At 37.3% G+C, this 72,089-nt stretch overlaps 1 long non-coding RNA gene across 2 annotated transcripts; it reads left to right on the top strand.

Moving 5' to 3' along the window:
• The first annotated feature begins 36,698 nt into the window (after positions 1-36,698).
• Positions 36,699-67,471, top strand: LOC136012743 (uncharacterized). 2 transcript variants are annotated; one of them, XR_010611931.1, is made up of 2 exons: positions 36,699-36,767; positions 64,362-67,471. It is a non-coding gene; the product is annotated as an uncharacterized LOC136012743 (long non-coding RNA). The 2 variants fall into 2 exon arrangements; XR_010611930.1 differs by lacking the exon at positions 36,699-36,767 and adding an exon at positions 52,814-52,894.
• Positions 67,472-72,089: the final 4,618 nt, after the last annotated feature.

The following is a 72,089-nucleotide window of genomic DNA, read 5'->3' as shown; positions in this document are numbered from 1 at the left end:
CAAAAACCCTTGTGAGAATTGTTGAATGAAGAGAATAATTGTGACTTAGACTCATGTCATTAACAGAAGTTAAACATACATGTCGCTACTTAGAAGATGAGTAAATTAAATAACCTGTATTCCAGTTTACAGCATCTCTGTTTATTTTTTTTTAGTCTAACAGTACATATGCGTATACACATATATATACATATATATATACACATTAGATTTAGTACTGCTGTATCTGTTTATATACACTATTTGCACTACTAATTTTGCTCGTGAATCTCACAGAAAGGAGTTCAGCCTTTATTTTGAACTAGAATCAAATTAAGCGTTCTTCCAAATTACTGTTCTACCATACTGTAATGTTGAAAACCTCTGGCAAATTCTCTGCCATTTATAGTCATAAGTAGCATGGATTCTAAGTGAGATACTAATTATGTATCTAATTATTTGCAATTCAGATGTCTGAGAACAGCGACATAAGAAAGAAACATGTTGAGTGAAGAACACCCTAGAGCTTAAGAAACGTAATTTCTTTAGAGAAACATAGGTGCTCTCTCCAGGGCTTTATTTTCATCTTCTTCAGGCTAAAACAACTTCATGTCAAGTTTTGAAAGACAAAGCAGGATTTATTTTCTTCTTTAAAACACCACCAATGGAATATTGTTTACGGAATTTAATATTTTGTATATAAATATTAAATTTATATATAAAATGTGTATAAATATATGTGTGTGTGTATATATGTATATTCCATGGCATTTAGCTGATGTCTAGATGCCTGTATCATTGAAGGGAGAAGAAGGGAAACTAACTGTCCCATGCTAGAAAAAAAAATAAAAATTAATACTTCATTCTTTGCTTTACATCATGGAATATCGACACTGATTATTATTTATGGAAAGTGAAGCTGAAAATTAGTAATCATCCTTTTTCAGTAAAATAATTTCAATATAAGTTGATCCAGTTTTCTGTGAAAATTGCACTCTTGAAGTCCTGAAGTATTAATACAAATGATCATCAGCTCTTAATATTCTGGCAAATGGAACTGTTTCTTCATGCCTATTGTTCCACATAAAATAAAAAAAACCCCACCAAACTAAACTAAACTAAACTAAACTAAACTAAACTAAACTAAACTAAACTAAACTAAACTAAACTAAACTAAACTAAACCTAAACTAAACTAAACTGAACTATACTTCTGGCTTGCTTTCATTACTTACTTGCTAGTGTATTTCTTGTCTTAAATTATGGCTCTTGAAAAATACTGTTTATGTCAGATGTTGCTTCTGAAACATGAAAATTACTTAAGAATGATTCAGGAATCATTTCCCAATTTGATTGTTATTTTTTTCTGAGCAAGTAAACATACGGTGATCAGAAGTATTAGGCAAATATTTCATATGCAAATACTGGGAAAAAGCCTAAAAATGTACATTCTGAAAATTTATTATATCCTCTGTCATTTCTTTGTTTAATAAGCATATTTTAATTCAACAGTTATAATTTCAATAGTACAGAAATATAGAATCATAGAATGTTAGGGCTGGAAAGGGCCTTAAGATTATCTGGTTCCAACAGCCCTGCCATGGGCAGGGATGTCTCACACTAGACTATGTTGCCCAGGGCTCTGTCCAACCTGGCCTTGAACACTGCCAAGGATGTAGCATTTACGACTTCTTTGGACAATCCGTTCCAGTGCCTTGCCACCCTCACAGTAGAGAACTTCTTCCTTATACCTAACCTGAACTTACGCTTATTTAGAAAAACACTGACCACACCCAGTTACCCGTATATACATCTATTTAACTAAACCTCTTTTCTTAAAGATCATGGTCAATAGAAAAAAGAAAAAACAAACAGTAAAAAAAAAATAGTAAAATCAAGTGGTTTAAAATATCTAGTAATGCTACTAAAGCAGATAACAAAAAAAAAGGTATCATTAAAGGATGGGGTGGGGGAGAAAGAAACACACTTCTGCAGCTTTATGCCCCGTCCTTAGTATTAAACTTCTGACTTTTTTCTGCTAAAAAAGCATATACTTTCTAAAATTGAATTTGGTAACTATGTTTTTTCCATCCATACTAATATAGCTGCATGATTTGGTAGAAATATCAGCATATGCATCTAATAAAAAATTCATAGTTATAACCAGCAAACTGAGATGTATTCTTTAAAAATGTCTAGTATCTGAGTATACATATATTCATTTTTATTACACATTTTATGGTTATATTTTGCCAAATAAGTGTTTCAGCTAACAAATCCTAGTCAATTTCAGTATGGTTCATTACTGGGAATACATAATCCTCCTTAGGTTTTATACACAGATTTGATCATTTGACAGTAATTACAAACCTACTTTCTTGCATATGAATTATAGCCTTATTAAGCCAGCCTGCAGGCAGCCACAGCAATGATGCTGGTTAAGCAGCATTTTCTACATTCCCAAATGCTACTATGTTCTTTCTGCTTTTGCTGATTTCATGCATTTTCTGCCAAGATACCGAGGCAATGCTGTGGGAGAAGTTTTCACTGAAAATACATCCTTTTCTAGATTTATTATAGAAATTAACAAAAGAGCTGTCTGACCCAATGATATAAAATGTCAGTTAATTGGTTTTATTGGTTACAGGCCTTACTGATTACAGAACAAACGTGAATTTGCAATTAAAAGTGAATGGATCAGTGAACATACTTTGGAGTTTTTTAATACTTTGCATTTTTGATCCTATGAACAATCAAGCATAAAATCTCCTCAGTACTCTCAGCTGTTGTTATTTCAGAAGGTCTTGGTTTGGATACAATTTGCTTGCCATAGAACAGATGTTCTAAAATCAGTAACTGAAGGTCAATATACTTCCAGTAAGCCACAGTATCCTTTAGCACACTTTTACAATTTATACTTACGAAATCTAAGTTTAAATAGCAATCTCAATATTTCCTTGGTAGGCATAATTAGTATTTTATATACTTGTCATGCTTTACCTGTTCATTTAAGGGCATTTACAAAAACACAATTGGCAGATGGCTTCTGTTTGTACCTTCAGAAAGCTGGGCAATACTGTCAAGACTTTAGCCAGAAGGTTGAGGATAGTGATTCTGCCTCTGTACCCAGCATGTGGTCACATCTTCCAAATCTGTTTATTATGCCTGCATTCGGATAGATCTGATTGTTAGTACCTCTTTTGAAGTGGTTGTTTCTCTTTATTGGTTTATAACTTCATTGAACTATATAAAATAATCTTCATGTTGATTAACAGTGTGGTGTTACTTCAGAAGGGTATGTGTGCATGTGAAGAACACTTTATCTTCTGAAGTTTCTGCATGCGCAAGTTCTCTTACTTGTGAGGCCACATGTTCCTGTGTGTCTTCACTTGTGACGCCAGATCCTCAAATGTGTATAAGTAGATTTAATTTTTTGTTCCTTCATCTGCCTATGTACATGTATTTATGGCACAAAAAAAAAAAAACAAAACAAAACAACATTTCTTTGAGCTGAAAGCTGTATCTTTCTGCTTTGCTTCTGTCTTTTCCTGTTGCTGCTTTCTCCCTTGGATCCTATTAAGACCATGTTTTCAGATGACATTGAATCTGGACCAGTGTGGACCATCAATAGTGGATCAGTATCAGCTGATGTTACAAATCTCTCGAAATTATAATTACTTTTTTGTCTCTCTGGTACAAAGGGACAGTAAACAATGTAAGTGTCAGATAGAAATACAGTTTCCATTCTTTTTGGTAGAGATTCTCAAGCAATAATTATCCATTTTCAATGAATGCTGAAAATGATTAATTTTTTTTTTTTTTTCTTGTGTGCTGTGCTGAATGAAGCACAGAAGATATTTCAGCTCTGCCAATATGCGGTCCTCCAGAAACAGTTTAAAACTTCCATACTGGAAAGATGGCAGATAATTCTTACTCTTTGGAAGAACTTGCTTTGTTGTGTTTGTTTGTTGTTGGTATGTTCATTTGTTTGTTTGTTAGGTTTTTTTTATTACTTTTTTTTCTTGTGTGCTTTCTGTTGTTGGTTTTGTGGTCAACTGAGATTCAATTTTGTGATAGCTAAAATTACTGCTACAGTAGGGTACAATGCTGCCATAGAATCACAAAAGTAACCTTCACCACAATTTCTATGGAAAATTTAATTTTTTATTTATACAAATAATGGGCAGAACTGTGCAGCCAATATAACATATTTTATCTAAAGCCAGAAAGGCCAAGAAGAACAGGAAAAAGTGTCTTCCAAGACAATGTGTCAAAGGGATGCTTAATGATTGAGCTATTTACAGAATCACAGGATGGTTGAGGTTGGAAGGGACACCTAGAAGTCATCAGGTCAGACATTGTTGCTCAAGCAGGACCATCTAGAACCCTAAGAACCATGTCCAGACAGCTTTTCAGTGTCTTCAAGGATGGAGATTTCACATCCTGTCAAGGCAACCTTTTCCAGTGTTCAGTCACCCTCACAATAAAAAAAATGTTTCCCAATGTTCTGACAGAAATGGCTGAGTTTCAGGTTGTGCTTATTGCTTTCTTAGTAGGAGAGATGCTCCAATCACTTGATCATCTTGTGTTTTGTGGACTTCTTTTTATTATGTCCACATCTCTCTTCTGTTGAAGAGCCCAGACCTGGACACCACACTCCAGATGTGGCCTCATCAGTGCTGAACAGAGCAACAAGATCATTTTCCTTGACATGCTGGCATCACTCCTTCCAGTGCAGTTGTCCTAGTTTCAGCTGCGATGTAGTTAATTTTATTCCTAGTAACTGGTGTTTTGGCCTTTGTCTGAGAATAATGTTGATAACACACAATGTTTTAGTTGTTGTTAAGTAGCACTGTCCTGGTTTTGGCTGGGATAGAGTTAACTTTCTTAGTAGCTGGTGCAGTGCTCTGTTTTCAGCTTTAGTCTGAAAATAATGCTGATAACACACCAGTGGTTCAGTTGTTGCTCAGCAGCATTTATCTTGATCAAGGACTTTTCAGTCTTGTGCTCTGCCATTGAGGAGGGGTACAAGAAGCCAGGAATAAGCAGAGTACCAAGACACTGACCTGAACTAGCCAAAGGGGTATTCCATACCACAGCACATCATGCCCAGTATGTAAACTGGGGGGAGTAACCCAGAAGGCAATGATTGCTGTTCAGGTCAGTCTGGGTATTGGTCAGAGGGTGGTGAGTAATTGTACTGCACATCACTTGTGTTAGTTGCTTTGTTTCCCTCTCCTGTTTTAGCTTTATGTTCTTTCCTCTTATTATTTCCCTAATATTATTATTTTAGTAGTATATTGTACTTTATTTCAATTATTAAGCTGTTCTTATCTCATCATGTGGGGTTTTACATTCTTTCTATTGTCCTCTCCATCTTACCCAGGGTGGGGGGGCGGAGCAGAGAAGGTGGGCAAGCAGCTGCATGGTACTTAGCTTCTGGCTAGGTTCAAACCTCAACAGCAGCGCCTGATAGCATTAGTCTTTACTGTAAGGCTAACATTGCTGAGTAAATTAGCTATCACTGGCTCATATGCTACTTGGTGTCCAGTGAGACTTTCAGGTCTTTTTTTAAACTGCTTTCTTCTTGGGTATGCAGCACATATTACTGCATGGTTTTGTTCTGCCCCAAGTACAGAACTTTGCACTTCTCCTTACTGAATTTTAAGAGGTTCCTGTCCACACTTCTTTTCAGCCTGGCAAGGTCCCTCTGGTATACAAGCCAGTCCCTCCAGTTTTATTTCATCAGCAGACTTGCTGAGGGTATACCCTGACCCATTTTCTAGATCACATGAAGGCGTTAAACAGGACTGACTGACCCCTAGGCTACACGGCTGGTCTCAAATCAGATCTTGTGCCATTCAACTGCTATTCAGCTGATGTTACTTCTAATGCTATACGACATCCCAATGCAGCTTTTGCTCTAGAGTTAGATGTGGTCAAGGCACTTTGAAGTCCTGAGTTTTCAGTTTGATTTTTATGAACTTCAAAACATGAGATATACAAATAAACCTATATTATATGCTTTATATTACTTCTAGGCTCAAGGTTACCAATAACAAATTCTTCTGAAAAACATTCATAAAAATCTGTAACTCAACCTACTTTTATTTTAGAAGATTAATGCCAACAAGGTGAAGAGAGGAATAAAAGTGAGATAATAATGATTTGTCTAGATTCCTAAATTGGGTTACGTACTCAGTACAGCACAGGAATGAAAGACAGACATTATCAAAAGGCAATTCAGATCACAAGCAGCCTGATTCCCATAAAAATTGTTACCATTTTCCCCTTGCCTGAATAACAGAAGATGCCAACACTTCTATCTGAAGATTTTTTTTTTAAGCTTTAACAACCTCTGACCTCATCCTGTAAAATTCTGAGCTCCTTTTTGAACAGGATTATTCCATATCATAACTTTCATTCTGACCGAGTAAATGTTGAGAAGAAGCTTCATTTAGAAAGGATTCAACTCAAGTTTCTAACACATGTTTGAGAAGCACACTTTCATGGAGAATTATAGAGAATTATAATTATGAAATCATAATAAACATTTCAATGAGTCTTACTACGGAATATCTATTTATGTAAATGACAGTTACTCATGCACATAATAACTTCATGTCTACTCTTTTCAAATGATGGAAAGGATACTATAAGGATACCATAAGGAAACTAAACTAAAAACATATTTAAGATTACAAAGCAAGAAAGCATTATTTCCTCCTTTGAAATGGCCTGTGTGTATCATTTGGTACCTGTGTATTGTGAGTTAAAGATGTACAGTTATAAATAGAATATTCAAATTCTTTTCCAGGAAAAAATACAGACTTTGTTTATTTGAGTTTTGATTTTTTTATAGTGGGGACCAAAACTTAAAATATAGTATCTATCTTAAATACAGATTTAAGGACTTGGAAAGTATATATGTAATAGTAATTCTGCCTCTTTATGACTTATAATCGTACTGTAGATATGATCTTGCAGAAATTACTTGTTCAACTAAACATCAAAATCAGTTCAATATTGTCTGAGAAAGAATTAAGTAATCACTTTTAGGATTCTTTTTTTTTACATTTTTTTTAATGGAATCTGTAAAGAGTTATTGCTTAGTATACCTGAAAAGTTTTTGCTTTGTGACTTCCATGTGCTTGAGTACAATTTCATTATCTTCTAGAAGTACTGTTTTTGTGCATATATCTTTCTGGTTAAAAAAATAGTAGTGATAAGCTGAAAATGATTACGCTCTTCACAGCAAAGGAAGTTATTGAAGGTGTCTTTAGATTTCTGCACTTACACTGAAGTATGTCCTGAGAACAGCTTTGTTGCCTGCCTCTGGATGTATTCAAGACCTTCACATCCTCCTAAATTGTGGGGCCCAGAACTACACACAGTACTCAAGATGAGGCTACACCAATATTGAATACAGCAGGATAATCCCCTCCTTTGACTGGCTGTTTATGCTGTGTTTGATGCACTCCAAAATGTGGTTTGTTCTCTTGGATGCCAAAGACACACTTTTGAATCCTATTGAGCCTGCTGCTGACCAGCACCTCCATATCCCATTCAGCAGGGCAGCTGTCTATTCATTCCTTTCCCAAATTATACTTTGTGCCTACCAATATCCATCCTAGGAGCAGAATCTAGCATTTAGACTTGTTGAATTTCATCCTATCAAACATAGCCCAATGTTCCAACCTGTCCAGATGTCTCTGCAAGGCCTCTCATTCCCCAAGAGAGTCAACAGCACCTCCCAGTTTGGTATTGACAACAAACTTGCTAATGGATTCCTGCATCCAGATCATTGATAAAACTATAGAACAGAACTCGCCCTAAAACTGAACCCTGAGGAACAGTAATGCAACACTATTAATAAATACAATGCTATTAAGAAATACAAACATATTACAATTACATATATAGCTATAAGGTAAGCAATACACAAAATTTAAGAAAAATATGAAGAAGAATGGGAAGAAAAACAGAGTGCAGAGAGATCAATATTAAATGGTGTAGTAGAGAATTAAACAAAAAAAGATACTCTTAACTAGTTCTTTTTAATAGGAAAATACAAGTGTTTGTAATAAATTCCATGAACAGGATGATAATAACTTAGTGAAGTATGAAAAATACCATACTGTTTATAGTATAATATCTGTATGATATCTGCAGTTTTCATTATTTTTAAATATATAAGCTCCAGAAAGCTTTACAGTGGATGTGTGGACCCTTTAGTATAAAATATAATATCTTGTTTAATCCTCAGAAGAAGGTCATTAATACCTATTTCCATATACCCTGTACGTCAAGTAAGCCAACTGCTTCAGAAGTTTGTTTTAAAAAACAAAATGTAGAAATGAGTAAGAATTAGAATTATTGAATTATTTCTAGTAATTATGCACTTTCTTTAGGAATGTACTGCATCTAATTATCCCTCTAGTTTTTAACTTTTCTATATAGCTTATATATTTTTATATCTAAAGTAACACGGTGTCCTGAATTCTTGATTTCCTTAAGACCTTTTTTTATAATCTTCTGTTTACTAATACTCTATTTCCCGAATGAAATTGCCATTATAGACTCATTTTGAGGAAAAGTGTATTACATTTTAATTTCAGACTCTAATAATAGCATGTAGCACTGGGAACAGTCAGTGATAGATAATGCTTAGAGGGCTGAAATGTGTTTTCCTTCACACAAGTAACTCAATAAAAATTATCACTATAATTCAAAGAATTATATAATTTAAAGGGTATTTGGAGTTATGGTGTTTCTTTTCATAAGTAACCATTATACCTGATGGAGCCCTGCTTTTCTGGAAACGGCTAAACACCTGCTTGCTGATGGGAGTAGTGAATTAATTCCCTACTTTGCTTTGCTTCTGCCCTCAGCTTTGTCTTTGCTTTTACTATTCAGCTGCCTTTATCTCAGCCCACAAGTTTTCTCACTTCTACCTTTCCGATTCCTTCCCCCACCTCACCAGAGAAGAGTGAATGAGCGGCTGTGTGGAGCTCAGTCAGTATTAACCCACAATAGATGGTCAGATTCCTTTATGTTTTTTTTTTTTTTTTAGTTCACACTAAAACCAGTTATCTGAGATCAGCTGACTGAAACAGGAAAGACTATATGACAAGAGTACAAACGGATGATAGACAGAATCATAGAGTCATAGAATCATAGAATGGTTAGGGTTGGAAGGGACCTCAAGATCATCGAGTTCCAACCCCCCTGCCATGGACAGGGACACCTCACACTAAACCATCCCATACAAGGCTTCATCCAACCTGGCCTTGAACACTGCCGGGGATGGAGCACTCACAACCTCCCTGGGCAACCGATTCCAGTGTCTCACCACCCTAACAGGAAAGAATTTCCTCCTTATATCCAATCTAAACTTCCCCTGTTTAAGCTTTAACCCATTACCCCTTGTCCTGTCACTACAGTCCCTGACAAAGAGTCCCTCCCCAGCATCCCTATAGGCCCCCTTCAGACACTGGAAGGCTGCTATGAGGTCTCCACGCAGCCTCCTCTTCTCCAGGCTAAACAGCCCCAACTTCCTCAGCCTGTCTTCATACGGGAAGTGCTTCAGTCCCCTGATCATCCTCGTGGCCCTCCTCTGCACTTGTTCCAGCAGTTCCATGTCCTTTTTATGTTGAGGACACCACAGCTGCACACAATACTCCAGGTAAGGTCTCACAAGAGCAGAGTAGAGGGGCAGGATCACCTCCTTCGACCTGCTGGTCACGCTCCTTTTGATGCAGCCCAGGATACAGTTGGCTTTCTGGGCTGCGAGCGCACACTGCCAGCTCATGTTCATTTTCTCATCGACCAGCACCCCCAAGTCCTTCTCTGCAGGGCCGCTCTGAATCTCTTCTTTGCCCAGTCTGTAGCTGTGCCTGGCATTGCTCCCACCCAGGTGTAGGACCCTGCACTTGTCGTGGTTGAACTTCATAAGGTTGGCATCAGCCCACCTCACAAGCGTGTCAAGGTCCCTCTGGATGGCATCCCTTCCCTCCAGCGTATCAACCGAACCACACAGCTTGGTGTCATCGGCAAACTTGCTGAGGGCACACTCAATCCCACTGTCCATGTCAGCGACGAAGATGTTAAACAAGACCAGTCCCAACACTGATCCCTGAGGGACACCACTCGTTACCGGTCTCCAGCCAGACATTGAGCCATTGACCACAACTCTTTGTGTGTGGCCTCCAGCCAGTTCTTTATCCACCGAGTGGTTCATCCATCAAATTGATATCTCTCCAATTTAGAGAGAAGGATGTTGTGTGGGACAGTGTCAAACGCTTTGCACAAGTCCAGGTAGATGACGTCAACTGCTTTACCCTTATCCATCACTTCTGTAGCCCCATCATAGAAGGCCACCAAGTTGGTCAGGCAGGATTTCCCCCTAGTGAAGCCATGCTGGCTGTCACCAAGCACCTTGTTGTTTTTCATGTGCCTTAGCATGCCTTCCAGGAGAATGTGCTCCAAGATTTTGCCAGGCACAGAGGTGAGACTGACTGGTCTGTAATTCCCCGGCTCTTCCATTTTCCCCTTCTTGAAAATGGGCGTTATATTTCCCTTTTTCCAGTCATCGGGAACTTCACCTGACTGTCATGAGTTTTCAAATATGATGGCCAGTGGCTTAGCAACTTCATTCGCCAGCTCCTTCAGGACCCGTGGATGGATTCCATCAGGTCCCACGGACTTGTGTGCGTTCAGATTTTGAAGATGGTCTCGAACCAGATCCTTTCCTACAGTGGGCCCAAGGTCTTCATTCTCACAGTCCCTGCATCTACTTTCTAAGAACTGGGTGGTGCAGTGAGAGCCTTTGCCAGTGAAGACCGAGGCGAAGAAGTCATTCAGAACCTCAGCCTTCTCCAAATCCTGTGTAGCCAGTTCTCCCAAAAGCTTCCTCAGGGGGCCCATTTTGTCCCTAGTCTGTTTTTTGTTTGCTACGTACCTGTGGAATCCCTTCCTATTATCCTTAACATCCCTGGCTATGTTTAATTCTAACTGGGCCTTAGCCTTCTTAACCTGGTCCCTAGCTTCCCGGACAACATCCCTGTACTCTACCCAGGCCACCCGTCCTTGCTTCCATTTTTTATAAGCCTCTTTTTTCCTTTGAATTTTCCTCAGCAGCTCCTTATCCATCCAAGGAGGTCTCCTGGCCCTCCTGCCGCACTTCCTTCTAGTTGGGATGCAGCACTCCTGAGCTTGCAGCAGGTGATCCTTGAATATCAACCAACAGTCTTGGACCCCCCTGCCCTCCAGGGCTATATCCCATGTGACCTTACTAAGCAGGTTCCTGAAAAGGCCAAAGTCTGCTCTTTTGAAGTCCAGGGCAGTGAGCTTGCTCCAGCCAACAAGCCAATTGGAGCTCGTCTCAGATGCCTCTTTACAAACGCCCGTAGCATGGGGAACAAACAAGAGGAATTAGAGATGTGTGCACATCTACGGGGGTATGATATAATAGGCATCACAGAAACATGGTGGGATGGCTCCTATGACTGGAGTGTTGGAATGGAAGGTTACAGGCCCTTTAGAAAGGACAGGCCTGGCAGATGGGGAGGGGGAGTTGCCCTTTATGTTAGGGATAGGCTGGAGAGTATGGAACTCTGTCTGGGGACAGGTGAGCAGTTTACAGAGAGTTTGTGGGTCAGGGTTAAAGGGAAAACAGCTGTGGGAGACATTACTGTGGGGATCTGTTACAGGCCGCCTGATCAAGGAGAACCTGTGGATGAAGCACTCTACAGACAGATAGGAAAAGCCTCACGCTCGCAGGCCCTTGTTCTCATGGGGGATTTCAACCACCCTGACATCTGTTGGAACGATGGCACTGCACGACACAAGCAATCCAGGAAGTTCCTCGATTGTGTGGAAGACTACTTCCTTCTGCAAGTGATAAGAGGAGCCAACAAGGAGAGGTGCCATGCTTGACCTTGTGCTCCCCAACAGGGAAGGGCTTGTTGAGAATGTGGTACTACAGGGAAGCCTTGGATGCAGCGATCATGAGATGGTCGAATTTGAGTTCCCCAGGAGAGTGAGAAGAACCTGGCAAGCCTCCTACCAAAACTGTTCTTCCCCTTCTTTACCAGAGCAGCTCCACCAGCCCCCAGTAGACCTGGCCTACTAACATCAGTCCTATGTTCAGGACACCCAAACCCCTGACTATGACACCACCCTTTTAACCACTTATTAACCTGGCCAATCCTCCTAGCTTTTTCTTGGTCCTCCCCTGTGTCCTGGAGAGTTGACGAAAAGACTATCTGAGCACCGGAGCCCCTAACCACCTCTCCCAGGGCTCTGTAGTCTTTCTTTATAGTCCCCAGTCTACTACTACCTATATCCCTAGCACCCACATGGATCACCAGGAGCGGGTAATAGTCCGTGGAACTTACTAGAGCAGGCAGCCTCTCTGTAACATCCCTGATCCGTGCCCCTGGTAGGCAGCACACCTCCCTCAAGACAGGGTCAGGCCAACAGACGAGTGCTTCCGTCCCTTTCAAAGTACAGTCCCCTATTACTATGACCCCCCGCTTTTTCTTTGTAGTGCCAGTAGATATCTTAACCGGTGCATAATCCGACTGTTTGTTATGCAAGTTTGTTTCTTCATCAGCCTCCTGCAGGACAGCAAAGCGGCTCTGCGTGGGGACAACAGATTTAGGAGGAAGCTCCTTGCTTTTAATTGTCCTTTTCCTCCTTCTTTTGTTATTTTTCTTTGTCACTAATTCCCAGCTTCCCGGGATAACGGCCTCCTTCTTTCCTTCATGATCTGGAGGGGAAGCTTGAGGCCCCTGCACAGTTTGGGGCTGGAGTAAGCAGCCCCGCTCCCTCTCAGCTACCCTGACATCTTGAAGCCCGCTAATACATTCCGCAGCTCAGCCACCTGCTGCAGGAGGGCCTCCACCAGGGAGCACCGAGTGCAGCCCTGCCCGTCATGCTCCTTTCCCTCACAAGCCCAGTGCAGGCACCCTCTGCACCCCTAGCTCTGCACTGCAGCCTCCCCTCTCATCGGCTCTGTCTGGGTGCCAACGCTGCCACCGCCGGGGCAGCCAGAGCAGAGCTCCCAGACCGGGCCCTGACCATACGACGGGTGCTCTCCTGCCCGCGCGAACTGCCCCGCCGCGCTCCTGGTCTCTCGCACTCCCCGGGGCAGGTTTTTACCCACTCAGGGCTGGTGCCGCTGCTCCTGGCTCCGCCCCCTGTGAGTCAGCGGCTCTCGTCCGCGGAGCTGCCGGCTCCGGGGCAGGTCCTGTCGAGAACTTGAAGCTCTCTCGGTAGCTCTGGCCGCTCTGAGTTGAGTCACTAGGTATTAATTCAGAATTCATTTCTATGGCCTCCGTTACCCAACACCTTTAGTTATTACCAGTATAGCAAGGTTCTTTCTCCTTACATAAAAGTAAATACATGAAAAGGACTAAAACAATGAATGACAAAATATCTGCCATTTGTAAGTGTGTTAGCATAGCAACAGCCCTCTATGCCATTGTTTTTCAAATTTCTCTGGTTCAGCTGTTCCATTTCATGTGAATATGCAGCACAAACACAAAGACACATCACTTCCATAGCAAACTACATGACCCAGATGACATAAATAGTCTTTTTAATGAGAAAAGTTATCAGCACTCCATGTCAGACTAGTCTGAAACAACCCTTATTTCTCAAGGTGCTCTTTATGATACATTTCAAACAGAACTCTGCCTACAAGTGACAATTATTTTAATATTATTAATACTTGGTATTAGTTGAAAATTAAAATGCCTGCAAAGTGAAGAAAGGGGAAGGGAGGACAGAAGGAAGGATGGAAGGAAGGACACTGAATATTGCTTTTATTCCAGACACAATAACATATAGAAACTATTAGAGTTGAGATCTGCTGTGGAGGAGTGCACTTTTCCACACCTTTCTGCACATCTGACCACATACCTTTCCATGGAAAGACTGGATTGTAGCACCCAGGAAAAAAAAAACAAAACAAAACCTCCACCACCAAGAACAATAAAAAAGCAGAAAAACAAAACAAAAAAAGAAAACCAAACAAAAACGAGAGAAGCTGTCTCAGTATTACATTGAGGAGGAAGCATATGCATCAGGAATATACAGCTGATGTCTATATATTACAGCCATGTAATCCAGAAACAAAAAACACCAAAAAGGCTTGCGTGGGCGTGAGGAATTCTGCTGACAACCAGTAAAAGAATTATCTAAATGGACTTAATAGGTAGACCTAAACCATGTTAAATTAATGGAAATTACATTGTAACATGGAGGAAACAAAATAATTACAGTATTTTGTGAAAGACTAGGAAACATGGTTTTCTCTGTATCATGCCCTGCTACACAGTTCGGTGCATTCACTGTGTGAATTTCTCATTTAATACTTGTATTCTGTAAGTCAAATGTTGAGCATTCATAACCATCCAGGTAAAAGTTCTAGCATCCCCTTTAGTTTTCAATTTAATTCTGATATATTTTCATGTGATACTGGGTAAAGCTGATCAAAATATTCATGTAATAAAGCATATGTGTATCTCTCCCAAACCTAAGACGCACCTGAAAAATGCTGCATGCTTTCAGCTCATAATGACTGTGTTACAAAACGTAAATGTTACTATTGCCTCTTACATTTTTTTTACAGGCAAGGTTATAGTTCCATGTAATTCTGATCATCACAATAAAAGGCTGTAATTTTATAAATTTTTATGATGTCATTCGTATTTGGGAATATCAGCACTGCTACATGACAGAGTTGATATGCTAGTATATTTCATATACCCTATGGAAAAACTTCATTACATCTTCAATTACAAGAGATATATAAGTACTTCTGATTATCTTAGACATAGATGGGGTTTATAGTAATAATTTTGCAGGGTCAAAACAAATGACTGTGAAGCTCCATACAACTTGTCATTAAAGACAAATGCAGATGGTGTTTTTACTTTTGAAGCTCCTTTGCACGTATGGCTTGCATGTATGTGTATATATATATGTATATATAACTGAATTAATTTCAGATACTAGGATTCTGTTCATGTGCAAAATCTCAACTAGCTTACTTTTGATGAAAATGGAACTTTTTATGAGTGCATTTGCCCAGACAATTGCTCTTTCATTAAAACAATTTGTATCCAAAGACTGAATGCTATTTTCCAGGTGGAAGGAGTATTACTTTAAAATTATTGCATTAGGAGAGCACTTTGTCCTACACAAAATTTCACCATAAAGCATTTAATGGTTGTTCACTTTTGGAGACAATTAGGCTGTCAGAAGAAGAAATTTTATTTACTTTTATCACATTCAATAATCTTAGAAAAAAAGGGTGCCTGTAAGAAGAGGAAAGGATATCTGAATTAATAACTTATAGTGCATTATGAAAATAAAGGCAGTGTTAGGTTTGACTTTCATCATGGTATTCAACGGGAAAACAAACAGTGTCTGTCTTCAGACAACACTGGAATGACATCACACAGTTTTTAATTCACAAAAAATATTCCAAGGATCAGAAAAGACTGCAGGAGTAGCCACATTTTTTTTTCTGCTTCCCTAATAATTATCTTTCTACTCAACTACTAGATAATTTATTCAATTATTTTTTACACTACTACTGGTAATTTACTCAGTTACCTATTTGCTCTCATATAGCAACTGCTTATAGACTAGACTAGCAAAATCATGTAAGCGAGCAAAGTTCCTATCAGGGTAGAATATAGCAGTGTTCATAATAAGCAGGGTGGAGCTGGGAAATATTTTGATTCTGTTCTGGGGAAGACAGAAGATTGTAGTCACAGCCTAGTAACTAATAGACTTACCAGCTTGAGTCAGTTCTTAACACAGAGGTATGCATAGAAGTCGTTGTTTAACTTAATAAACTTTAATAAATAATATTATTTCTTAATATATCTTAATACATTATAAATACATATTTTAAATATATTTGTTTTGCATCTATACGCATGTTAAGAATTTATATGTACATACATTACATTTTTAGAATAGAACTGAAATACTTTCCTGGGGAAAGGAAAACAAAATCTGTATTTGAGAAACTGCCTTCTAAGCAATTGTCTATTATAATTTGAAAATGCATTAGCTACCAGCTCACTTTATTTAAGTGTCCATTTTGGTGACATTTTCTAAACTATTCATATTACCATTATGAAAAATTCTGTTCTGGTAGACCTCTAGCTTTTTCTGCTTCTCCCTTCTACATCTTTTTCCATTCAATTTATAGTATCTTTTTGAAAATTCATGTGTGAACTCTCCCTTGTATTACCAACACTTCTATACTACCCATTTTAGAGATAGTTTAACTGATAATGCAAAAATATTTTAAACAGGCATCATTTCCCATCATTTTAATAATGCAAGAATAAGCATTTCTTCATTTCTATATTGCAATAATTTTAAATTGAGTGATAAATTCTAGTTTCAGTTCATCACTCTATCAAATTTTAGATATAATATTAGAATATGAGTTACAAACCAAGAAATTGTTATGGGTACCGAATACTGCTGTGGGACCACAACATATGAGATGTGTAAGTCTCTGGTAAACTTTTCAGATATATCTCTACATATGGGCAGAAGGAACATAAAATGGAAGTATTAAAAAATTCACCATCAATGAAATAATGGTTTCAGTAAGGTTCGGCAATCAGTGGAATTATATATATAAACTTCAAAAAAGACACAAAACAGAATCAACATTCTGGATGGCAACATCGTAGAGTAATAAGCTAAAAAAGCCAAAAGAAACTTGTAGACATGTGGAACTATGGTCAGAAATCACATCTTCCAATTAGATAAATCTGTATGTCATATACTGCATGAAATGCAGAGCTCTCATTCTGTTTCAAGGTATATTATCTGATCTGAGTTGGAAGTTGAACATTGTATATCAGTGATATAGTTCCATATTCAATTCATATTATGCAGAATAAAACATTGGCTTTAAGGTTAAATTTACTTTTGTTTGCTATGAATTCAGCAGTTTTTAACAAAATCATAGAATCATAGAATTTTAATGTTTCCTTACATTACATTGTTTTCTATTGCTTAACTCTAAAAAATCTTGCAAAACCACACATTAGGTTCTCAGCTGCCTTAGTACAACCTTATTTTGTTTTTAATAACCTGTTAAATACAGCCTGTAAAAGATCACAGAATGTTTATAGATATGCCTGACAACATGAAACTGTCAAGATTTACAGACTTAAGCTTCTCAGCTTATTCTTAATAAAGACTGTGTTCATAAACACAGTGTTTATGGCAACAGTCTTTATTGCATCACATTAAAAAAAAAAGAAGTTCTTCAATAGAAGCAATTTATGAATGGTTAAATGAGAAGACATTCTTTTCTCCTGCATTGATCTGCAACCTAACATATAGTGTCCATTGACAGCTTCTTTTGTTTCTTTACTGGGGTTAAAGTTTACATTACTACACCTTTATTGTATTTATTATGGCAATGATGATTTTGTACTGAAAGATACCTTTGTTCCACAATCCATCCACAGTGATTCAATGTGGAAGCAAACCCCAAGAAACAAAACAAAAAAGAAAATCCAGCCCCCAAGAAAACCAAAACAAATAAGCAACACCTCTTAACCAGACAGTACCAGATGTGATATAATGAAAACTACTGAAATAAATGATAAATTATCTGTCTTTAACATTTAACTAGTCTGTATCTCACCTTTTCCTCCAATCCCTTGCCATTTTTCACATGAGAAGTTAGAGCAGCTTACCCATAGAGATCATTCAATCTTTATCCTTAGAGCTTTTCAAAATCTGGCCCTGTGCAGATCTGAGCAACTATTATTGACCTCAGAACTGCCTGCACACTGAGCAGGAGCTTGGACCAGAGACCTGCCAAGATGCCTTCCTACCTGAGTGATTCCATCATTCCAAAGTTCTATGAGTCCATGATTCCTGCAATTTCATTGTGATTGTGGGGAGCAGTTGAAGGGGTAGATGTCTTGAAATTCTCCTCCTTATCTCCAACCCTTGTTCTTATTTCACTTACTATTTTCGCAGTAAGGGAAGACTTGTACAGTTGCTCATAGGATAATCCCAAGAAAATGGGATAATTTACTATGAGGGATTTGTCCATACCAATCATTAAAAGGTTCACATGTGGAAACCCATGTGCACAATGAGAAGTTATACAGTCAGTCTGTTAGAAATTCTTCTTCTGTGTCATTCCAGCAGCTTGTATGATAAATGGAAGTGAAAAGCAGAACAGAAGAGATGATGCTGACTCTCAAAGAATATTATGAAAATCAAATTGTCTATGTTGTTATGCTAACACTCAACAGAAATCAAACTGTGGAGGGGTTACTGGCTCAGCACCTCTAATTTGCTCATCTATCATAAAAGATTGAACATTTGTTTTGCCAAAATTTAAGTAATTCCAGCTTGCTGGACAGCTCTCAATACACAAGAAACCATCAGATAAGACTGAAGGTGGACCACTAGGAATTTATCTGCTTGATGTAAATGTCTTGCCAATGTTCAGTTATAAGCTTTAGCTACTTGGAGAGCATCTTCTGGCTCTAAGTTTGATAAACTGATGCCACAGGCACTGTGAACTTATTATCTGAATATCTTCAGCTGCCCACATCCAGGGCAGCCTTTTGTGAGGGTTCTGGATAAGCATCAATCATTTGGGATCTTAATAGTTCAGTCCATCTAATATTCCCAGTCACTGTCAAGGGAGAGTCCTGTGTTATGGCACTGCCTGGCTGGCAGAGCTTAGGACGCTTTCTGACGTCCCAGTTGTTATCTTGAGACAAGGTAGCATGAGCACTTCATTAGCTTTTGAGCAAACTGGCATTTTTCTTTCCAGGAAAGTTGGTTGTGCATAACATATTGTTCTTGATTTTGAATGGATAATGCTGCCTTTGATTTTGCCAGCTGTTCCGTCACCCTCAGATGGCAATAGGAGGGATTCACATGGAAACAAAGAATGTATGATTTTAGATGACTGTTGTTGCACCACAGTTTTTATGGCTTAATATATAAACATTTTCAGATATCTAGAACTCTTTTTTGTTTTCTTTTTTGTTTCAGAAAACTCAAAATTTGGGTTTTTTCCTAATTTTTTTCCTTTGACTAGTGGCAGACTAATGTCTTGTATATATATGTGTATAATGAATCTGTTTGTTATTGGCAAGTAATTAAATTCAATTATTTAAAAACAACTTTTCTTGTCACTATTAATACCTTCATTAAGAGTTGTTAGATTTGAGATAAATAAATTGTAACCTAGAACAAAACAAAACATGAAGCTCTGTCTAGCATTCTCAGAAGATACTATGCTGAAGAGATATTTGTGAGAACTTAATCTTTCAAAAGATGCTGAACCTAGTTGCTGAACTGTAAAGAAAAATATCTGTGAGGGTCTGCTAATCCTCATTTAAAGATAACCTGACTAACGTCATAACACAGACCCTTATGACGAACTGATATTTCAGTACCCCAGATTTTTCAGACTGCCACCCAGTTAAAATTATGTGCCTTTATGTTAATTTGTCTTACATAGGATAATGAACATCATGCTGGGAAACAAGGAAATGTGCCAGGAATTTTAACAGCTATGGATGTTTCATGTTTAAGACAAACAAGTTAAAAGGCATGAAATGTGAAGCAATCTGCTGAGTGATTTTGAGTACCCTTGGTTAACAGATGTAAGCAGGATTAAAACAAAACAAGAATCAAACGTTAGTGAAAAAAATGCTTCTACATATTTCTTTGGTGCCAAGTTGAAGATTAAGAACATTGCTTTTCTGATTATGAATGTCTAACCAGACTTTGAGGAAAGAGAAAGCAGCTACACCCTAGCCTAGTACTCAACTTTTGTGTATAAAAACATATATGCATATATTTAAATAGCAAACTCATTATTCCTTACTGTTCCACCCAAGCATCACTGACCTGCTTGGGTGTAGATATAAACAAGCATGAATAATGTAATTATATAGAAACTTGCTCTTAGAGCTAATCCAAATTGTGCTACTGGGCCTCAAGTTTGCCTCATGTTATCATACTTCACTTCTGCTTGAAGCTGTTTTTTCCTCTGGTTCTCTGATCAAAGACAGCATTGAAGACTATAACCTTGGTTATAAGAATTCATAAACTTATGCTTTCCAGACCTTAAGGATGTGCAGCCTTCCTCCCTCCATAACTTCATATAGCTACATTTTAAGATCTCTTCTAAAACCATATTGTATCTTAAATTGTTTCTGCTTTCTTTCAGCCTTTAGAAGTGAATGCTCTTCTAATACTAAAATATTATCTGTTCTTCATGCCTCACTCCAATAAATTGGAATGCACTGCAAGTTTGTAACTTCTACACACAGCTTAGGTAACCATGTGCGTCCACAAGAGACTGTCAAAAGTACTGCTTTAGCAAATCAGTATTTCAGCTTTTTTTTATTTTTTTTTTTTTCATTTTCCCTCCATCTCTTTTATTTCCCAGGAAGAGATAATGACTTCAAGAGTCCCTTAAGAAAGAAAAACACATGCCTTCATATATTTCCAGTTGCTTGACTTCTGAAATAGAAAATAAGCAAGTTGACTACTACTGTGAAGCATCAACACAAAGTATGTGTACCCAAACACATCGAATGTCTTTCTTAACATTTAAAATGGACGCATTTTTTTCCTTAAACAAAAATGATTTTACATCTGAATGCCCTAATTTAAAGTTGGGTATAACTTAAAATTTATCTTCTATCTGCTTTACAATACTGCAGAAGAAGAGCATTTCTGCACTAAATTAAATTACTTTTTTGCAGTCTGAAAATTAGTAAGCTTTGTCCATAGAGGAAGCAAGCAGTGTACATAACATGTTTTCATTATGTAACAAAATATTTTGTAATATTTTGATTAGTGTTTTATTTTTCCTTTTATTTTATAGGGTCAGCTAATCATCCAGAAATATTCATTTGCAGCTATTTGAAATAAACCTCTTCTGACTGGTCTTGCCACTTTATTTTAACCTTCTATACAGGTGTAGACAGTACAAAATTAATAAATCAGACAATGCAGATGTAAATAAATCTGACATTTACTTGAATGTTACTTACAGAACTCAACTTCACTTAAAAAGAAAATGAAAAAGAAAAAAAAATCTCACTAGTTGACTGTCGTAAACAAATCCAGATTTTTTTTTAACCGATAATATTTCTGAAAATATATTAATATTTTGACATTATCTTTGGATTTGTTTATCTGGAAAATACCATTATCTCCTTTCTTTCATGGATGGGAATGTTGAAGGCAATGTCATATGACCCAGGAACAACTAATTGCCTGGCAATCACAATAAAATAAGGACAGTCCAGGCTAATTCTTATGAAAGCTAAGGAAACTGGTACTAGGTGAGAGAGCAGGGAAACTTCAGTTCTTAAATAAAGCATTCATCAGCTGTGGGAAGTGCTGGATACAGCAGAGTACCTGGCTCAAAAGAGAAAAAACACAAAACAAAAGAAACCAACCAAAAAAAAAAAAAAAGGCAAAAAAGAAAAAGTGTTTACTTGGTCAATCCACTATCTTCTTTCATAGTGCTCAGTCTGTCATATTTTTTGTCATTTCAATTTCAAAAAATCTTACTGTCATTTCAAAAAATCTTATTGTTGTACATTTCACTTCACAGAGAAAAAAATCACAACATGTAGACATTTAATTTATGATTCAAGCAATCTGTGACTAACTTTCCAAGTCATTAATAAAATTAAGGAACAAATATTTTTTTATAAATTTGTATAAATCCATATATAAATTCCAACCATCCCCCCTTTCTTACCCACAGCTGGGGTCAGCTGTTCCAGCTGTATCCCTTCCCAAATTCTTATGCACCCCTGGTGTACCCCCTTTGGGGGGGGGGTTGGGGGGGGGGGGTGAGAAGCAGAAAAGTCCTTGACTCTGTGTAAGTACTGCTCAGCAGTAATGAAAACATCCCTGTGTTATAAACACTGTTTTCAGAACAAATCCAAAACATAGCAACATAATAGCTACTTTGAAGAAAATTAATTCTGTCCCAGACAAAACCAGCACATTCTTCACCCCTTATTCCCTACTATTTGCATTATGCTCAGGTTCCAAACTATGCAATGCAACCTCATTAACCACCACCCTCCTTCCCATCCTTTGATATAATACACAGATATCATTCCCTTAGTTTCTGGACCACCCCTATAAAATGTCCACAAATGTCAAAAAAATGTCCATTGAGTTTATTTAGTCCTTGACTTTGGGCTCCATCTGTTACAACAGTCAAGATGGAAGAGGTGGTGCGCTGTGTGGAGTTATTGGCACCAGAGCCAGCTCAGCTCGAGTCACTGCTGCACTTGCACTGCTTGTTGTGTGGCTTGACCTCCACTGCTTCAGGTGGTTCCTGCTGTATTAATTCCTACTACATGCATCTGGAAACAGGGGTCATTGCAGTTGCTTAGGGGTTTACCTGCTGCAAACATCATAGACAGCTTTATCCATGAGCTACTTAGAGGTATACCTGCTGCAACATAGACTCATCCACAGCCATAGTTGTCTTGAAATGCACCTGCTCTAGTGTGGCCTTCTCCATGGGCCACAATGCCTTCAGAGACCTAATCGCTACAGCATAGCCTCATGGCTATGCATATACTCATGGCTGAAGTCCCTCCAGGGGGTGTACCTCGTCTGTCGTGGGCTTATCCATGGCCATATATTTTGAGGTGCTCCAGCATAACTTCATGAACAGCTAGAGATGCTCCAAGGTATACCTGGCGCAGCACGGTCTTTACGGATGTTTCAAGGTATACCTGGTGCAGCATGGATTTACACTCGGCCCCCAGTCCCTTCAGAGGTGTACCTGCTGCCACCACACAGATATAACCACACCACAGATGCTTCAAGGTTTACCTGCTCTGGTGTGGACTTTTCCACAGCCACAGATGCTTTTGGGTGTCCTGCTCCTACGTAGACTCATCCACAGGTCACATTCCCTTCAACTCTACTTCTCACTGGAGTTCCAGCCCGTCTAGTACAGCAGTACAGAAACAGCAGTGATGCCCTGGCCATCTTCCAGCCCAGGCACATCACCATTGCTGTTATCAAAATGTTCCCAGGCACAGCAGAGTAAGAAGATAAGCAGCACAGCATTACAGCAAGCAGCAAAAGTAAAATGCAGCCACCAAGGAGTACTAGACTCTAATACACAGTGTGGCAAATGAGCACCATGGCAAGCACAGGAGACTTGCTTAAGAAAAAAGGCTCTCTCACTCCCTCCCCACATTCTCCAGTGGGATACGTGAGAGAATTGGAAGAGTAAAAGGGAGAAAACTCATTGGTTGAGATAAAAACAGTTTAATAGGTAAAACAGAAGCAATGCACACAAGCAAAGCAAACCAAGGAACACATTCACTACTTCCCATGGGCAGGCAGGTGTTCAGCCATCTCCAGGAATGCAGGGTTCCATCATGCGTTAACGTCTACTTGGAAAGACAAACACCACCACTCCAAATGTCTCCCCTTTGTTCTTCTTCCCCCAGCTTTATATGCTGAGCATGACATCATACAGTATGGAATACCCTTTGGTGACTTGGATCTCAGCTGGGTGTAAGCACAGTTCAGCAGTGGCAAAAACATCCCAGTATTATCAACATTGTTTTCAGCACAAATCCAAAACACAGCCCATACCTCATTTTCTTTCTGTGAAGAAAATTAATGCCATCCCAGCCAAAGCAAGAATAACCTGTCTGTTCTAAATCAATAAAAATAAATGGGACCTATTTTGATATAGATAGTTTTATCCTATATTTTTTCTTATTTTTTTAATTAAAAATGCAAAGAGTATAACATACAAATGCAAAGACTAAAACTACACTAGAAATTTTAAGTATAAATACATTAGAAATTTTGAGTTAATCTGAATTTTAAAAAAAATTTACTGCATGAATTTTTCAGATCCAGTTATTAATTTGCTGTTTGCATATATTTTTTGTAATAATAAAATCCAACAAAAACTATTATCCCTACAAATATGTTCACGTTATACATCATTTCATAATATATTTTCCTGCATAAAAAGCTTTCCTCTCCCCACTCTGTTCCTGATCTGCAAGAAAATTAAAATTTAAAGTAATTTGCCAATAGCAGTAATAAAAATATAGCAAATTGCTCGCGTATTTGGTATACCACATTTACTCAATTACACTCACTGGATGAAAACAGAAGACACTCTCTCCCATTTCACTTTGCTATGAATTCAATTCTGACCATTAAGAGATAATCCAGCTAAGTAAGATGCAAACTTGTCAACCCCCTCACTCTTTCCATTTCTTTATTGCAGATTTTCTTCAGCTATAAAATCGTGAAAGATTAGCATACCCCTTGTGACTTAGGCATAATCTTCCAGTTTCTTTTAGAAACAACAGTTTTTACAAATTGATTAAGAATTTGGTGTAATGTACAAAGCCTGGCCTGCTTTCTACTCTCTCTGATACTTGTACTATGCTTTGAATTGCTTATGCTGCACTGTAAGTGAAAAGTGTCATTTGGCCATCTGAGAATTGTCATTCTGTTAGTTTTTAAGAGACTGCAAAGCTGAGATACATTCTGTGTTTTTCTCAAAATTCCCCTTTGGGACTTCAGTAACCAAAGAAATTGAACAATATGAAATGCAGCAAATTCTTTTCTCAGGAGGGAAGATGTTATTTAATGTTCAACAGCATTATAACCCTGAGAACAATGTCTGGAAATGTCTTGGTTTAGTATCTTTTTTATAGACATATTTCATAGCTTAAATTTCTGTATGATTATCTCTGTTAACAATTTCATTGGTAACAAAACAAAATAATATTTTGAGATATTTAATTCAGGTAGACTGATAACTTTCACTATGAAAGCTGTGTAACTGTAAATTTGGTTTCTTTATTAACAGGACAACTTACACCTTTAAAAAGCAGGCACAATTAGAGTAATAAATACAAACCTAAAACTAAAATTTAGTCATAAGTATATTATCAAATGCATTAGCTTGTGATGTGAGGAAATAATAATCCAGAATCTTCTAATTCTAGATCATCTTAAATCATAGCTTTCTACATGCACAGATTTCAGATGGGTTTTTTGCCTCTCCAAGCCAGTAACAATTTGACACTTATTTTGACATTTATAAAGAAAAATGTTTAAATGAAGTCACTCTGAAAGATGCCCCAATGATGAAGGGTTTTCTGTTTGTTAGGTTTTTTGGGGTTTTTGTTTGTTTGTTTGGGGTTTTTTTGTTGGTGGTTTGTTGGGTTTTTTTCCATGTATTTGCAATTTTTTGCTTCTTTGTGTTTTCATATAATTTGGGCTCAGAGAAAAACATTTTAAAATGTTGCCATATTACCAAATATCCTCCTTCCTGGTCTGCAAAGATGAACAATCTCCTGCCTTCTATAAAATGAAAAGCTTAGACGAATCTTGTTGATTTTTAAATAAGCTGTTTATTGTTTTCCTCAACTCACTTTGTTTTACCTCTTTCATGATCTTTCCATGGAAGATTACAAAATCATATCCACACATATTGTAGCAAATAAGTAAAAAGAAACTCAGCCTAAAATAACATCTGAAAGATAACAGTAATACATCTAGAACATGGCTTGCTTGTTATTTTATTTTGTGTTTTCTTGTCTCCGCATTTACTTTTTTTTTTTTTTTTAGTTTTTTGCATGAAATCTTCAAATTTCCTTTCAGATTCATTTGAAAAAAAGATGAACAAGCTGGTAATGATATTGGAATTAATTCTAAGAAAGGATTACACTTCAAATGTGTAATTAATAATGACTTATTATGTGAAGGCAGTTGGCAACTGATACCATATGAAACCAGGAGTTCAAAATACCTACACTCATAGTTGTATATGATGTATGATTGTCATTGAAAATGCATAAAATGGATGCAGCCACAAAAGTTTACCTATCTGATCTTTCCTTTCATTTGCATGCAGAATTCATTATCTTTAAAACATTCATATATTTTAACCATATTTTAAAAACTTTAAATGCTGGAGATTCTATTATTCACTAAACACTGTGTTCTGACACTTACTTGTCCTTAAAGACTTCTTTGCTCTTAACATTTAGATTAAATATCTCTTACAACATCTAGAACTGTTGACTATTCCTATCCATAGCAGAAATAAGTAATCCTATCTTCAATGAAAATAATCAGTTGCTGCACAGTTAACCAACCTAAGTCAACTGAAAGTAAAATTTGGCTTTATGGGACACACTATAAACTATTAAGACTTTAGAAGCGTAAGTTCTTAAAAAGATTTTTTTGTCCATTTTCAGAACAGTATAGCTAGTTCAGTGTCATTGGGAGCGATTTTGTCAGGATGATTCATGGCATTAGATATCTGTGCTTCAAGGAAGTCAATTAAAAGGTCAAATATCTTCATCAGGCAAATGAAGAACTGATTAGGAAAAATTGTATACAAGGGATATCTAAACTCCTGTTTTTTTCTGAAATTTAGGGATATGAAACAGGTGGCTGTATTTGAAGTCCTGTGTCATTGTCTAATTTAGTAAAGGCATATTTTCATTTTTGGAATCTTGGAATTCGTAGAAAAGGTTGGGTTGTAAGGGACCTTTAAAGATCATGTGGTCCAACCTCCCTGCCATGTCTTTCAATACATTACGTTGTTCAAAGACCTCTGCAGTTTCATTCACTACTAGGGGTTCTTATGCCAACTTCCTATCCATTTCCTGATTCTAGGAAAAGTGAAAGTCTTATTTTCTGTAATATGGATATGAAAATGTATCTACTCACCTGCTCTCATTCCAAGAATATTGAGATAATAGTCATTCACATCTAAAATTATTGAAGCCACTTAAATAACTTTACCTGAACACTTAAAGGGTTTCATAGACTTGTTTTACTTAATGTCCTTTCTGGTTTGCTTTCAGTAATACGTTATTTTAAAACAATCTAATTATTCATTTACTCCACAACTCAAATATATTGTGCCTATTTAGAACTATTACCAGTGTAGCCCTTATCTCCAGAAAATATATATTCCATTGAAAGCATTACCTTTTCTATAATTTTTTTTTTTTTTTTTTTTTTGTATGCTTGTTAGAGAGAAGAAAGTTCAGCAGCTGCTGCAGGATGGTACAGGATACAGGATCTTTCACCCATTCAAATGGACTGAGATATTACACCTGGGGAAAGGCACTTTCCTGTAACATTGTTTCCTCCAGAGCCTTATTTACCTGCGAACAGGGAAAGGCCGGCAGCAAGACCAGCCGATCAGTCAGGGTATCCACATATACAACAGATGGTTTCCCTCTTACAGATCACACACAGCTGGCGATGTCTGTCTGCATGTATTTTTCCTTTTCTATTTGCAATTTCAAGAATGTAAGCCCACAAATGTAAATTAATACTAATTTTCTAATAATTTCACCCAAATGATGCTTATGTAGTGTTTATAAATTTTTCATTATTTCATTCAGTTGAACCTTCTAGCTAATGATACTAAGAAGCAAGCACTATAAATAAATAAAAAAAAAATCTGTTGAGGCTTTTTAATTAATTTGTTTTTCTGGAAGATGATTTGCACTGGATGCTCAATAATCCTGTAATGCTTTATTTGCACTAAGAAAAGATATATATTCTCACTTTCAACTTTTTCAGGATTGTTGGAAATACTTTTTTGAGACCAAAAAAAGAAAAAAGTACAGAAAAACATAACCGTGGATTATAAGGCTTCAAATAATTTTTATGCTCAACACTGAAGATTAAAAACCAGTTATTGACATGGTAAAATTAATGGTGTCATGTTTTTTGCCTGTCACATTTCTTTTTACATAGTGGGGTGTTTTCTAATTTATTTATATGATAGGTGAAACCAGACTTTTTGACAAGGAGTGTGGACAAGGGTTTCCTACACAGGTGGGTCTAGGATGGGTAGGAATAGATGTGTGCTTTGAAGAAGCACAAAGTACAACAAAAAAAGGTAAAATAAAATTCAGCCTAAGAGCATAGGCTCTAGAATTTATGGTCATTGCCTGGTGTCCAATATCTAAGGGTTTCAGTGCCCTGTTAGGAGCATGGGGGTCCTGAATGCTCAGGCCTTCTAGCCTGTCCGGAGACAGCCCTAAGGATCTGTCAGTCTCCTGATCTGTATGAGACGTCTTGCATTTCTCAGGGTGCACACTGCTTTTTATTCCCTCTGGTTTATGGTTTATATCTTCCATGAACATCAGGATTTGGTTCCTCTGGTTTTAGCTGCATAGGTTTTCAACAAGAGCTCAGACTGTTACTCTCTGTGCTTTCAGAATTAGTGTTTTTCTGCCTGCAACACTGCTTGTTGCCTGATGTGAAACTCCAGGTAAGGGTTGATGCACTGATATCATCTGCCCATGAGCTTATGACTGCTGTAAGTTGCTCGATTTTTGGAAATAGAAATAGTACTTGTGAACAAATTTTTTTCTGTTCTGAAGAAACATCTCTTTTTCTCCTCCACTCCCCTATTAAATTGTGTGAACTGTGCAAAAGCCAACAAAACCAAACCAGATCAAGAAGTAAGAAGTCAGATCTAGATCTATCACTTTGCTTTTTTTCTTTCTCTTTTTAAACTTTTATTGATGGGCATTCAGCTTTCCCTGACTCGACTACATATGGCAGACAGATTCTGGAAAGTGGTAAAAGTTTGCTAGTCTGGGGATAGCTGTGTTACAGATCAAGCTCAGTAACAAATCAGACAGCAAAAAATGTCATAGGTTGCAGTTTGCAACCCACTCACTCTGTAATTCGTTCCTTAAACTCCCTCACATCCCCAGGGCTCCAGCTGTCTGTCACTGTGGGCCTTAGCCCCGGTATGGAACACCCTGGTCACCTTGGTTCAGACAGGAGGAGACTGTGAAGTTGTGGAAAAGAATTCTGAGAAGATTTAGAAAGCTGAACTGTAGAATACGAGAAAGGTTAAGCTGCAGATAGAAGTAGGACTGGCCAGACAGAATTGCTAGTTGCTTCAGGGTTCAGGAACTCCCACATGGAAAGACAGCAGACTGTATGGGCAAAATACCTGTTTGCAACAGGGGCTGTCCCTCCTTCACAACTGACTAAAGGCTGAGCAGGAAACTCGGTGGTCCCAGGAGGTTATATGAAAGCTTAATCCAGTATTCTTTGTGTATTAATAATTGTTTTGTAGGCTTAAGCTGTCTGCTTTCTTCTCAGAAAGTCCCTTTGACCCCAGTAGAAGTCCCTGAACAAAATGTTCCTCGTAACACAAAGCTTGGATAGTATGCTTTGTTGAAAATAATCTTTCAGGGTAAGGTATGAGACTAATAAATCACAGCATGTAATGACACAGCTCAATACTCTCTGATCAGATTCTTTTATATATTCCACAAGTGGAGTGTGCAATGTTTAATATCAAGGTTACTTACTTGAGGATATTTGATGTTACACAGGATTTCTGATTTAGCAGAGTGATACAAAATATACAGAAAACTCAAAACAAATGTGATATTCAGCAAAATACAACAATTTCAATATACAGTTCAATCAAAATACCAATGTGATTCCTACTAACAGACTTCATTATACGGTTACTGTCAAGACAATGGATATTGCCAGAAAGGAATACATGGACTGAAGCCAGGTCAAGCTGGCACATAGTTTTGTGATCTCATTTCTAATGTTCCTTATTTTCTCCTCGGGACATAATCCAAGTCAAAGACCAAGTCAGAATAGAAAGCCAAAAGGAACATTAAATTCCATTAGTTAAATAAAATTCTTCACAAAGCAGGAATGTATTTTTTTTCATGACTTCCCAATAGAGCAAGAAACTGCAATGAGCAATCAGAAAACCAAATCTTGTTTTGGTTTTGTATAGATAGTTTGAAACAACAGCCTATTAATTCTCCATTGAATTCAAAATGTAGGTATCAGTCAAATCAGGTAAACCTACATCATTTCATTCACAAAGGGACATTCTGTTATCTGCTGCATATTAATACCAATTTGAAATCTTTGCTTATCATGTTCCTTTTAGCTCCTTATATTATTCCTTTTGGAATTACCAGTGAGAACAGAGTAAGGCACTTAGCTTCTGTAAACTAAAATAGTAATGAATTGCATGGTTGCAGAAAAAAATGTCTACTTTTATTTCATTTTATATTATCACTGGTATTAAATAAGTGCCAGTGTTTGGTAGATTTGCTGAGAAGCTTCACAAATAAAGTCCCACTTGCATTACTTGTGGTCACTGAGTGAAAATACCTGTGAGTTATAACTTTAGGAAATATCATGCACATCCTATTCACATATTCCAATTTTTCATATCAAGTTAAAAAAAATCACTTGACAATCATATTCTTATGATTCTCTCAAAGCTTTTCTGTAAATCCTTTAGGGTGGGTCTAGATGGAGCTTTCAGGAAAGTTAACACCTTTTGGCTCAGGGCGGAAGGATAAGTTCCTTAGTGACCTTGTGTGGATGTTGTCCGTCAGAAATAAAGTTACCTTAGTTTGCTGTAACACAACGGTCTCTCTGAGGGGATCAACCTGTGTTGAACCATGACGCCCTTTAGTTGACTGACAGCATCCATAGAATGGCGTAACATGCTTTAGCTTTAAAATTCTAATGATTCATCTCAGTTTTCTAAAAGAGTTCCTGCATTGTCAAGGTCTTACTGCCTAATGTTAAGTAGAATTATGTTTTACATGCTGCATTTCAGAATGATCAAAAATAATACAAAAATAAATGTTTTGAGAAATGTCATAGCATGAAAGACAAAAAGAGAAAAATTGAATTAGTATACATAGAAATATAAAGTCATTCTAAATTCTTTGTATCAAATTCAGACACAATAAAATCTAATGTATGTACTAGAGCTAACTATTAATCTTTTTACTGAGTCCTCTTGAGAAGTTCTGGAAAGATAAAAAAATTGGTTTTAAAAAGAAATGTAACTGTAGCCATTTTTTGTATAGTTCCAGTCCCTCATAATCAGCCCTTGACAGATTATCATGTCAAAGAGAAGTTACTCAGAGAGAATTTACTCAAATATTAAATCCTGGATAACAGACACAGTTCTATGGTAACCAGTCTATTGAATTAATAGTTTAGCAAAAAAAAAGAAAAATATTTTTCCTATTTTTTAGAATTTTCACACAATTTTTAGCCTTCACTATACAGTCTAACGTGATAGTCAAAAATAAGAAAACCAACATAGTGTTTACCTCTCAGATGATTCACTATGTTATTAATAATGCATATGACCTGTCCCAAAATTACAGTTCCCCACATTCAGTTCTAATTTAAGAAGAAATCTTTTATGATTCTTTTCTCAGAACAGGTTGTGCTTCATATCTATACAGATTCAGTGAGTGTTACTGTAATCCTCACAGGAACTTGGCACACTGATTATACATAACTATGTTTAATTGCACCATAGGCAGTCAATTTGTGCCACTCTTAATTAATGACTGATGTGAAACTGTCTCAGTGCATGCTCAGAGTTTTCTAAAATTTGTTTTCTTACTTACCCTGAACCTACTGTGTATTGAGTTGTTTGGGGCAGTAGGTTTCATTTCATTATTCCAAATAATTCCTTCCTTATCTGAAAACCAGTCTTAGCTTCTTTTTCTGTTATGTAATTCAGACTTTTTTAATCTTTTTTTTCACAGAACTGTAGATCTCAAAGACACCTTGGTGTGTTCAAAACTGCTGCAATAACAAAAAGGGATTCATGCTACAGAGGTTTAATTTGCTTGCAGCAGGGAAGATACATTATCAGTTGTATTGTTCTTTTCCACATTATTAACACCTCTACGGTTTATAACTTCTGCTTAAAAAGCGCCTCTTAGTGTGTTATCACAGAGAAGTACAGCACTGTTACATGGTTTCCTATAGTGGTTTGGTTTTGTTGTGGTCTTTTTTCCTTCCCCTCGTCTTAACTCAGTGTTTCCTTAAACACTTTTTGCCCCGTAACTGTTTTTTTGAATGCATTCTAGTAAATGCACAATACATCTATTGAGATGGTGTAATAGTAATAGCTGTTCACTTACAGCCTCTATTTTCAAAGGTTACACAGCCTTCAAAAACTTTTATTTGGAGGGAGGAGGCATCCCTTTCAATGGGAAATGACGTATGTAAAGAATCCCCCTGTAGTCAAATCCTGCCCTCTTCCATGAGCAAATAACCACGTATTCAGCTGGATATAGCATTTACATACCCAAGTGTTTGATGTGCACAGATTATCTCAGAGGTCTGTGTTTTCTGCTCTTCAAGCTTCAGTCCTTTAACAGATGGTTTAGATGTGCTTTGGGACCAGAACTATTCTGCTCAATTTAGATGATTTTGATTCTGAAATACAGATAACCAGAAATATAGAGGAGTAACACCTGTTATCTCTGAAGCTGAATTTGTTTAAGAATGGTAGGGTGGTGTTTATTATCTTTGGGTGCATGATATAAAGTCTTTGACACAAATTATATGTATCTCTATTTGTACATACTATGAATATTCATTAGAAAAATTTGGAAGCAGTTCGATTCTAGCTTGCTGTCTTTTCATTTATTGTGAGTCTCTCTACTTATATGCAGCATTAGGAAACAAGCTAGCAATTTAGTAGCAAGAATAAGAAGAATAGGAATCACACATCTTATTTCATGAAGTATTCAAATGATATTTGACCAGTATATAGAACTCATAACAGATGAAAATCAATGGCCACATCTCAGTGTCAAACCTACTGTCCTGATAAAATAAAAATAACTGAATTTAACTATGTATTAAAAATATACTTCTTTGAATACTTGCATTTGGGTTGTTGTTTTTTTTTTTTCCCTATAAAAATGAGAAAATAAATTTTCAGCTTTATGTACCTCTGCATTATAAAGAACCTACTCAAAAAATGCTACAATACTCACATTGAGTCTTCCTGGGCCTTTAAAATGCCAACACTTTAAATGTATCCTTCCCTATCTATCCTAGTTTGAATTACATGATTCATCTCCATTTTTATACTTTGAATAATCTATAATTTTATAGTTTAAAACCAACAACAGTGCCTATTCCTAAGGCTTCAAGAATAGTAGCCACAGTAAATGGTTATGTTATCTAGGAAAAATGGAGGAATCTATCATAATAAATTGTGTCAAACTGTCTTCTGGATTTATTCTTTAAAGATAAAGAGAGACTTTTAATTTAACTTTCGCTTCTTCTAAACATTTCTTTCAAAATAGGCCTAACTCCACGTTTTAAGAGGCAAAGTTTTTTCATTTAAGATGCAAATTTTAATATGCAAATGAAATATATCTAAGCCTTTGTCATGGTTTAAGCCCAGGCCATAAGTCAGCCACGCAGCCCTCTTGCTCACTTCTCCCCCTTTCTCCCTCCCCCCCATCTCACTCACTTCTCCCCCTCTTCCCCCCCAGCCCCGCCCCTCCATTCCCAGAGGGACAGGGAGGAGAAACCAAAGAATGTAACTCCCACAGGCTGAGATAAGAACAGCTCAGTAACTAAGGTATAACAAACCACTACTGCTCCCACCAGTAATAATAATGATAAGGGAAATAACAAGGGAAGAGAATACAATACCACCCGTTGATATGCAGCCTGATTGAGCAGTGAGCCAGCCCTTCCAGGTAACTCCCAGTTTACATCCTGAGAATGATGTGCTGTGGTATGGAATACCTCTTTGGCTACTTGGGGTCAGGTGTTCTGTCTCTGCTTCATCCCAGCTTCCCTTTCTCCCTGGCAGAGCATGAGACTCAGAAAGTCCTTGGTCAGACTAAATATTTGAGCAACAACTAAAAACATTGGTGTTATCAGAGCTGTTCCCAGGCCAAAAGTCAAAAACACAGTGCTGCACGAGCTACTAAGGAGAAAAATGACTGCTACTGCTGAACCCAGGACAGCCTTTCACACAAAATACAGCACTGTGTAAGAGAACAAGACAGTCTTCTATTTAATATGTATCTGAGAAGGGAATTCTCAAGAGTAGATGTGTTTGAAACTTCTTTTGTGAGTTTTTATATTTTAATAATTCAGAGAAATATTGGAACATAATCCCCTTTATTTCCTTTAAAGTTGTGTCACAAAGCTAATGCTGTCCTTGTGTAGCTAACTCAGATATTTGACTCTCTTGAAACTCATTTTTTTGTGGAAGAGAGTTAAGAAAAGACAATATGTTCCTCTATATGATTATAATACTGATTATAGTGTCCTTAATAATTAAAACAATAATAACTTTCATAAATTGCTTTTCTCACAACTGATCCTGCCTGATGAATGTCGCCATGCTTACTCTTGTAGTTTCCCTTGCCAGTTTCACCCTATATTAGCAGCACCCTTAGTAAGCAACATGATACTGTCAGATGCAAAAGCTGCAGAGAATTTTTTATTTTTAATGTTAAACTAATTTAAAATCAGGATGATCACTGAAAGATAAATGGACTTAATCCATTCTTAGGAAAGTACTGTGTAGTTTTTAAAGTAGCCTCAAGTAATACCATTTCTGAGTTAATATCATTAGAATCAATTACTTTGCAGTTTTATCAAACATAAAATGGTTTGATGCATCAAGAAAAATAATTTCCTCCTGATGTAGAATATATTCTCCAGTTCATCATCTTCTTGCAACTTGTCATTTCTTTGGAACTATTTGTTTTCATTCCACCCTTCTTTGCCAGTGGATTTACTATATATATGGATTAGGCAAATAATTAGTACCTGCGAGCTGGAGAGTGGTCATCAGCTCCAGTGTCTCAAAATTAACTCCTTGCTTGTGCTACTGTCCTGGGTTCAGCAGTAGCACTCTTTTTTTCTTTTTTTTTTTTTGGCTGGGAACGGTGCTGATAACGCCGATGTTTATAGTTGCTGCTCAAATGTTTGGTCTGACCAAGGACCTTAGTTACTTACCTTAGCTACTAAACTGTTCTTATCTCAACCCGTGGGAGTTGCATTCTTTTCGATGCTCGTCTCCGTCCCTCCAGGAGCAAGGGGAAGGCAAGAAGGGGGGGAGTGAGTGGACAGGCTGTATGGTTTATGGCTTTGTTTAAACCACGACAGTTCTTTTTGGCGCCCAACGTGGGGCACGAAGGGTTGAGATAGCGACAGAGATGATCGGATTAATACTCGTCACAATGCTGATTTATTGGCTTTCAAAGTTGTTTCTCTTGATCTCACAGTTTCAGAGTGCTGTACATTACTTGGAGCCGGTATTTGCTGTGTTGGTGTTTATGAAGTGTGGGGCTTGGGCTAAGGTTTTTGTTTCACTGTACTTTATGGCAAAGTCTTGTAATACGGACGCGCTCCGGCAGCAGGGCGGGATGGCCGTGGCCGTGGACTTGTACCCGGCCGTCCCGCTGCTCTTCACCGCCCTGGCCCTTGTCCTCGCCTCCGTCTTCGTGAGGCTGCGGGGAGCCGAGGGGGAGCGGCCCCGGGAGCCGGCGGCGGCCGAAGCGGCCCGGGAGAGCGGCCCCGGGGACCAGGCGGCGGCGGGAGCGGGGCCCGAGGCCGGGAGGAAGGCGGCTGCTGAGCAGCGGGAGGAGGCGGCCGAGGAGCCGAGCCCCGCGGAGGAGCCGAGCCCCGCGGCCGAGCCCAGCCCCGCGGCGGCCTAGAGCGTTCCCCGGGAGCCGCCCGCCGAGCCCCGGGAGGATGCAGGAGCCCAGGCAGCATTTCCCAGCACGGCAGAGGAGGAAGAGCTGCACCCAGGGAAAGAGAAGCCGGTGGTGGGAGAGCCGGCAGGCACGGCAGCTGCACCAGCCCCAGGGACAAGGACAGCAGCGTCACTGGAGAGTTCTGAAGGGTTTGAATGGCCTGTGGGTACCCTTGGGGCCTGCCTGCTGATTGTGATGGGGATCAGCACGGTGGCACACACACAGAGGGTGTTCTACCCACTACCATTTTGTCTGATCTCAGAAGTTAAGCAGAGTCAGGTTTGCTTCTTGTCTGGGGTTAGACCACAATATGGGAGGAACAAGAGATCTTCCCCAAGCCTGGACAGCCATGAGTGGCAGGGTGTGTGGGACAGTATGAGCGAGTATCTGGTCCACTGGGCCCCTCCAGTGCTTTGGAAGCATCGGAGATGGAAGGCAGCTCTATGGAGTCCCCAGCAACAAGCTGCAGAAACTGCTGAAGGGAACAGTGAATTATTTTGAGCCTGGTGGGCCCATGGCACTTCAGGCCATCAGGGCAGAGATGCAACATAGAGATGGACTCATGATCGAGGGGTGGACTTAGCAATGAACACTGTTGCCCAGGTTATTCACAAGTGCAAACGCTGCACACAGCCTCTCCTGCTCTGAGAGACTGTTACAAGAGATGGCGCCTGACATCATGGGCCAGATGGACTCAGCAGCTTTACAGGGACTGGTCCATGCACTAAGATAAGAGTGCACTGAGATAAGAGTGATGGTATATTGAAAATGTGGGATCTGAGCATGACGTGAATGGTGTGGAATAAGGGGTGGATACTGTCCTGGGTTCAGCAGCAGCAGTCATTTTTCTCCTTCTTAGTAGCTAGTGCAGTGCTGTGTTTTGTTGTTTTTGTTTTTTTTTTTTTTGGCCTGGGAACAGTGCTGGTAACGCTGATGTTTTCAGTTGCTGCTCAAATGTTTGGTCTGGCCAAGGACTTTCTGAGCCTCATGCTCTGCCAGGGAGGAGGGAAAGCTGGGAGGAAGCAGAGACAGGACACCTGACCCAAGCTAGCCAAAGAGGTATTCCATACCACAGCACGTCATGCCCAGGATGTAACGGGGAGTTACCCGGAAGGGCTAGTTCCCTGCAGGGTTGGACGAGGTATCGGTCGGTGCTCGGCTGGGGGGAGTGGGGCAAGTTATTGGTCGGCTGGTGCTGAGGTGTTGTATTCTTTCCTCTTGTTATTTCCTTTATCATTATTACTATTGGTGGTAGCAGTAGTGATTTGTGTTAGACCTTAGTTACTAAACTGTTCTTATCTCAACCCGTGGGAGTTGCATTCTTTTCGGTTCTCCTCTCCGTCCTTCCAGGAGCAGGGGGAGGGCAAGAAGTGGGGGATTGAGTGGACGGGCTGTATGGTTTATGGCTGACTTTGTTTAAACCACGACAGTTCCTTTCAGGTAAACCCTGTATTTTCTGTAGAATATCCATTCTCACTGCAAATGTCAGACTATTGAAAATGTAGTTTAGTAGGTACAATATTTTCTTGATCATTTCTGTCCTCATTATACTGTTCAAAATTCTTTTAGAACTGCATTTCTTTTAATGTTTCATTAACACTCCTTAGATTTTGCTAAAGGGATCTTCTGCAGCACAGTGGACCCTGGGTGAGAAACACAGACAATTCCTGGTTAGTAGGCAGTATATGTTTTCAGTCTCAGCTTAAGCTTTAAAGGAGTGACATATGTCAGAATTTATTTTTTCTTCCCCTGAAAATCAATTGCCTTGCATCATAGGATTCTTTGGAGAACTTTCAGTTTATTACAAGTATTACAGAATACAATTATAATGTGTTGGTGAAAGAGGTCAGCACATTGACAGCTATTTGGAGAAAAGAATATGATTTCTTTAGAACAGACATAAAAATTATGTGCATAATCTAAAAAAATTGTCCTTAGTTGTTATGATGAAAAAAAATAAAAAAATACTTTCTTTAATGGATTTTGAGAGCATTTCTTTTCAAACAATGTTAATGCAATGCACTAAAATTTCTATCTTGATGTCAGCAGATTTCTTGTGAAATATGTTGCTTTGCAAGCTATGTGGTAACTTACAGCTAAAAGGTGTATTCAAGTGGTCAAATAACGAAGGATTTTTGGAAGATCAATTAAGCAGGGTTTTTTTTTATGTGTTTGTACAACATGTGGAGGGAAAATCTGCTATCACTGCATCCACTAACAGATTAAATCTAGCAGAGGATTTACAGTCAAAAAAGGGAAATACAGAGATGATTAAGTCTCTCAGATCAAGTTAATATATCTTGGAAATCTATTTTGAGAAGTATCCTTCAAGAAATTCAGTTGATTAGATGAAAAGACTATTATAAAACTTGCAATAAATTTTTTAATCAGCAACTGAAAACAGTTTTTCTCCATCAAAAAGTTAGAGAGTATGTTTTATCTTGAAAACTTCAGTTAAGACTTTAGATCTTATTTTCTATGTCTCCAAAGCAAACCATCTGCCTAACATATTTTGGTATTTTGGTCAGGTAACCGATGTTTAGTTCCATTCCCTACTGTTTCCTAACTGGTTATGAAAACACTATAGCATTAGTCTGTTTTGATTTTGTTTGTGGGTTGTTTTAATTTTTTTTCCCCAGCTTTTAAATTACATCTTGTTCTCAGACCTTTATTTCATACCAAGAAAAAAAAAAAAAAAAGGAAAAAAAGAAAAGAACAAACCATTTCCAGTGCAAAGTATATTTCTCTGCAACGCAGGGAGTCAACTCTGCCTCAGAAAAAGGCCAATGTCCCATACATCTATGCGTCCTTAGAAATGAATAGGTGTAGTACCTAAACCAAATAAATAAATTACAAAATCTCACACTACTTATTTGTTGCATGATAAATCTAGAGGCCAAAATGACAGCCGCAAAGTCACAAAAGATCAAACTAAATCCAAACTCTTCAGTACATCTTTGACAGATTGTCCCGTAAGAGAGTGATTTCATCATAATCCACATCTTTCTGAGGAGACATCTGGAGCTGAAGGTGTTTGAGGTTTCCTCAGGGAATCATACCTATAAATTCAGTTTTCCGTCAGCGCCACTGGGTTGTCAAGGGGCATATGCTTCTGTAGCTTATTATTCTGCTAAACTGCATGACTTTCAGCAAAAACGATGATAAACTGGAAATAAGAAAGTGGTTTTGGCCATTAGCTTCCTAGAAACAGACAGCTGTCAGAAGGCTTTGCTCCCTGCAGAGTAAGATGACTTCAGTGACGCAAACCTTGGTAATTCCGAGTTTAGCAGAATACATTAAAGCCATCTTGTTTTACTTTATGTGGCATTATCCACTCACACAAAGCAGCAGAAGTAAGGAGAATCACATCCTGTTGTCTCTCCTACGTCTGTGAGAAGAATGTAATGAAATATCTAAGACCAAAATCTACCATTTCAAGTCTAGGTTAGTCAAAACTGGCCCAGCAACACATTTTATACATTAGGGCTAATATGAGCTATCTTAAGCAGTGCACAGTAACAATTATTAATCATTATGAATTTAGATTAAAGCATTATTGATATGTACTACTACATTCTTAGTATACCTTAAGGTTTTTTTTGTTTGGTTGGTTTGGTTTGTTTTGGTTTTGGTTTGTTTTTAACATTGAAGCTTTATCTAACCTATCCTGAGCTAGTTGGGTTTTCTATTTAATGGTACTGGGAGAAGCTCAGTAGAGCTGATTTAACTGTTTGTTTATTTCTTTACCATTCAGTATTTGGTTCACCATTTGATTTACCAGAATGCCTTCTGTAAGGCATGGATACCCTATTTCTCTGTTGCAGTTTCTTCCTATGGCTTTGGGGTTTTGTGGGTTTTTTTTTTTTGGGGGGGGGGTCGTTTTGCTTTGTTGTGTTGGTTGGTTTGTTTGGGTTTTTGTTGTGTTTGTTGTATTTGTTTTGCTTTTGTGGTGGTTTGTTTTTTTATTTTTGGGTGGTGAGGAATTTTGTTCTTTGGGTGGGTTTTTTTTTTAACCCCAAGAATATATTTTGGATGAACTAAGTTCTTTAATAAAATAATTATGATATACGGAGATGATCCAACAAATCTAAAGACAGAATTTAGTAACTGTGAGGGAAAATTGGTAAGTGATACGTACAATCCTACTTGCTATGCTGTCACAGTTGAGTGAGTTTCTGAATGAGGAAAGAGTGAAGTGAGAGACAGTTTCAGTGAAAGGCCATTTTCTGAGATATTTTGAATGTCTATTGATAAACTGTGTAACATATTTCCATAGCTCAACTTTGTTATTTGTTGGTGATGAGTGAAAAACTAATTTAAGGCTCTCTAGTGACTTCAAAGACGAAATGTTCAACTCCTTTGAGCTTTGAAGCAATTTTTACTTAAATGAATTATCTTTTTTAATCATGTAAAAATCGTACGAACTGGCATATATTAAGACTGTGGAACAGCTTGATTGACTTAACTAATTCCAATTTTTAGTTCAAGTACCATTTCATGAACAGAAACCAAACAAGGAAAGTGTCAGAGTAGCTGCTATATCCATATATCACTTAGAGCACTCATAAATTATATTTTGATGCTTTTATTCCAATAAAGTTGTTAATATCTGTCACAAGATATATATATATATAACAAGTTCCAAAAGAATTATTCAACTCAGAATAAAGTTATCTACAGTTGAAAAATTAAGCAAATGAATAATGGTGTTACTTATTTTCTAACTCCATATCATGTTAAAATGACACTTTCCGAGATAATCAGAGCTTCACTACTTGAATTTTAATTCAGTGCATGCTGCATGGGAATTCATGCCAGCTAGAGCCATGAGGTGAAGAAGTCTGTCCCACTACCTTAAAGAAAACATTTTGAGAATATCAGAGAGGAGTTTAAATCTTTGAAGTTAGATGTTTATGAAACAGACATTAGAAGAATAAATATAAGGAAATAAGTTCTTTGGGATACAGCAGAACACAAACAAAGGGCCTATAAATAAATTTTTTCCTGTTACAGGCTCCAATTTTTCCTTTTCTCTAGGCTTGCTGCCAATCCACATATTCTGATCAGAAACATACTCCATTTTGTCTCTTTTGTGTACCTCCAAAAAGCACTTTTTTCCTGCTTGGCTGGAGCTTACATGTCTTGCTGCCCTCTAATCCTTAAAAAGTATAATCTAGTTTGTCTCTTGGTTTAAATTTCTGTTGTAGCCAGGAATCTCTATACAGGTGGCTTCCAAATAACTCTAAAACTTAACCTCATCACACTTCAAAGTTGTATGACACTATTTAGTGTATTAATTGCTGTATGTATACTTATATAGTGGTGTGGTTTTTTTTTATGTTAGACTTAGTAAATTAGTGGCTGTATAAAATTCTGTGAGCATTTAACTGAATTAATTACATCAGTGAACACAATCTTGAAAACAGACTTTCTGAGTATTTTGAAGAGCTTACGTTAGACACTGTGTTATCGTTGCTTTGAACAAAGAAAAATAATGCACAGTTAAATTTAGTAAAAGCACAAACAGCACATTACCTCATAATTTTCCAAATAACCAAAAAAGAGGACTAGTACTGCAAACAATTTTTCTTATTCATTCTAGGTTTGGTTAGATGGTGAGTGGTTATCCGCCTGTCATTACCTGATTCTCTGCCGTAATGGTTTAACTCCAGCTGAAAACTAACCCCCACACAGCGACTCACTCACTCACTCCCCCCAAAACTCCAGTGGGATGAGGTAGAGAACTGGAAATATAAAAGTTAGAAAACTCGCAGGTTGAGGTAAAGACAGTTTAGGTAAAGCAAAAGCCACACATGCAAGCAAAGAAAGATAAGTCATTCACCACTTCCCATGGGCAGGAAGGCGTTCAGCCATCTGCAGGACAGCAGGTCTCCATCATACATAACTGTTACTTGGGAAGACAAATGCAGTAACTCAGAGAATCACCAGCTTCTTCCTTCTTTAGCCAGCTGTATATGCTGATCATGACATCATGCAGTATGGGACATTGTTTTGGTCAGTTGGGGTCAGCTGTTCTGGTTGTGTCCTCTCCCAGCTTCTTGCGCACCCCCGATCTACTCACTGGAGGAGCCATGTGAGAAACAGAAAAGGTCTTGACTCTGTGTAAGCACTGCTCAGCAGTAATAAAAACATCTATTATCAATATTGTTTTCAACACAAACCCAAAACATAGCCCCATACTAACTTCTGTGAAGAAAATTAACCCTCTCCCAGCCAAAACCATCACAGATATGCATTCTCATTGTTATTCATTGTTTTCACAGAACAGTTCTTTTAAACACAAAGAACACCCCAGAAATTGTATTTCCAAGAACTTTGTAATGCAGTGGCTATCTATCTTGATATTTTTATTTTCTGACAGTTAAGCTCTTTCATAATATTTACCTAATACAAAAATGTAGAATGAACACCTCAATAGTCACAAATGTTAAACATATGTTCAATTTGTGGCACATCAGGATCTCTAAGCTTTAGTGAAATATGTATAATAAATAATACAAATGCATTTCGAGGGTTCATGTGTATTTCAGGTGGCATTGACCTTGTAAGGGCTTAAGTGCAGGGATGTAAATTTTCCACGAGATGTAAAATTAATTTAATTCTATAGAAGCATAAGATCTATATACGACTACTTCTTGTAGACCACAGTAATTCAAATTTTAGTTCCTGAAGTCACTTCTAAAGCTGCAGAAGTGTCCCTTATAATAATCTTTAACTTCTTTAGCTTTAGTACTGTAACATATATTCTTCATGTCTTAAAATCTGACAGCTCATGTTCTTCCATTTTGCCACAAATTACCTTATGACACAGATACAGCATTTCTGATAACAATACCTCTAATTAGGTAGTAAAGTAGTAGCAGAATATTTGTAGAGTAGTAGCAGAAAGTATTTAACTTTACATGTGAGAAAAATCAGGGCTTGCTTTCTATGTATATCTGTTTGCATGTTAATTTAGTTAACGGAAGTAATCTCAGTAATAAAGATAAAATTAAAACCACACAAAATATTAAATAAATCAATCAATGTTTTTTTTCCTTATAGAATCTTCTTTATTTAACATCTTTCTTAACATGCTTCCAGACTGACACTGACAGCTGTCAGAGAGATAATACAAGACTGTGAAACAAGACTAAGACTTTCAGGGTGATTGACAAATCAGAGGTGTTTGTTTGCAATCTGTTTGGAAAAAAGTAATAATAACACAGGATCTCGATGAGTTTTATCAGACCATCAAGTAGCCCTAATTTAGCCTGTGGATGGCAGGAAGATGCCCCCACAGGTGCTATCAGAAGACATTATCTTCATCATTATCACCCACAGAATTCCATCTGGTTGGGATTTTTCATGTTGAATTTGTGCTACATTTTATATGCGGATAACTGTTTTTCTTTTCATTTGAGCTGGCTGACAGGCTAGGTTTACTGTCAGCGGGAGTTAAATAAAAATTTGGAGATATACCGATGAGCAGTACCGCTGGGACATTCAAGGAAAATTTAATGCTACAGTCTACCCTCTCTTCTAGCTGGCAAAGTTTAAAAGCCTTTGTTGAACACAACAGCAGTTCCTCGATACAGGGTAAGAGCTCTGCAGTCCTGTTCTATCTACTTCTCAGTCACTCTTAAGGGAAGATAAGTAGAGTGCATATAGTTTCCTCAATCTTTCTCCTTGCTGTGAAAGAAGCCAGAATAGGTATCTACAGACCTCACTAAGTTCCAATAAATAGAAGGGTTCAGTAATGATGGTTAATAAAGTCAAAGGTGATGAATTATTTTTTTAAACTCCCTATCTGCCCTGCTGTTTTTGTATTATTCCTATCCACCATTGCTAAAGCAAAAAAGAAAGCTCAGCCTAAGCAGAAGTGTAATTTGTCATAATTTTAAGTTCATTGTACTGAATAAAGCAAAGGAAGCATTTTGATTTTTGTTCCTGGTGTGCATAACAGCACTTCCTTTCGCATAATCTGATTTTTTAGTTTCCAACTGTTAGAAACATTGCTGCAATTTCCATTGATGTTCCCTTTGAGTAATGAAAGCCAGTAATTTATCCAACTGAGTCAGGCTGATTAGATTTGTTGCATACTGATCAATCAAAATGCTGTCCTGATCTCACTGGCCTTCAGATTCTGCTTTAGAAAAATCAGGCTTAGGGAAAATATTTTGCCTTTTCTTTTTATTCCTTTATAAATAAATTCAGCAACTTAGAAAATAGTGCATGATTTGCTTAACTCTATGTTTAATATCACATGAAAATAATGATTAAACTTCACACGTGTAATGAGAATCAGAAATACAGACAAATAAAACAAGGTTTTAATCTAAAAAGAATGGTGCATTACAAAAGTGTAAACAATATAAGAAAGACAAGTTTAGAAGGAAGTCATGAGAATAAGCACAAAATAGAAGACAAGTAGAATCATGGACAGCAAAATTAATATCTGAGAGAAAATGCAGCTTTTCTCACTGTGTGAGTGGTGAGACACTGGAACAGGTTGCCCGGAGAAGTTGTGGCTGCCCCATCCCCAAAACTGTTCAAGGCCAAATTGGATGGGAATTTGAGCACCTTGGTCTAGTGGAGGGTGTCCCTGCCCATGGCAGGAGGAGTGGAACTGGATGATCTCTAAGGTCTATTCCAACCCAAACCATTCTATGATTATTCTTTTGTGTCCATATTATGTTTGTACCAGGGTTTATCTTTAGGGAACACTCTTTAGGAAAAAAAAAAAAATGCGCAATATGGTATTTTTAGAATCATGTAGAATAAAGATCCTCCCTCACCTGGGTGTACTGTGTAATGCCTAGAAGGTGTTTGGATAACACTGTTTGGGGATCATGCCCCACAGGCTACCTTACTTGGAGGAGGAGGAGAGCTTGGGTGTCTTCTGTGAGAAGCTGCTAGAAGCTTTCCCTGTGTCTGACAGGGCCAATGCCAGCCGGCTCTGAGACAGATCCACCACTGGCCAAAGTTGAGCCCATCAATTACAGTAGTAGAGCCTCTGAGGTAACGTATTTAAGAAGGAGAAAAAAAAACCTGCTGCACAACAGTAACAGAGAGAATACATGAGACCTGGAGCACTGCAGGTACCCGGATCAGTGAAGAAGGAGGGAGGAGGTGCTCCAGGTGTCAGAGCAGAGATTCCGCTGCAGCCTGTGATGCAGACCGCAGTTAGGCAGGCTGTACTCCTGCAACCTCTGGAGGTCCACATTGGAGCAGATATCCACCTGCAGCCTGGGGAGGACCCTATGCCAGAGCAGGTGGATTCACCCAAAGGAGGCTGTGATCCCATGGAGACACCACACTGGAGCAGGCTCCTGGCGGGACAAGGGATCAAGGGAGAGCAAGGGAGAGAGGAGGTCACGCTGGAGCGGTCTGTTCCTGAAGGACTGTACCCCATGGAAGGGACCCACGCTGGAGTTCTTGAAGAACTGCAGCCTCTGGGAAGGACTCACATTGGGGAAGTTAATGGAGAACTATCTGCCATGGTGAGGACCCCAGGCTGGAGCAGGGAAAGTGTGAGGAGTCCTCCTCTGAGGAGGAAGGAGCAGCAGAGACAATATGTGATGAACTGACCACATTGTCCATTCTCCGTTCCCTTGTGCTGCTCAGGGGAGGTAGAGAAAATGAGGAGTGAAGCTGAGACCAGGAAGAGGGAGGAGTGAGGGAAGGTGTTTTTAAGATTTAGGTTTTACTTCTCATTATCCTACTCAGATTTGATTCATGAGTTGAGTCTGTTTTGCCTGTGACAGTAATTGCTGAATGATCTCTCCCTGCCGTCAGCCCTGTGAGTAATCTCACTGAACTCCAGGACTTTTCTCATGATAAAGCATTTGCAAAACTGGCCCTGAGATAGCACAGGAAATTAAAGATTTATAGAATTCCTCATAGTGGAAGTTATAATGCACTTTCATCATATCTGTTTGGTGACTTTGCTGACTATGTTCCTGGCACTGCAGCCTTAATTATGCTTTTTTTCTTTACCCTATGGTTGAGATCTGTTATCTGCTTGTATATGGGACTGAAAACCATTTTCTAGCAAATCTGAAGTTCAAAAAAAGATAATGTCAGACAATAATTTTTATATGCTTTAGGGGACTTACCTCTCCCTACAGACACATAGGAAGAGTTGTTACCTAGGCTTTGGTAACTCACAAGTCCAGTATTTGATGCAGAGAATTTCTCTGCTGCATAGTTATACCAAAGCCCTACACATTTGGTCGTCATTATAAGTGGTAATAGCAGTTTGTTGTTGCTCTTCTTGTACAAAGTATCACAATTTTTTTAACATAAGTTCTTTAGTCTCATCAACCAGCATGGGACCCCTATTAGTCTTGGAAACCTGACAGCCTTGATGAGTATCCCTGCTGCTTGTGTTTTATGATTGGCGTGTACTCGCATTTGGCATCAATTGAAGATTTGAGTGGTGCTTGAACTCTTTTCAAAAATGATGCTGTAATTTTCAAACGGGTTTAAAGTATGTTTCTATGTCTTATACAGCTACTATTTTACTGACATCTAATTTAGCATACAAGGAAAAATATTTTCTTAGCTCCTACTTAAAAACATGTAGTTTGAGTCTCTTAAATGCTTTTTAAAGCAATGGAAAAGCTTTGGGGTCGAGAGTCACAAAGGGACTCTCTGTTAAAGGATTTGGACACATAACTTCTTTAAGTCTGAAAAAAAACCCAACCAAAAGAAAAAAAAAAACCCTCAAACATACAAAAACAAACCAAAAAACGAAAAAGAAAAAACTCACAAGAAAAATCACCCCCCCCCCCAAAAAAAAAAAAAAAACAACAAACAAAAAAACCCAAACAAACAACAACAACAACAAAAAAAACAAACCCAAGCCCCCAGACATGTAAGGATAATCTGAGGACAAGATATATTTGGGCTTACAAACAATTGTAAAAAGCTTCTCACACAAAGCTTTTAAAGTAATTTATATGGCATAGTATAAAAGGAAAAGTACTTGCTGGGGTGGTGTGCTTCCATCCCATTTCTGCTTAAGCAATAACAATGAGTGGTGGATGTGATGGCTGCATCTGGTTTAAGCTGGATTCAGAGAGGAGAAGGGGAGACAGATAACAACACAATAGCTAAGTGCCATAAATTTTACTCAGCAGCTGATGGTTAGTTGAACATGCACCAATCAAAATACAACTGATATGCAAACATGACTTAAAGTCAATTATTCCATAAAAACTGCACTGCCCACAGCAGCAGGTTGCACGCCAGGATCTCCCCTTGAGTAGAGACACCTCTAAAGCTTACCCCTTGAGGCTGAGAGAATCTTTATCATATCAGATACTTGGTAAGTGAATTGGGAGTAAATGTGCTGAAAGTCTGAAATTTTAGTTAAGTGATATAAAGGACTAACTGTGCACATATAATCCCTTAGACATAAACCATTGACCAAATCAGGGACAAAGTCTGGATCCAGATGCACCTAAACTCCTCAGAAAATAGTTTAGAACACAAGGGAATCCTTTCTGAACCTCATGACTCATTAGGAGGGTCTCCCTGACAGTTTCATCTGACCCTGTACTTTATACAGTGAATAATCAAGTGTACCTGACCATTGAATCTTATTAAACCACTGTCACATTTACTATCAAATTTTGTTAAATCACTGTTTTTATATCAATGAAAATATTGCTACTTCTCTCTTATAAGTGAAGTGCTTCCCTCCAGCCACACCACTCGCATGGGTTAATAATTAGTTATAAGACAAGTAACATGACAAGAGTAAATTATTAGTTTTTGCAATGGAGAATGATCCCTGGCAGAATTCTGTGGGGTCTATGAGATGACTTGTGTTGTTTAAGATACTGACAAGTGACATGGAAAAAGAAATTGAAAGAAAGATGAGAAATACTGCTGATGACACAGGACTATTAAAGGTTGCAGTCATAGCAGCACACTTGTGGAAGAACTGTGGAAGGACATTATAAGACTGTGAGACCAGGAAGAAAGAATGCCAAAGAAATCCAATGTGAATAAAACTTACGTACCTGCTGAAAAACAATCCTAATGCCACATATAAAATTATGTACTCTGGCCTGAACTGCTGGCACACAGGAGCAGTAAAATGGGGTTATGATAGTTGATTAAAATGTCACCTTTTGGTATCAGTTGAAAAAAACAACAACAAAGAAATTACATGGAAAGGACTAAAACTATATACTAAAAAATAGAAAAAAAACACAGTATGCTCCTTAAAAATCCATGCTTTGCCCATACTTTATAGCTTGCTGTCTTGTTTTGCTTGGGTTTTGGTTTTGGACTTGTTTGTTTGTGAGGGGAGTTTTGTTGTTGCAGTTGTCCTATCTTGAAGTAACAAAATAGATTCCACATGATGAATGACTAAGCAGGCTAGAGGCCTTCAGTTTGAAAAAGAGATGGCTTAAAACGGATATTGTAGAAATTATCAAATTGTGAGTAACATGAACAAAATGGGTAGTGATCAGCAATTTGATGTCTGTTCCCAAACCAGAAGTAAGTACCATGAATTTAAATAGGAAGAGGAAAATTCGAAATGCACAAAAGGATATATTTCTTCACAAACAGGGGTCTTTGGTGTCATCCAAGTTGCAAAAGGATGTTACTGGTGCAAAAGTTTAAGGAGAAGTCATAAAAGTATTCATAAGAAAGTTCAGTGCATGTTTAGATCAAGAATCAAATGCTCATCAGGTTTCAGACAGAGAAAAATATTTTTTTAAATTTTTATTAAGATTTATTAATTTCTATTACGGTTTATTAAGATAGTAACTTGTACTAGTAGAGATAGATTTGAGGGCCTCCTCAAAAGAATATAGTGCTATTTGGTATAAAATGCATAAAGCAGTATCAGATTCTATACAAGAACACAAATTTTCCAGTTTTGGAAGTAGTACCTTAGGCATTAGTTCCTTTATGATTTAATTCCTTCCCTCATAATGACAGTTTCAAGAAGCCAACTAAAAGTGCTTTCATGCAGTATACCCAACTGAAAAGCAATTTCTCCTGACAAGTGTCAGAATGCATAGTTAGGTATTCCATTTTGTTATTCTTTTAATCTCAATTAGATGCAATGTGAGCAGAAATCGAGCTAAATATTTCCCAGGTTTTCATTTGATCTTTGTTCTTGTAAGTAGCTCAAAGGTTAAAATATCTTCTGTTTGCTTTGTTTTTAATTAAGTAATGCCACTAAAGCCAAATAAACCAAGGGTGATTTTTTGTTTGCCAAGGCAACATAGTTGTAAAATAACTGCAAGACACTTTGAATTCCCTTTCATGGGTGCATTACTAGATTAAATGAGGTTACCATTTATACTAAATGGAATTGGTGATGAAGAGATTAAATGCATATTTAACCAAATTCAAGCTTTTACATGAAGAATATTTCTCCCTCTTAAATGAGAATAGTATATACAATAAAGTAAAAGAAATGAAACTGTTGTTCAGGATATAGTTGTAAACTTTTATCAATCAAAAATTTGCACTTTAAAAATAAATTTAATATTACAGATAATTTCTCTCATAGCTGCTTAATACTTCTTTCAAATATGTCTTAAATGAGGAACATTTACTTCACATTCTTTGGAATACTTTGTAGCTTATCAGATGATAAACCAGCAAGTCAACTTCACTGGGGACTCAAATCATGCTTCTATGCACACATACATAGCACAGGAATAAACAAGAGGAGCTTGTTGTCTGGGTGAAGAACAGTGATGAGTGGTGTTCCTCAGGGGTCAGTACTGGAGCCAGTGCTGTTCAGCATCTTTGTTGGTGACATGGACAGTGGGAATGAGTGAACCCTTGACACGCTGGAGGGAAGAGATGCCTTGACAGGCTTGAAAGGTGGGTCCATGTGAATTTTGTGAAGGTCAGCAAGGCCAAGTACAAGGTCCGGCACATGGGTTTGGCAATCCCAAGCACAAATACAGGATGGGTGGAGAACAAATTGAGAGTAGCCATGAGGAGAAGGACTTGCGAGTGTTGGTGCACGAGAAGCTCAACATGACCCAGCAGCGTGCACTTGCAGCTCAGAAAGCCAGCTGTATGCCGGGCTGCATCAAAAGGAGAGTGGCCAGCAGGTCAAGGGAGGTGGTTCTCCCCCCTTACTCCACTCCTGTGAGAATCCACCTAGAGACCCACCTGTGTTCAGGTCTGGGGCCCCCAGCACAAGCTGTTAGTGAGTCCAGAGGAGGGCCAAGAAAAGCTGGTCAGAGGGCTGGAGCACCTCTCCTATGAAGGCAAGTTGGGAGGGCTGGGCTTGTTCTGCCTGGGGAAGAGAAGGCTCAGGGAGACCTCAGAGCAACCTTCTACTATGCCAAGGGGGCCTACAGGAAATCTGTAGAGGAACTTTTTACAAGGGCCTGTAATGACAAGACAAGGAGTAATGTCTTTAAGCTGAAAGAGGGGAGATTTAGATTAGATATTAGGAAAAAAATCTTTGCTGTGAGGTTGGTGAGAACACTATAACAGGTTGTCCAGAGAATCTGTGGCTGCTCCATTTCTGCAAGTGTTCAAGGTCAAGCTGGATGGGGCTTTGAGAAACTTGGTCTAGTGGAAGGTGTCCCTGCCCATGGCAGAGGTTTCGGAACTAGATGATATTCCCTTTCAACCCAACCGATTCTATGATTCTGTGGTCCTTTAGGAGATATAATTCTCAGACACATAGATCATTGACACCAATTTATCTTTTTTCATATTTATCCAATTGACCATTAGAACACTCACCCTATGCTGTTGAATTAGATGAATCTGCTGACAAGCATTACCCCATTTCAACACTTGGAAGCCACAAAAATACGTTTCATACTTCAGGCACTTGCAGTTTCTGATACTGTTCTGGTGGAAAATGAGAAATGTACCAAGCAGTCCAGCAGAAGTGATTACAGCCTTCAATGCCATTAACAGCTATAACAACCCCAGCCAGACGTTCCCTTTTAATGATAACTTTAGTAGATTCAGCAGCATGTGAGTTGCACATTGCAAATTTCATTATACACAAGAATAAGCATAAATAATTCACGCTTTACACTTTATTGAAAGAAAGGTATGCAAGCAGGTGTTTTATCTTTACGAGGGACTGATGATTAAAATGAATAAGCATTATAACAGAAATAAACAGCATGCTTTGTGAATTATGATGCTTTGAATTCATTGAAACTTGACATGGAGATATAGCTTAGTAGCCAGTGCCTCATTTTCATATCCATGGATTAGATACATCTACGAATATTTCACTCATTGCCCTGCTGCTCCAGCTGCTTGTCCTGTTACTTGTACCAGTCCTAGAAGAATACATTATATCACTTTTGCAATGGCTCACTTTCTTTCTTTCTGTTTTGGTTTGTTTATATGCCTGTTAAAATATCTCTTCTTTAGCTTTTTATTCATTATATGTTGGGGGGTATGCCTCAATTTTGAATGAAAGCTAAAATTACTTTTAATTAATTTAAAGATGTTCTTTCATCCCTGTAGCTTAACAGTATAATGTGTGTTTTCTGTTGGTTTAACTTCAAAGCTGATGGTACTAGGGAAAAATCAGCTGAAACAGAATGTAATAATAGGCAATTTTCTTATGAAATTAAATTATATTCATGGATATTATGGAAAAAAGATGTAAAATTAATTTAAAAATAAAACAAAAAAGCACTGTAAAATTAACTATTCAAATCAGTTAATTTACACACACTCCCTTCTCCTTTTCCTGAGCTTTTATTGATGAACATGAATATCATATGGTATGGAATATCCTCATTGTCAGCTGTCCCAGGCATATCCCCATCCTCAGCCTATAGGTGTTCGAGAAAGGCAAGTGTTTGGAGAGAAAGCCTTGATGCTGTGCAACCACTGCTCAGTAACAGATAAAATATTTGTGTGTACCCAACACTGATTTCACCACAAATGTAAAGCAAAGCATCATCCTGGCTGCTACAAAGAAAGTTAACTCCATCCCAGAAAGAACCAGTACCCATCACAAAGAAATACATGTATTTCTCAAAGATAACTGGAAAGAAGTCCATTAGCTATTGTGACAATGTTGAACTCCAATTCTTTCCTACAGTCATAAATCATTAATTAACATTGTTATGTATGGTATGGAGTCACAATCTAACATTTAAATATGAAATCAACTTCAGTTATTCACATATTTGAGCTCCAGATCCAGATACATTGTAAGACCTATCACACCCTGTCATGTGTCAGCATCCATGATGATCTTACTTGGCTTTTCAGACAATTACAGAAAAATGCTCTAAGAATACTGTATCTTGACTGTCAATTTTTGCAGATCCTCACAAGCTACCGTTATTGTGTTCAAAGTTCTTAGAGAGATTATTTGTTATTGGAGAATACATACTTCTCAGCTTTACTTGTGTTCATCAGCTACTTCCCAGATAATGACATGTCTATAGAAACATTAACATATGTATTTATTAAAAATAAGTTCTACCAGGGAACTAAAGTCAGCATTATCCCATGGCTATGAAAAAATTAATAAATATAAATAGCAGCACTGTCATGGTTTAAACACGGACAGCAACCATGCAGCCTCTTCATCATCTCCCTTCTACCTCCCTCGCCAGGTGGGAGGAGAATCAAAGAAATGTAAAACATGCAGGTTGAGATAAGAACAGTTTAATAATTAAAGTACAATGTATTACCACTACTACTTCTAGTAATAACATAATGATAAGGGGAATAACAAGGAGAGAGATCTAAACCTAAAAGACAAAAGACAAAAAAACCCAATCAACACAAGTGATGCACAGTACAATTGCTCAACACATGCTGACCACAGATCACAGTCTGTGAGCAGTGATCAGTGCCTTTCAGGTAACTCCCCCCAGTTTATATATTGGGCATGATGTGCTGTAGTATGAAATACCCCTTTGGCTTGTTTGGGTCAGGTGTCTTGTCTCTGCTCCCTCCCAGCTGCTTGTGCCCCTCCTCACTTGCAGAGCATGAGGGACTGAAAAGTCCTTGATCAGGATAAGTATTACTTAGAAACAACTAAAACATTGGCGTGTTATCAGCATTGTTCTCAGACTAAAGCTAAAGCACGACATTGTACTAACTCTTAAGAAGAAAAATAACTATCCCAGCTGAAACCAGGACAAACACCTAACTCCCTGCAAGTAAAGTCACACTGGGAAATTTTCTAGTAGCTTCACCTACCTTCCAACACCCCCAGTCACAGGCTTGACTGTCGGTGGGCTAACCATACAACCTTCCAACACAGCCGAAGCCATGGTGAGTTGAGGATGTTACAAGACAGTGGCAAGTATCAATTTCTTTAGAATCACTACTGTTTTTTTCCAATCAATTTCAAACGATTAACACCATTCAGAATACTTTTCTTTTGTCTCTGTATCTAGCATTCCCGTCCTTAAATATAGAGTTTGAACTGTGAATTGAGCCTGAGCTGAATGCACAACAGTAAAATTCCCTTGTTTTATACTGTAGACATCTATAGCTGAGCTAGTTGCCCATATGCCTTTTATAGTTAATGAGGAGGAACAGGATTAGCTAATCCTCAGGGAACTATCTTAAGCAGACCACATGTAAAACTTCCTAAAAGTGCCCCTTTACTTGCAATGACAGTGAAATAAGGGTAATTAACACAGTTGTAGGTATTTACATCACTATGTTTCCTGTAAGATGAGAAGGACTATTTCTATCAAGTCTGTTTTCATAATTTTAATATTATAATGTACCACTTTTCATAGCAATGCAGACTATCAAAACAACCCATAAAAGCAGAGGTCTATTTAGAGCCACATTGTGACAGCTTTATTTGCATTAAGTAGCTTTTTATTCCACAGACAGTGTTTCTGCTCTTTTGTTTTTATTTTTAATTGCAACTTCTTCTAGAATGAGCGATACTAATTAGCATAAAAAAGGGTGGCGGAAGCAATTAACATATATTATTTTAAAGGTTATTGCCCTCATTTTAACATATTTAGTGCTGTAAGGTGAAATATATATTACTTTGAAACAAAATGCATTAAGTATAGTTTTCATATTGAAAAAATACAAAAATGTATTTAGTTCATGTGTTTGCATACATGGCATATATCCTTAAAGTACCCATATGTGTTCACTTGAAACAAATTTTCATAAAAGTCATCAAAAGCAATTGAGAAATTGAACAATTAAAAAAAAATCATTAGCTAGATCAGGAATGAAAAAAAACACTTTTCATTCTAAAAAAAACTAATACCCTCACATTTTAGCTTTTGATATTTAACAAATTTGAAAATATGGATTTCATTCCATAACAAGATAGGTTAATGAATCAAATAAAACAACTAAATACTAATGCTGAATGTAACTATATTCTACTGATTTACCTACAACATTTAATTGAAGTAAGCATATTATATGTCTAGCACCATAATTGAATTGTTCTAAATTAAATACACAAAAAGTCAAATAAGTTATTCATATTTATTGAACATATATATATATATTTAATATATTATTATTACGTGAACAGCTGAAATAAACTAAAACCTTAGATTCTCGTAAAAACAGAATGACATTTACACTTATTATTTTGACATACCTCTTTTGTATGGGTCTTATTGCAGAAATTTAAGCACTAGGGGATCATACAAATGCAGTGACACATCTATAATTTAAAAATAAATCATGTTGAAAAATTGTCTTATTCTTTTACTTAGCTGAACATCCCTTAAACTTTATTTGGGATTTTGTCTGGATGAGGTTTGTAGAAATAAGCCTTTTTGGTAGAGAGTTGCCAGAAGCACATGTTTCTGTAGTCTCTCCAAAAGCAGAAGGGATATGTGAAAAATAGGTATGTCCTCACAAAGAAACAAACACATAAGTTTCAGGTCTTTAATACTGTATACAATCTGTGTGCTGGATATGCATCATGTTCAGGAATTTTAACCCGGGGTAGTCTGAAGTACAACTGCTGGTTGAAGAAATCAGACCAACTTGAAATCAATTTAGGTACTTTCAGTGGCAAAATGGCTGTTAAATTCTAGCTTGTTCTATAGAAGCCCAATCCACCTTGTTTCAGCCTATGAGCTGCACTTTGAGGCAATCCTGAGTTCAATTCAAAGGTGCTTTATGGAAAGCAGTTTATTGTTAGTGTTCTTGTCTTACTCCCTGTGGCTTAAGGAGATTTAAATCCATAGTTCACATTTCCCAGGAAGCTGCTTTAACCAATGGACTGTCAGAATCTCTACAAGGGTGCCACTAAATGTGCCATTGAACTACCCACAGGAATGAATCCAGGATTTAATAGGACAAAAAAAAAAAAAAAAAAAGAGAAATAAGCAACATGGAACCTTCCTGTGTAACTCATTTGTTAAGGGCATTCCCTCAGATAGGGATCCCTGTCATCTAGTACCTGCTTATTGGATGCTTATGCATCCTGCGTTTAATGCATCTTGGTACTGGGGAAAAGCATGAAGTTTAAGTTACCTCCCTTCCATGCTTTTTTTAAAAGGGCTCCCAAGAATAAACATTTTAAGTCATCTGGAGGCTTTCTGAGGAAGTTATTAAGAAAAAAGGTATCTCCAATTTGATGAATACCTTGCAAGGTCTCATTGACTTTAAACAACAATTTGTTTAAAAAATACTGCATGTATGTATAGACATATATGCTAAAGTATCTTTTATCTGTAAAGAAGACTGAAAATTAAATCTGTCAAAGTCAAAAAACTATTATAGAGCTTCACACACTATAAAACCCATGCAGGTAACAATTTAATTCCCAATGCTTCAAAGATTTTGTTCTATCAAATATTTTTTCCTCATTTCCTGTCTATGTGCAACAAGAAAATAGTTTTAGTTTCTTTATTTTGATTAGCAAAGAACTCAGTATGGAAAAGACTGTAAATGATTTTTCCCTTCAAATTTTCTTTGCAGCAGAAAAAGAACAACAATTTTCATTGAAAGGGGCAATAAAAGTTGGAGAAATCATTCACTGGAATTTTCTGTTGCTTTCCGGTTATCAACCTTTCTTCCAGTCAGAACAGTTAATTATTTCTAATAATAGACTTATTAGGTACCAGAATTTTGTTGTTCAATAAAGTGAGATCTGAAAGAGTATGAACATATAAAAGTAGAGATTGCTTCTGAAATTCAAGGAAATCTTTTACTTCAAAGTTTACAGGTGTAAGAGAAAATATAATGTTCAAAATCAATTTGTTTTGGACAGAGACAAGTTATCAGAATTTTAGAGGAGTCAAAAGTAAAATATCCATTGAATGAAAAAAGGAACTATCATATAAAGCAAAGATTTCCAGACTCTGATGGAAATATGTCATTCCCATAGAATCACGCTGGAGAAAAATAGAAAAATCCACATTATCCCGAGTTGTGGTAATCCCAAACGCAAATACAGATGCATGAAGAACAAATTGAGAGTAACCATGAGGAGAAGGACTTGCAAGTGCTGGTGCACGAGAAGCTCAACATGACCCAGCAGTGTGCACTTGCAGCTCAGAAAGCCAGCTGTATGCCGGGCTGCATCAAAAGGAGAGTGGCCAGCAGGTCAAGGGAGGTGGTTCTCCCCCCTTACTCCACTCCTGTGAGAATCCACCTAGAGACCCACCTGTGTTCAGGTCTGTGGCCCCCAGCACAAACTGTTAGTGAGTCCAGAGGAGGGCCAAGAAAAGCTGGTCAGAGGGCTGGAGCACCTCTCCTATGAAGGCAAGTTGGGAGGGCTGGGCTTGTTCTGCCTGGGGAAGAGAAGGCTCAGGGAGACCTCAGAGCAACCTTCTACTATGCCAAGGGGGCCTACAGGAAATCTGTAGAGGAACTTTTTACAAGGGCCTGTAATGACAAGACAAGGAGTAATGTCTTTAAGCTGAAAGAGGGGAGATTTAGATTAGATATTAGGAAAAAAATCTTTGCTGTGAGGTTGGTGAGAACACTATAACAGGTTGTCCAGGAAAGCTGTGGCTGCTCCATAAAACACCTGCAGAAGCAGGTGCTCAAGGCCAGGCTGGTTGGGGCTTTGAGCAACCTGGTTTGGTGGAAGGTGTCCCTGCCCATGGCAGAGGTGTTGGAACTAGGTGATATTTAAGATCCCTTCCTACCCAACCGATTCTATGATTCTGTGATGCTCTCCTGACTTCAAAATACCAAGCTCAAAATTCCACCAAAACATAAGCCTAGTGTTTCTCCAGTTACTAAGCTATTCATAAGGTAGCAAAAAAAAAAAAAAAAAAAAAAAAAAAGAGCAAAACCAAATACTGCTGTAAGAAGGCAAGTTTGGGAAGGTAATAATAAACATTGCAGAAGAAAATCCTGGTGCTTTCATTGCACGTACATTTCCAGAAGTACTTAAAAAATGTCTTGCATGATTCTGTATGGAACAAGCAGAGTATCTTTGTGGGATGCTGTTGATGAACAGATTGCTGAACAGTCCAATATCACTCCTGGGCCTCACTGCAGCTCTATAAATTGCTTTACAAATTATCTCCTCATTTTGAGTGAGTATTTAGGGAGCATTAGGTTGCATTTTTCTTAGCGGTTTCTCAGTAAGTGACCTCAAACCTAGTACTAGTTTTCAGCACTTCAGAATCGCAGTCAAAAAAAAACAACAAAACAACATAAAAAAAACCCTCAAGCTTATATCCCCCCCTGTAGCTACATTATATATACCTTAGGATGCTTATTTTTTTAAACTTAGTAAATTATGCTTTATCAATCTGAATAGCAGACAGCACAGTTCTATGTTTACTAAAACGTGCTTCCTTCCTCTTCTCTTGACCATGACTTCTGCAGATTGACTAGGATTTTCTCTTTTTCTCTTCAGAAATTTGCAGTATAGCTTGTAAAGTTTTTTCAGCCCCAAACACAGACTACATTCTTTTTGTTATAATTCTCAGTTGTAGAAAGACTTGCTGATCCATAAAGTAGTCTAGATTACACCCTCAGATCAATAAAGATACTGAAGATCACAGAATCATAGAATAGTTAGGGTTGGAAAGGACCTCAAGATCATCTAGTTCCAACCCCCTGCCATGGGCAGGGACACCTCACACTAAACCATGCTGCCCAAGGCTCAGTCCAGCCTGGCCTTGAATACTGCCAGGGATGGAGCATTCACAACTTCCTTGGGCAACCCATTCCAGTGCCTCACCACCCTCACAGTAAAGAACTTCTTCCTTATGTCTAATCTAAACTTCCCCCTTTGAAATTTGAACCCATTACCCCTTGTCCTACTACTACAGTCCCTAATGAAGAGTCCCTCTCCAGCATCCTGTAGGCCCCCTTAAGAGCCTGTTAGAGGGAGAATCACATTGCAATTGAGCTGCATTTTGTTTATTTAGAAATAATCTTGGGGGTTTTTAACAGTGGAGAAGTCTCACAAAGGTAATAATTTCAGTCCTCGTAGCTCCAAACACCTTTTTCAACGTTTTTCTCTGTTGTTTTCTCTCTCTCTTCTGGCATTTTCAGTATTTCTCATTGTTTCTCACACATACATGCTCTGACGAAAGTACTGTTTACCTGAAAGTCCCCCACCTGTGTTATTTATATTCTGTTTCAGTGTCATGTGTGTCTTTATTATGATGTGGCAGTATAGATGCATAAGTCATAATGTTATCTACATTATATATGGATATTTTTGTATTAATATATGATTGCTGTCTTTTATCTAGTTTCATATGGAAGACTAATGTTTTTTAACAATCTTACAGAAAAGGTAAAGTTTCTAATCCAGTGCCCATTCAAAACTGTAGATCCAATCTAATGCAGTAGTTTATAAGGTGATCTAAGTAAAACTATGACTAACAAAGAACAATATACATGTATGAATATATATTTGTCATCAACCATTTTATTGTTACAGGGTGATCTACTGAAGCTGGGGGATTTTCATATTTAATCTAACAGCATGATGTAGAGGTCAGAAAAATACTTCAGTTTACGCAAACATAATCAGATTTCCCCCCCCCCCTAAATCAGAAGATAAATTTAACTGCAATGAGAATTATTTAGGCAGTTTGATTAAAAAAAAACAAAACCAAAACCCAAACCAAACCAAAACCAAAAAAAAACACCCAAACAAAACAAAAATATGTGCTTTAGTAAAACATTCTTCAATAGGGAAATGCCCCCACCTCCAGCCCCCAGAGTTCAGTGAGAGACCTGGGATATATATTTTTTCACTGAATTAGACCCTGTGAATGCAGTAAAAAGGGACTTTAACTCTGGAAGAACTATGATGTTTCTAAATATGTGAAATTGGAACAGTCCATATTCCAGCACAAAGGAATAGAGTAGGCAAAATCGGAAGATTGAAACACTTGGAAAAGCAACTAACTTGCACACAAATCTAAAAATATATTCAGACTATTTGTGCTCCCTCTCATTTAGTTGATTACTTATGGGGGAATAGTTAAGTGCTCTTCAGCTCCTAGTATCAGTAAGCGCTAAGAAGGCAACTATATGCATTTTTGAAAGAGTCTGCAGGAAATTATTCTACTTTCTCCACTTCTGAATCAATTAGATGACTTTATTAAAATTATTTTAAAATATTATTAAAATTTATTAATGAGCCTGAATGTCTTGTACTTCATTTTCAACAAGGGAAATCAGGATGTAATTGGTAAGCAAGATTTTTTTAGCAACAATAAATTTATATCTTTTTTATTCCTTGAATATCCTTCTGGATTCCGAAGCTAACAGTTATACATATATTTATAGTATTTGAAATATTATGATTTTTTAAAATGTGTGAGGACATAGGTGAGGATATTGCTTAATTTTTTGTTGTTGTTGCTGTTTTGTTTCTGTTTCATTATTTTGAGGGGTTTTTTTGTTTTGTTTTTTGCTATGGTTTTGGGTTTTTGATATTTTTTTGCGGTATTTTTGTTTGGGTTTTATTATTACTATTTTGGTTTTTAGGCTTTTTTTGTTCTTTTGGGGTTTCGCCTTACTTTTGGTTTTTTTAAGGATGACCATATGTTGACTCTTATCTGGAAACTAAAATATTTTCATGCAAACCATTCCAAGAGATGTTCCTGTAGAATAATACTGTGACATTGCCATGTGTCTTGGTTTTAGCTGAGATAGAGTCAATTTTATTCCTAGCAGATGATGTAGTGCTGTGTTATCATTTCAGTCTGAGAACAATGCTGGTAACACACTGACGGTTTAGTTATTATTAAGTAGAGCTTACCCTGATCAAGGACTTTTCAGTCTTTCATGCCCTGCCAGAGAGGAAGGGCACAAGAAACCAGGGGAGAGCAGAGACAGGACACCTGACCCAACCCCCAAAAAAGGAATATTCCATACTGCAGAAAGTCACGCTCATAACCCAATATATAAACTGGGGGGAGTTATCTGGAAGGGACTGATCACTGCTCAGGGACTGGCTGGGTATTGATCAGAGGGTAGTGAGCAATTGTATTGTGAATTACTTGGATGTATTGTTTTGCTGTTTCGGGGTTTTTTGTTTTTTGTTTTTTTTTGTTTGTTTGTTTGTTTTATTTTTTTTATTTCCCATTTAATTTTATATTATCTCTCCTTGTTTTTCCTCTTATCATTATTACTATTAGTAGTAGTGGTAGTTTTATATTATACTTTAGTTATTAAACTGTTCTTATCTCAACCAGTGAAGTTTGCATTCTCTCAGTTCTCCTCCCCATCCTGCCTAGGAAGGAGGAGGGGAGGATGGGGGAAGAGGAAAGAAGAGGAAAGGGGGGAGAGTGAGTATGCAGCTGTGTGGTACTGAGTTACCTTCTGGGTATTGTGCTAGGATGCCCTCTGCCATTGGAGGTTTTCAGGACCTGATTTCACAAAGCCATGATCAAAGGTCAGACATGACCTTGATTTGAGCAGAAAATTAGAATGGACACTTCTCAAAGTAATTTTCAACATTGACATGATCCTATAAATTGATGAGAATGATAGCATATCACTATTTATACAGATCATACTGTCCAATCACTCTTTAAAATCATGGTTCTATGACTCTGTGATTCACTTTAAAGCTAATTTAAGGATACTCAAAAAAACACACACACAAACATCTTCAAATTAGGTTTCTAATTATAAGCACTCACTTAAAGGGAAATAATTAATAAAACTAGCTAGACATAAATCTCAAGACCTGATTATTGAGAATGCTTGCTACTAGATTTAAACCACAGGTGTAGAAAGTGTACAGAATTTGTGTACAGAAAGTGTACAGAGAAAAAAATGTCACACCAGGTAAATCTTGCATAAATTGTCCTTGATACAACACCAAATGGCAATCACTTATATTCCTAATATATCTGTACATCTTTAATTGCCATTCTCCTCTTTGTATCTTGTTCTCAACAACCTACTACATATTAGTTCATATAATTCAGGGAGGTAAAACACAAACCAAGAATGAAGCATTGTCATCGTCAAGCTGGGTGAGCACTTTGGTTGCATGTGATTGACAGGATATTTGTGGGATACTTACCCCATTAAAAAAAAAAATACTTTGAGTGCTTATTGGATCACTTACTAAGGGAAAATAAATTAGAAAGTTTCTAGTTTCTGGTTCTTGAAATAATTATTGACTTATTCTCTTAAGTTTTCTGTGTCCCCAGATAAGCACAGAAAGGCAACGTCAGCTTTCTGTGGGCAAAACAAATATATTATGTAGCTACAGTCATGACTAGAAGCTAATGTGCCTATGTTTGTGTATGGGAGGTATGTCATAATTTGGGGGTTTAAAAATAAAACCCAAAGAATATAGCTTGAAGTTCAGCTACCGGCATATATGGCTATTTTTGTTTGGGTTTATTTTGGGGGGCTGTTTTTTGTTTTGTTTTGTTTTTTTACCTTGCTTGTTTGTTTAATCTCTCCCTTTTGGTCTAAAAAGTAAGACCTGACACATCTTAGAAAAGGAGCTAAGGGAATTTAACTAAAGTAATAGTAGACAGTGCATACTAGACAATTACCAGTGGAGACTAGAAAATTCTGATGGAAGACTAGCTGACAAAAATAAGAAACTGTTAGTTTGTGGGTGGAACCATTAAGATCTATGAGTCATTGAGGTTTAGGGCTCTAAGGCTTTCAGAGCTGGCTGTTACCAAACTGACAACTGTGAATTAGGGTTATTCCAACAGGAATTCAAGAAGAAGGAAAGGATTGCAGGTGGACATCTGCACAGATTCTAATGACAATTCTGATATATTTTTATTCCTAGTTGTTTATTTAAAACTGAATGGACCAAGTTAGGCAATATTTATTTTTCATTGGAATTGTATTCTTTACAGAGAAGAAATACAAGCATCTTCCACACTGCTGTATAGAATTGATTTTAGAGTTCATCATGTATAATGAACATACATATGCACATAGTAAGAAACACATAGCTACTACAGTACTGTAAAAAAAACATCTGTAGACATTTTTTAAATATTTGATTAAAGATCATTATTTTGATAGCTGTTTTAACAGTTTTGATATTATACTTTATTCCACATAACTATTGAAATATAGGTGGGCAAATCTATTTAATCTTTTATATCTGAGCTGGGGAAGGGGAAGATGGAAAATAGAAGTACAATAGTATTAAATGACGAGACAGTAGTTAAGTGCAATCTTAAAACTGTAGAATAGTCTATAAGCTATTTTTATCTCTGGCCACGTTAAAACCAGTCAATTTAATAATTGACTGACCTATATGTAAATTCCACAGGCATATAAAACTTAATGGTGTCAGACAGAAATTAGAGAGAAATTATAAACTATAAGATGTAAACAATAATAATAATATTTTTTAAATACAATATATTTTTCACGACAATTCCTGATATATTGTATAATACCCCCCTATAAATAATTATGGGTATATTAAAATGAGTAGAAATGAGTTCATTTTTATTAACTTTGAATCCATACTCTTTTGATACAAACATTTTAAACACTGTATAAAAAATAATTAATCACTAATTTCTGATATAATCATTCATAGCATTTTTTCCTACAGACCATTTCTTTCTGACAAAGAAGTTTATACTGACTGGTATAGCAATATATCCTCAGAAATACTACCTTTAGGAACTTGTACCTGTAGATGTAGTTTGTGAATGGACTTTCTGTTACAGGAAACAAATTATGGGAATTAAATTATGAGAATTTTGTTTTCTGTCCATGTCCACGATAAGATCTTGCTATTCTCAAGTGTTTCAGCTATTTGAATTTACTTGACCTTTAATTCTTTTTTACTCCATGAATTGACAGAAACATTATCTGTGACTGTTCCATATCTATATTGGAAACTACTGCTCTCTTGGTTAATTTCAAATGCTCAAATAAGAAAAGTGTTTTGGTCTGCATGCTCAAATTTTACTTAAGTGAACCTTTTTCCTTTTACAAGAGAAATAGTAATACGAAGAGAAGTAACAGAAGAAAAAGGGGGGGGGGGGAAGGGTCCTCAATAGTTTGGGAAAATGTGGATAGTTTCCTGAATTAAACTAATGTAAGATTCATAGGCTGTATGCAAGTCAAGCTTAAATACTTGATTTTAGCTGTGAATGGTACAATCACATTTTGGCTCACATCAGTTTCTTCCCATCACAAAAATGATCTACCTTTCTTGCTTCTCTGCCATGGTAATAACAAAAAATTTTGGGAGCAGTGTTTCCTTTGACATTTCCTGCTTTAACTGAGCAAATCATCTAGGCAGCTGCATTCTGCTTAAGACCATTTGTGTTTAAAATAGAGTGGTATATAGTTTGTAAGGTGCATTTAATAACTAAGCAGAGGCCTAAGTGGGCAAAATTACTGCAAATCATCAAACATAGCACGAGGAAGACGTGATGTTACATCTTCTTACTGGTTGCAGAACTTACCCCAAAAATTAGAGAAATGTGCTTTATTAGCTTTAGGCAATGAAATCAAAAGCTGCTATAGATGCTGTTCGCCAGCTGATATGTATTCAGATAAGGCTGCCCTTTATTCAGTTCCAGCTCTTAAAGTTAGTCCACGGTCCACATAGATTTGTGAGATTCTTTTCCCCAATATTTTCCTTGAAAAAACCCGGGAAAATCATACGCACCAATTTTAAGTGCTCAATCCTTAGGCAAACAAGGTCTCACCCTGAAGGTTTATAAAGGTATATGCAGACTTTTGCTAACATCCTAGGGAAGAGAGGCAATTTATTCAAAAAGATAAGAAAAGCTAAGTGCCTAAATCAGGCTAACTTGGACTCTATCTACATCAGGTGTTTGTGCATATATGTGCTCACATATGCATATATATATATATACATACATATGTATAAAGGTAATTTTTATAAGTCATATAAAACTCCGAGTGCTGATGTGGCTGAAATTCTAAATTAGGCACTTTTTGAGTTTCTTCCGTTTTTTGTGATTAGCTTCCAAGTAATCACATAGCCCTGCCGGCATGGCTGATTTAAAGTAATTCCCTTCCAAGAAAGAAAGATATTAACACTGAACAAAAATATGCAATAGAAAAATCGTCCTTTATGGCAAAGTTAGTTCTTACAACTTAAACTTCCTTTAGGGCATGCAGTTCTTGATATATCCATTGCCCTTCATCAGTATCTCTCTCTCCACTTACTTTGGCTCAGTGATTCTATCTGAATAAAAGTTTTGATCATTCTGGGGCCTTTTGTTGCTGCTTGTTTCATGTTAATATTCTGAACAAAATGAAATCTTGATATTATTGCTTGTATTCGTATCTTTCACCAGGGTACCATTTTATTATATATTGGCTGTAGGTGGCAAGTTTTTGGCAATGGAGAGCTGCAGAGGTGACCCCTGTGAGTAAAGGTGACTGGCCATCATATGTTGGACACAGCCATTTCCAGGCAGCTCCACAACAGACCCGCCAAAGGACACATCCAAACCCATCTGCCAAACTGGTGGCTTCTCTGGAAAAAAACATATTTATGAAAGGGCAAAATGCTGCACAGGCATTTTGTGAGGAGAAAAGTGAGAAACAACCCTGAGAACACCAAAGTTGGTGAAGGAGGGGCAGAAGAGGTCCTGCAGATGCTATAGAAGAGATTCCCCTGCAGCTTGAAACACATCAGAACAGATAACCACATTGCAGCCCACACCATGGAGGACCCTACACCGGAGCAAGTGGGTATCTCCTGAAGGAGCTGTGATCTGCTGAGAGTACACACTGAAGAAGATTTTATCTACTCTGGAGCAGTTTTATGCTGAAGGAATTTTGTAATATATACTCCATATAATTCTGAACTCTGACATGTTGATTTCTTTGTGTAGATATCACAAAAGTTTTTTATCAGTAGAATCAGATGGGTTCGTGTATTTTTTCACTAAAGAAAAAAAACAGCTCAAAGGCACATGAATATAAAGATTTAAATACTTGGGATTAAACATATAGGATTGCCTACTTTCTCAATTTTAGTAAAGAATTTACATAATTCTGTGATGAGTTTACTTTTCATATATGAGATGCAGTCTCAATCCATCCTCTGCAATGGACAATTTTTTTTTTTATACAAAGCTCCTTAGAGTAGTTAAACGCACTTTAAATGAATGCTGTATTATTCTCAAAGCTCTATTAAGTTTTCTCTAAGTCTTCAGTGACCTGGTTGCTTCCCAGCAAATTTATTCTTTACTGATAAACCTGAGATGAGGAAAAATAAACTGTGGAAACTGTAACTGCATGACCATAATATCTCTTCACCTAAACACAGACCTGAAGGTGTTGGTTGGTTTTGGCTGAGATGGAATTAATTTTCTTCATAGTAGCTTGTATGGTGCTGTGTTCTGGATTTGAACAAAATGGAGTTAATAACTGCTGTGATGTAGAGAGATATATGTACACTGGTATGCAATGTCTGATGTTTTTAAAGTAGAGAAGAGTTTACCATAGTTTGACTATCAATAACAGTATTTAAATCCCTGCCTAACAGTCATAAGACATCGTCATTTAATTTTATACTTTATTTATTCTGTGAATGAATCCTGCACAGCAACAAGAAATAGGAAATTAACGGTAGCAACAAAGAAATAATGATGGAGTTCACAATACAGTTATGCAGAACAGACTAGGGCTTTTTTTACAAATGATTACCAGCTCAGCCAGCAATCCTTTAGATAAAAGACCCACTTTTCAAAGTATTTACTTCATTCAAATTCTTGTTTTGTGCAAAAAGGGCACACTCTTTCTATGGGGAGTCCCCCAAACTTATTGTTAAGTAAAATCATGAGGATCTATGGAAAATACAGCTGCAATAATATTAATACTTATAGTCAAACTACTAGATAATACTTTCCTAAAAACTTACACACACGAAAACTCAATATCTATCCTTTTCTTTCCTCACAGCAGTGAGAAAGACAAGTGGCAAGCTAAAGATTTCAGGGTAACAGAATTTTGCTAGGTCAGCGATGTAGTAAGCCTGATTTCTTAGGAAAATATCTGCCTTACAGGATGAAGGATCCCATGACACCCAGTCAGTTTTTCAAGATGGATTTCTCAAAGCACCAGAACAGTCCATATTGATCTCCAAGAAAAGGCCAGCCTTACTGAATATGTTTGGTTATCTGGAACACAAAAAAGGAGGTATACAGGAGGCAGAAATAGAGACAGGCTACCCATGTCTGCAAAAAAAGAACTGGGAAGACCAGAGCTTGTCTAGAATTAAGATAGCCTGAGGATGTGAAGGGCAACAACAGGGGATTCTACAGGAATATCACCAAAAGAAAACAGAAGCAGAACATAGTGCCATTGTTGTGTGTTCTAAAGGAAACCAAAAAGGATGAGGCACTGAAGGCTTTTTTTTTTTTTGTTTGTTTGGGTTTTTTTTGTTTGGATTTGTTTTTTTTTTTTTACCTCAGTCTTTATTAACTTTATTAGATAGGCTAACTTAGAAACAAAGTTTGAATAACAAGGTGCTAAACACAGAAGGATTGACTTCATAGAACTGTAGCATCATAGAATGGTTTGGGTTGAAAGAAACCTTTTATCATCTAATTACACACTGCTGCTGTGGCCAGGGACGTGTAGATCAGTTATCCCTGATGCATCCAGCCAGACCTTGAACACTTCAAATGACGGTACACCCACAACTTCTCTGGGCAACTTCTTCCAGTGTCTCACCCTCTGTGAAATAAGAATAAAATAAAATATATAAAATAAAATAAAATAAAATAAAATAAAATAAAATAAAATAAAATAAAATAAAATAAAATAAAATATTATTATGTCCAATCTAAATCTAACTTCTTTCAGTTTAAAACTATTACCTCATGTCCTACCACTACAGGCCCTGGCAAAACATTTCCTTCTATCTTTTTTATAAGCCCCCTTTTAGGTGTTGAAAGGCTATAATAAGGTCTCCCCAAAGCCTTCTCTTCTCTAGACTACCCTCTGTTAGCTCCTCATAGTCCATTGAACTTATGTCTCATGTGTTCACAGAGCTGGGATCTGTAGAAAGAATAAAAAGAGAGAAACAATTTTTTCACCCAGATCCCAGCTAGCTTTCCCTTTTTCAGCCTCAAAAGTTTCCTATTACTTACTCACTCCCCAAATACCTATGTTAGGGACTTTCATCCAGCAACTATCATGTGTGTTAACTCCTTGCTCTTAATTTCTGTCATTGACAGATTGACTTGGAGCAACAGCAAGCTGCTATATATACATATGAGTTTATGTTTCCACGAATATTTTTCCCTAAATGCCCCTACATGCTTAGCACACCTACTATAACATGCTTGGTTATGATCTGAGGATGGAATCTCTGCAATGTAGAGTCCTCTGAGGGTTTTAAGGATATGCTTTGTAACTGTACCCAAGATATTTCCTGATGACAAATTAATTACATATCTAATAAAGGTTTACTAAAAATTATCCGACTTTCAAAAAATGACGCAGATATTATTCTCCTAAATGGCTGACATTTTGGGATATGTATGATGCTGAAAAAAAGAGAAGAGAAAAAAAAAAAAAAAGTAAACTTTCACTGAAAAACAGCACAGGAAATCTGACTTAAAAATAACTAACTGGCAATTATTGCTTACTTCAATACACAGAATTTATAAGTAAATTTTGCATGAGCAACTGTTCAACAATGTTAATTTCTCAGATGATTTCAGTTTATGTTCCTCTACTGTAAATCCTTTAAATGTACTCTTGCTTGTTCAGTCTTCCACAGTTACAATCTGTACTGGTTGTACAGAGGCTTCATGTTTTCCTGAAGATAGTAATTGTAAAACAAAAATTTGAGTAATCTTACAGAAGTTTAAAATCATCACTGCATGCTGCTCTTTGCATTTGTCTTCGGAAACTTTCTGAAGGTGTTCCAGAAATCTGTACCTCCACAATTTGTCGTGTCTTTATCTTCACCTTATGTCTGTATTTTGTGGGAGGAAAAAAAAAAAAAAAAAAAAAAAGCTGTTTACATTTAATTCTCAACCTCTTATTGAGATATTGGCACTATTGCCATCAGAAAGAATCATTCTACCGGATTAAAAAAAGTCCTCTCTGTTTTCCTTTTTTCTTTGCCTTCTCCATTCCCCACTTCCTTCCTTCCCTTTTTTAAAAAATTCGTTTTCTTTCAGGTGTTTGCCTGCAATATCTGTTCTGTAATGAACACTTCCAGTCCTCTGTGATTTTGCTTCTTCTGGTTCTTCAAGAACACTGGAAAATTTTAATTTGTTAGCAAGTCTGTTGTTGAATGTCAGCACACCTACCTACGGCTGCTTCATTCTTCCTCATCTGACTCCTAATTGCCAGCAATACAGCTTCCCGTTTCTTCCCTGCTGTTTTTCCTGATATTTCAAAGCCTTTTTCCAATTCTTTTATACCAAAGCCCGTGCTCTCCATATGATGAAAATGCAATTATTGACATGAAAAGTCAGCATTCATCTTCAGATATCTATAGAACAAACTTTTTCCAGTTTTAAGCATGGAGCTACACTCTATGGGTTAAGGTCCCTCTGAAAGGAAACTGCTAGCAAACACATTTTTTTTTGAGAATTGTTGGTCATTTAGCATAGCAAAGAATTAGTCAAATTACTCGGTGATTGGAATCTCTGAAGCATTCATTCATTATCTCACAGAATGTAACTTGTAATACGGAAGTTTTTCTAGGAGGAAAACAAACAGGTTTTACTTATGAATGTGTTTCACTACAGTAATAATCGTTACGAGGTAAATTGCTATTTGATTCCAGTATTTATCATGACTCCTACCATACCATATGTTTACTTAAAACTTGGTTTCAAAAGTCTTGAGATTATCTCAAACTCTATAATTAAAAATTGTTTCATATAAAATATGAATGATTCAAATGCACAATGAAGTTTTCTATGACAGGAGGAGAGCTGAAAGACTCTAACTCTTAGAGATTTTAGTTCAGTTGCTAATTCTTTTATATTCTTGATTCATGATTTTCTTGGTGTAAAGTACCAATACAGCAATAAACTGTTACTTGAACTAAATTGCTTAGTAAAAGTTGACCCAAACACTTTTATATATAGATATATGAGCAGATACAGATAAAGATAAAAATAAAGATATAGATAGATACAGGAATGTGTTCAGTTTTGGCTCCTTCATTACAAGAGCGATACTGAGTTGCTGGAGCTGGCCCAGAGAAGGGCAAAAAAAGCTGCTGAAGGGCTTAGAGCACAAGTCTTATGAGGAATAGCTGAGAAAATAGGGATTGTTTAGTCCGGAGAAGAGAAGGCTCAGGGGAGACCTTATTGCTTTCTACAACTACCTGAAAGGAGAATGGTCTCTTCTCTCAAGTAACAAGTGATTGGATGAGAGGTAATTGCTTCAAGCTGAACCAGGAAAAGTTTAGGAAAGTTTTGGATATTAGGAAAATTTTTTTCACTGGGAGGGTGATCAAGTATTGGAACAGGCTTCCCAGGGAAGTGGTGGAATCACCGCCCCTGGAATTGTTCAGAAAACATGTAGATCAGTCTCAGTCTCCAGAGGATCACTGGAAACATAAGCATAACACCAAAGAAGTAGATGCTAAGTACTAGGAAGTTCTGTATGACAATGCTACCAGTATTAGTGTTTTTTTATATTAATTAATTAGTTCATGCACTGTGCATGTAGATATCATTCAAAATGCAATAATTATTGTATTTTGATCAAACTATTAAGACATACTACTCCAATAATAATAGAATCATAGAATAGTTAGGGTTGGAAAGGACCTTAAGATCATCTAGTTCCAACCCCCCCACCATGGGCAGGGACACCTCCCACTAAACAATGTCACCCAAAGCTCTGTCCCAACCTGGCCTTGAACACTGGCAGGGATGGAGCATTCACAGGTTCCTTGGGCAACCCATCCCAGTGCCTCACCACCCTCACAGTAAAAAACTTCCTCCTTATATCCAATCTAAATTTCCCCTGTGTAAGTTTGAACCCGTTACCCCTTGTCCTATCACTACAGTCCCTAATGAAGAGTCTCTCCCCAGCATCCTTATAGGCCCTCTTCAGATACTGGAAGGCTGCTATTAGGTCCCCATGCAGCCTTCTCTTCTCCAGGCTGAACAGCCCCAACTTTCTCAGCCCATCTTCATATGGGAGGTGCTCCAGTCCCCTGATCATCCTCGTGGCCCTCCTCTGGACTTGTTCCAACAGTTCCATGTCCTTTTTATGTTGAGGACACCAGAACTGCACACAATACTCCAGGTGAGGTCTCACAAGAGCAGAGTAGAGGTGCAGGATCACCTCCTTCAACCTGCTGATCACTCTCCTTTTGATGCAGCCTAGGATAAATACTTAGTTTCTTATATTATTTGTCCCTTTTGTCCATTATAGGATTTTAACTGTAGCAGTAGTATGTGCCTGATCAAAACTCTGGTGATATTACTGAAACATCTTCTGTTGGATGCAGTGGTCATAGAAGCATGAAATTCTAGCAGAACCGAGTGGGTGAAAAGGTAAGTATGTTTTAAAATATCTTCAAACTTTTTTAAGGATCAGTGTTTCGAAGGCAAGATTTTCCTTGTACACTTCAGAAGTACTGGCACTGAAAGGAATAGAAATCATAGCAAATATGGTACTTAATTCAGTATGTTAGTTAAATAAAGATTCTGCCATATTTGTAATCCAGCTTTATTACTAAATCTTCATACATTTTGGATTTATTATAAACATCAGAACATAAAGAGTAGGAGTTGCAAAAGGTAGCTTACATTCAGGTATAAAAGTTTACAAAAAGATATTCCTTCCAAAGAAGCAGTAATTGCTTCAGAGAATTGTCAATATTTAAGCTATTTAAGATACATCTGTAAAACAAAATATTATGCCAATCCATTAGTAAAAAACACAAACACAACAAACCAACAAACCAGATTAATTTATTATTTTTCCACACATCTTCTATTCTTCTCCCTCCTTTCAGTACCTTGTAAAAACTTGTCCTTCACTTCCCCCACCATCTGAGCACCTCACTTTTCATTTATATGCTTTGATATTATCAGATGCATTCTAATTGAATTCCTGTGGGTTACTAGATTAATAACAATAAACTTTCAAAGGGATATAGTTTCACAGTTGTAAAAAATGCTTTGAAATTCCATTGCAATTCTAACAAGCTGTTCAAGGTGGGGGTTTTTAAGATGCTTTATATCTGTTGTGAAAGTCTGAATTGTAAAAGCTGTAATAATTGGACATTCCAATATATTTAACTACTATACTAATAGCATGTCTCCCTGCTTTAGAAAAGTTTTGACTCAGCTTCTTTATTTACTACTTTATCTTTACAGTAAAATAAAAATTAATGCCAAAAAAGGCTTATATGTTTAAAACTAAAAATTAGAAGTATATATCTGTGCCTCTAAATTGTAAGTTTGAATCTAGTATTTTAAATATTTACATATTTAGTTAAAAATATCTTGCCTTATTATTTTCACTTACTTGCAATAGGAAATATTCATTAGACATATTTTTTCAGTCTGAACACATGCCAGACTGTTCTGATCAGTCTATTTTACTAGTAAAGTATAAAATTCTACAGTTTTGAAAAATAGGATAAAAACTGGTAAAAGCTAATAAATTCAAAATTAAGCTTTCAATGGTATTTTTTTCTGTTTTCTATGTGCATTTTTCCTCAGAAACACAAGGTGATGTGGTTGTAAATGGCAAGGCTGCTTAACATTGTTTAGTAAAACAAAATGGACAAAGAGCCAGTTGGGCTAGGTATGCAGTATTTATAGCTTATATACACCTTTACAGCAAAGCTGTGCATCAGTAAATGAGTCTGGTTGGGGTTTTATCTATTTATTAATTAATTTTTGTGGTCTGCTTGTGTAACGATAATTTTATTTGGAATGATCATATATAAAATAGAAAGGACTAATTAAAATCTCTTCGTAATGTAACTTAGGAGGCTGTTGTCCTTTGTTGCAAGGGTGGTGGCCCATAGTCAGCTTTGTGCTCAGCAGGACCCTAGGTCCTTTTCTGAAAAGCTCCTTTCCAGCTCATTTACACTTGTGTACTT

This window comes from Lathamus discolor, chromosome 4 (assembly GCF_037157495.1).
Source record: "Lathamus discolor isolate bLatDis1 chromosome 4, bLatDis1.hap1, whole genome shotgun sequence".
NCBI lineage: Eukaryota > Metazoa > Chordata > Aves > Psittaciformes > Psittacidae > Lathamus > Lathamus discolor.
The sequence above is the reverse complement of the archived record's forward strand: the minus strand, read 5'-3'. Positions and strand labels throughout refer to the sequence as shown.